We start from the raw sequence: 72089 nt of genomic DNA, 5'->3' as shown, positions 1-72089 counted from the left end.
ACCCCTCCCAGGTTGGGGAGAGTTTGCCCACTCTTCTCGGTTGAGACACAGCCGCCTTCGTCAGAACAAGATTCCCCACACGATGTTCCCACGGGCGTATTTTGGCATCGTGGTAGCTAGACACTTTTTGGTTGTAGGTAGCCACCCTAATGCTGGATTCTTCTCCGATTTCTTCTAGCATATCTAAATTTGCGTGGAGTCCCTCTCCGTTAAACTGCTCGTTGAAATTGGTGACTCAAGGAGACGGGACTCTGATGTCGACGGGAATTACTGCCTCAGTTCTGAAAGTTAAATTGAAGGGGGACTCTCCCGTTGCGGTGCGTGGGTATGGACCCCGATCCTGAGAAAGAGGTGGGGGACGAGCCCCCAACGGCCTCTAAGATCATCCACGTGTGAAGGAGAGCTCTGCCAAGGAACTCTCAAAATAGGTGCCAGTCTCAGAGCATAGCACGAGTGGCGATACATAACGAATGAGATACATCTTGATCCGGAGCCAAGGCTCGAAACCAAGATATACCTAAAAATAACTCAGAGTCGCCATCCATGGATACGCCATGGAACCAAAACAAATGCTCTGTCTGCAACGGATAACCAGAGATACAAAAGGTCCGTGCCTGATTACGAATGGGGAAGGTCCGAAGAGCACCCCCAATTCGTCTGAGTGCAAGCACTTGGTCTCTTATGCCATTTATTATTAACCTCAAAGAGTTTCGGGCTAAAATCATATGAAATGGGAACGAAATATCCCCGAGTGAACGTCTACCTAATCATGCATGACTCGGGGATGAAATAATAGGCACACACAAAATAAAATAAAAGATGTGTCACCTAGTGACAACTAGGTTATGAGTGACATGCCTAACTGGTGTCTAAGTTCTGGTGAACAAATACATACATGCTACAGCTAAAGGTATAGGTCTGCACAAGAAAGTAAGAAAATACAACAAAATATACAATATAACAACACAACAAATCCCAAGACTCTAAATGATTTAGCCCGAGTCCTTGGATGGTCTGATGTTAATCCAAATAAGCCTACGTATCCCCGCCTCCAGAGAATCAAGGCAACGTAGTTCTTCGCACCTATTCTAAACTATGATGCCTAAGACACCTAGACCTCTATCTTAGACTCGATCTAAAAGACCGGATTAGTTCTTAAAGCTTCTTGTGAGATTATTTAAGTTCCAATGGATTGTAGATTTTAGGACACCCTATATGCCCTAACTAAATGCAGGTTAGCCCTAAGCTAATGCAGGTGGTTCCTACAACCTATGTGTAACTAGGCTGTGTTTCTTAAGAACAATAAAGGGGGGACTAACGCATCCTATTCTAGTCATCACTCGGCGATGTGGATCACCAGCTGACCGGACGGAGGCGCTTCTATAACTCTAGGACAAACCTCTAACTCTAAAACAAGCACACAACAAACAGACAACAAATCAAAGACAAAACCCTAACTCTAAAACTCTCTATCTAAGATAAAGTCCTAACTCTAGAGGAAGATTTTTTCGAAAACAATGTTTTGGAAGATTTTTTGGTATTTTTAAAAGGGTTAAATGATTTATTTACAAAGTTTGGCTGGACCTGAGATAAGAATCTGTGGGACCCAATCCCGCGAGAGGGGTGGGGCGCGAGCCGCCACGCTCTCTCTTGGTCTCTCGTACCCACTCGAATGGCGTGTGCTTTTTATTATTGATTTTAATTACCCAACCAAGCAGGCAGCAACCAAGCCATAGGGTGCAAACAAACGTGCAACCCAGTACCCATAAGGGCAGGGGTAAGCCGCCGAGCCTAGCAAGGTGTGATTTAATTCATCTTTTCCGTGAACTTGGGATCACTAAGGTAATCTGAATTTCACGCAAAAGAGAGTGACAGAGTCGCCACCTAGATGAGGGAACTAGGACCCATAATTGACCAGAAATCTAGACTCGTTACCTGGTTACGAGAATGGAAGGTATGGGGAGTTACCACCACATGCACCATTCCTGCCCGATAATCGGTCTTCAATTCCAAAAGTTAACTCTTTCGAATTTCTTTTAAATGGCTCATTTAACTCTATATTAATGTGCGAACTATGTGACATGCATCCTAAGATCTAATTTCAATGTAATTCCTAAATGTGTATCTTGATTTTCTTAATTTGTTTGAATTCAATCTAAGTTAAAGTTCTCCTAAACTTCTAATTTCATGGAAAGTTCTAAGTGATTTAATTACTTTTAATTTAAGGATTAATGTACAAAACCCCACTTATGTGTGGAGCCGACTCGTGATTGGTATGCCATCAAGCATCCAAGCTGCCTACGTACCCAAGCCTCACTGGGATCAGAGCGACGTAGTTCGGTGCACCTGAACTAAGCTACTTATGCCTAACTCATCTAGGACACCGACCTAGACTGGATTGACTGTTTTAACAGTTTAAGAGAAATTATTTAATTCAAGTTGAAGATTTTATTATCCTAGAACTTCATATAAGATGCTATATGGTCCTATCTAAGTGCAAAACGTCCCTTAGACTAATGCAGGTTAACCTACATCGTAGGTAACTAAGTTTGTCTTAGGAGAAAATTGGGTGACTAGTGTAACTAGATCTATAGCACGGTTGCTATCCATAGCAAACGCCCGTGATGAGGCTGGACTCCTAACTCTAGGACTCCCTAAAACCTAGAACACGACATGACGTAAGTGTTCCTAAATAGGGCTCTAATGGTTCTTACGATGGAAACCGCAATCCAACGGTTCCAAAAGACATGAGGTAAATTGATTCAAGTTGTTGAAGTTAATGATTTTCAGATTTCAAGGATTTTCGGTTCCTAAACATCTAAGGAATACCAAAGGCTCTATGGTTCGCAAGCTTCAGCCTTGAATCGCATCCATGGAAGGGAATCGTGCGCTCTTCCCTTGCGCAATTTAATACTTAAGTTATAGCACCTTATTGCCTGGCATATTTCTTAGGATTATTCCGTGGACAGTAGACCTCGGAGCCAATAACATGCTATAATTTAAATACTCAAATTGTCAAGGATCAATTGCAATTGGGATACGATTACGGATGCGACCTCGGCATCTAAATTATCCTAGCATGGCCATTTTACAAGGGAAATCTAAGACACCTAAGATTTCTGTTTCAGCGGCTTAATTTCAATTTTTAATAGATTTTATAAATTTCAGATCGCATGAATGATTTTACAAATGAACTCATTGCAAACAAATTCGAAATAAATTAAAATTTCTACACTAACAAGATAGGAATGAATATAGCTTACTGGAAAACTTTCATAGATTTTTATATTAAGTTGCTATTAATTTCCGATTTTTCAAAATCCAAATCAGATTATGGATTAGCACAGTAACCTATATCATATAACTCTTAAATTACTCCAAACTTTTAAAAAATAAAGATATAGATGATTAAAGCTTACTTAAAAATTTACATGAATTATCATTAAGATTATATATCAATGTCCGATTTTTCAAAATTCAAATCAGATTATAGCTTAAGACAGTAACCTATAGCATATCAATTTCATATCAACTTAAACTCTTACAGTATAAAGATAATCATGGGATTAGACTACTGTATGACTTTCATGAATTTTTATGACGATTTGATGCCCATTTAAATTCACACAAAAATCAGATGAAACCAAAGAATTACTTAAAAAGCAAACCTAATGGTATCCTAAAATCAAATGAAAAATTCCAGTAGATATATAATAGATTATAGAATTTATTATCAAAATTTCAAAACTTAAAACTTAAATCTCCTCCATAAAATTGGTTTTTAAATATAAGAGATCAATTTGTTTCATAGGCGTTAAAACCCGTTTATTAAAATAAATTGTAAAACCTTATCAAATCTTTACAAAATTAGTTGAAAATATTTCTCTAATATTCCAGTAACCAAAGTTACTGGTTTGTAAAGAAAAATTTTGAAAATATATTAATTTAATAAGAAAAAGAATTATGGCACGTAAAACGGGGAAGCGATTAGAAAATAGTAAAACCAATATTTGTTTTGAAATATTTTTCGATGGAAACTTTCATTTATAATTAGGCTTTAATTCTGGAAAGTTTTATCAATTTTTAAAACGATTTAGTATTTATTAAAAATAGCCGAAATTTAAAATAATTAATAATCCGATTAAACAAACTCCAACAAATATGAAAATTTTTGGGTGATCTAAAAACCTTGTAAAACTACTGAAAACAAGCTTTCACTAAATTTGAACATGATTTGATATACTTTTGGCTCCATTCATCAAGAAATAACCCTTTTCGGGGTTATTCTTTGAAAAATAGAATGAAAAATAAAACGGCCGAACCACGGCTGGAAATTAAGTTTCCAGTAGTATTTTATTTTATAAAAATCCCAAAAAATATCATCTTTTAAAGAAAGCCACGTTTTCTAACACCTGCTTTGATAATCCGATTGAAATTCATATTGAATAAAAAACGAAAGAAAATCTTTATTAAATGGAGGAAGTTTAATTTTTTGGTGAAATTTTGAATTTTGAAAACTTATAATCTATATTATAACATACTGAAATTTTAAGGAAAAATTCATTGATTTGATCTACCAAAAGTAAAACCCTAGCATGCTTTTCTACTTTTGATATTACAAAGATAAAGATCCTACCGTTGATCGCGCTCCTTGTCTCTAGGGTGCGTAGATCCGAGGTATACGCTTTGTCGCACCCTTTTATATGATGAAGAAGACCCAAAGAACACCCCAAAGATCGTTGATCTGTGATTTGTTGAAGAAGAAAAAGGAATTCAAGAATTCCTTTTGTGAAGAACACTTGAGAGATATGAACACACTTTAAGAGAGAAAAAAAATTTCTTGGGAAGAGAGAGAAAATGGACGAATTTGGATTTTTCCCCCTTTTTTGGATTGTTTGCTTTGATTTTTATACAAAAAAAGTTAGGGTTAAGAGAGAAATAGTAATTTCCAATGTGAGAGCTCCCTTTTTGGCTTGTTTCCAATTTTCCCTTCTTGCTTTCTTTCTTTCTTGTTTCCAAATTGGATTTGATTCCAATCTTAATTTCTTGTCAATCAAGACATTGGAAGAAAACATTTTTAAGCAATCATTCATCTTTTCCTTCTTTCCTTCTTTTCATTTTTTATTCTTTTTATTTTTTTTAACAAATATGATGTCACCATTGGTGACATCATCAAGGTTGGGTGCTCAACTCATGTGGGTCAACCATGTGGTTGACCCATATGGGTGAACCCACATGAGCTCCATCTTTGCGGGCTTTAGCCCAATGAGCCATTTCACACGGGTTTCGAGTTTTTCCGTAAAAAATCAATAAAATCTTTATAAATTCAACATTCTATATATGGACCCAACCCATTTGACATTTATGGTGCATCCTTTACACATGATCGGACCATCTTTTTTGGGAAATAATTTTTCGGACCAAAATGCCCCTACTTGACTGTTAGACATCCAAATACGACCAAATACCCTCAAATTGGTTCACCCCTAAAGGAAAAAATTAAAAATGGAAATTCTTTGTGGTCAAACTTCAAAAATAGAAACTTTTAAAATTGGGTCCTTTCGGTGAGCAATATTAAACAGAATCATTTGGTATCCCCTGAAAATACCCAAAATGCCCTCAACACTTAGAATTTCCAAATTAAGCGAAACTACTGAGAAATTCTAAATTTAGCAGGTTTTCCAAAATTCAGGAAATCATTCATAATCTCTCAGACATATTTCGGGGATCAAAAGAAATACACAGGAAAAGACCAAATTACCCCGAGGTGCTAGAATTTGGCGAGACTGGGGAAAACCTTGAGAAATTCTAAAAATAGCAGATTTTCGAAAATTTATGAACGGACTCAAGATTTCTTAGACACAACTTAGGGACCAAATATGATATGTTTGGAAATGTCTAAAATACCCCCGAAGTGCAAGACTAAGAGAAAATCTTAAGAAATCTAAATTTAGCAGGTTTCCCAAAACTTACGAAATTACTCATAATCCATCAGCCGTACCCTTGAGATGGTTTTGGACATATGAGAAATGATTAAAATATCCATAAGATGATGAAAATGTGGAAGCCCCATGAGTTTCTAAAAATAGCAGCTTTTTCAAAATTTGTAAAATCACTCAAGATTTCTCAAATATAACTCGGGGTCCAAACGAGACACATCGGGAATGACCAAAATACCCCTGCAGTGCAAAATAGGCAAAAATGAGGAAAACCCTGAAAATTCTAAAAATAGCAGGTTTTTTCATTTGCATGGAAACTTGAACTTTCATCTTTCAGAGGCCAAAGGAACCCTTTAGAGACCTTCAGGATTGCGAATCAACTTCAAAACTTTCATAATGAAATGAAATCTACCCTAAACTGCATTGATGCCTAATCTAATGCTGAATACGGATTCAAAACTCGATGATACTACCGAATCTTTTGCTTTTTAAAGCGTAGCAAAATGGGGGTGTCTACAGAATCCCAAGCTGCACTACGTACCTCTTGGAAGAGGATCAAGCCAACGTAGTTCGAAACGAACTCTCCTAACTAAAACCTAACACTTCAAATGATTTAACGGTTTTAATGTTTTTCAAATATTTTTGATATTTTTTAAAGTTTTCAAATGTTCTTGAGTTTCAAATTTCTAATGTTTTTTGGATTTTAAAGTTTTTCCAATGTTTCGGACCTTTAAATGCTTTCACTCTTAAAGGGAACACGCAAGTACAACCACAAACTACGGCAAAGCCCTAAATCTAAAGGGGAAACCCCAAATAAGCAACTAGTGTCTCAAAGAGACGAACCACAACATATAAGCAAATGTCCTAAAAACAGAGAAAACAATCTGAAATATCCCAAGCAAGTAAGCTCTAATAAGACTGACTTAGTCTCTAATGGAAAAACTTCTAATTAACCACACTAAAAGGGGAGCGCAAATGAGTCAGGGACTCTCTAATAGCACTACCAAAAGAGAATGAGTCAAGGACTCTCTAAAAGACAGGGGGCTCTAACATGGGGCTAGGTAAGCCCCCCCTAAAGAGGAAACTCTCTAAATGAGACAAGACTTGTCTCCAAATAGGGATAGATGAGGCAAGGCATGCCTCCTATACACAAAGGTTGCAAACGAAGGATCTAACGAGACTGGGCAAGTCTCCTAGTCACAAAGGACGCAAACAAAGTGGTTGAGTTCTAATTAGGAATTTATCAAAGTAGTTCTTGACCTTCTACCACTCAACCGGCAAGCAAAATCATCATGCCCAACTCTCATCAAGTGTTCTAGTGGATGATATTTTACCAAATGCATTAAAGCCTTTGTTCACAAAACATTTGACAGATAACCAAGGTATCCTGGAAGTTTCAACATGCAACCACAAAACCAATAGCCATACTTGAATTGGGAGTCATAAACCATAAAATGCAAGCATGAAAATCCAGTATAGAAACTGAAATCTAAACCTGCTCAGGAAAATATATTGAGAACAAAATAGGGTTGAAAGGAATGAGCGCATAGGGATTCAGATCAGTAGAACATTTCAGTGAGCCTCATAGCATAAGTATAAAGAGAATTCCAAGGTATTCTATATTAGTGAAAAAGATTAATGAAGCCAACAAAATCGGCAAAACTATTCCCATCTCTTTTCATTCTAGCAAGCTTACAATCATTCCCAAATTCCCAAATCCTCTTGGTTGAACCAAAAGGGGGATAACGAATCAAACATTTGCATCAGTCCACAACCAACATAATAGACCTCACTATTTTCAGCCAGCAATATCTACTCATTAATCATGATTCAAAGGGAAGAGAAATAGAGTTACCTATATTAGGATCATCCAAAACGCCAGATAAGGCACGAGGTTAAAGTCGCAGAAAATATCCTGAGTCGCATGAAGATGGCGAAAGTGTTGCGGCCAGATCCTCGTCGGAGTGGCCAGAGAAAGGGAGAATGCGATGCCTTATCTATGCCTTTCTTTTCCCCCAAAATCCAGAACTCCTACCTTAATCTCACTATCTCTCAGCTCTCAATTTTTCTTTTTCTTTTGTTTTTCATCTCAGATCCCTCCTATTACTCTTTATCTCTGCAATTCCTCTTCTCCTTATAAAATAGCAGAAGCTTCAAAGAAATCCATGAAATCTGAGAGAGCAATTAGATCCAAACAGAGCAAAAGACTGGTGAGAGGGGGTTGGATGGAGGTGGCCGGCTGATCCGATTTCTGGTGAGAATGATGCCAGATTCCGTGGAGGTTGTGGCTGGAATGGGGTTTGTGGTGGTGGCTTTAGGGATTTGACCGAAATGGGTTTGATGTGGGTTGAACGGAGAAGATGATCAAAATTAGAAATGGAGGAAAAGCTATGGATGGCCGATGGAATGGCCGTATTCCGGCAATGATTTGCCGGAGAAGATGAGGTGGAGAAGAAGAAGATTCGGCCGGAGTTTAGGGTTTGGATGAAGCTCGGTTGGGTTTTAATGGTGGTGGTGGATTTGGGTCTTGGGTTTTGCAGAGATGGTGGCTTGGTAGATGAAGGATTGAGAGAGGGGTTTTAATGGAGGTGGCCTGCTGGAGTTAATGGGGTATCGGCCGGAGCATGGTGGTGGTGATTTGGGAAGATGAAAATGAAAATGGGTTTGGGCTGAGAAAGAGATGGTTATGGCGGCTCCGATGGCTTCACCGGATTCCGGCCAGCCCACCGAAGAAGATGGGTAGGTGGAGGAGCTGGTGGTGGGGCTAGGATTCTCTCCTCCTTTTCCCACCCTCTCTCTCTCTCTGCTATGTGCTCCCTTTGTTTTCGACGAAAATGAGGCTCCCTCCTTTCCAGAAAAATGGGACCCTCTCTCAAACCCTAATTCGTTTCCCTTTTAAGGGAAATGATATATTCATACACCCCCTCCTTTGCTCTGGACAGCCCCTACTAGTGTATTTCTCACTCTCTTTCATTCTAAATGGGTTGGTCTAAGAAGAAAATGGGGTAAAGATTCCTTTGTCTTTGCACAATCCTAGCCTTCTGATTTAATCCAATGGTTCTTAGAGATTGCTTGTGAAAACATGAATCCCCCAGAATGCCCTCTTTTACATGGGAAATGAGGTATTTCACTCCCCCTTCCTGAACTTGCACCACGACACTGTCTTAGCTCGTTTGCTAGGCAAACGTGCACGGATCTTGACAAAATTTTACAGGAACCTTGGTGGGACCCTAAGCTATTCTAGGAACAAATTTGGGACATTAAAACACTAGGTTGATAGGGTTTCTATCCTAAGGACTCTATTAGGGTTCGGTCAAATGGGGTGTCTACAGATGCCCCTCTTTGGCAGAGCGTGTTCAACGCGCGAATGCCAAAGCTGAACAGACAACACATTTTGGCTGACTCGAAAACAAGACAAATTTTTGGGTTTTCAGGTCCTAAAAATGGTATTCACAAAGGTAAAACAACAAAATAACACTACGAGACTCAAAGACTATAAGCCAAAGGTGAGATAACCTCTCACCGACCCTTAACTCGGCAATTACGATATCTCAATGAGATAGCCTCTCTCTAACACCAATACGCAAGGACTATTAGAGCAAGAAAACACAAAACACATACTCTTTCGGTTTTTTAAAATAAAGTTTTGTGAAAACGAAACACAATGAAATCTGGAGAGTGTAAACCATTATTGACGCAAATATAAATCAATCACTCAAACAAATGTGAAACAATCACTCAAAGAGTCTGTAACACTCTAAGAGTCCGAAATAATCAAATAAGAGTCTATAACAATCACTCAAAGAGTCTGTAACACTCTGAGAGTCTAAAATAATCACTCAAAGAGTCTGTAACACTCTAAGAGTCTCAAAACAATCACTCAAAGAGTCTGTAGCACTCTGAGAGTCTCAAAACAATCACTCAAAGAGTCTGTAACACTGAGAGTCTCAAAACAAACACTCAAAGAGTCTGTAACACTCTGAGAGTCTAAAGATAATCAGAGTCTGTAACACTCTGAGAGTCTAAAAATAATCACTCAAAGAGTCTGTAACACTCTAAGAGTCTCAAAACAACTCACTCAAAGAGTCTGTAACACTCTGAGAGTCTAAAACAAATCATTCAAAGAGTCTGTAACACTCTGATAGTCTGAACAATCACTCAAAGGGTCTGTGACACTCTGAGAGTCTAAAACAAATCACTCAAAGTGTCTGTAACACTCTGAGAGTCTCAAAACAATCACTCAAAGAGTCTGTAACACTCTGAGAGTCTAAAACAAATCACTCAAAGAGTCTGTAACACTCTGAGAGTCTAAAACAAATCACTCAAAGAGTCTATAACACTCTGAGAGTCTCAAAACAATCACTCAAAGAGTCTGTAACACTCTGAGAGTCTAAAACAAATCACTCAAAGAGTCTGTAACACTCTAAGAGTCTCAAAACAAATCACTCAAAGAGTCTGTAACACTCTAAGAGTCTCAAAATAATCACTCAAAGAGTCTGTAACACTCTGAGAGTCTTAAAACAATCACTCAAAGAGACTGTAACACTCTGAGAGTCTCAAAACAATCACTCAAAGAGTCTGTAACACTCTGAGAGTCTCAAAACAATCACTCAAAGAGTCTGTAACACTCTGAGAGTCTCAAAACAATCACTCAAAGAGTCTGTAACACTCTGAGAGTCTCAAAACAATCACTCAAAGAGTCTGTAACACTCTGAGAGTCTCAAAACAATCACTCAAAGAGTCTGTAACACTCTGAGAGTCTCAAAATAATGACTCAAAGAGTTTGTAACACTCAGAGAGTCTCAAACAATCACTCAAAGAGTCTGTAACACTCTAAGAGTCTCAAAACAATCACTCAAAGAGTCTGTAACACTCTGAGAGTCTCAAACAATCACTCAAAGATTCTGTAAGACTCTAAGAGTCTCAAAACAATCACTCAAAGAGTCTGTAACACTCTGAGAGTCTTAAAACAATCACTCAAAGAGTCTGTAACACTCTGAGAGTCTCAAACAATCACTCAAAGAGTCTGTAACACTCTGAGAGTCTCAAACAATCACTCAATCAAAGAAGACTCAAATTACTCAAGGGACTTGACTCACTTTTGATTCACCCTTAGATAAAATGTGTTATTTTATTATGGTAAGGCTAGCCACTCTTAGAGTACTCTCGAAAACCATGTCAAGAGGCTCTAGTTTCCTCCATCGGGATTTCCCTCATGGTTGTTACCCCATTCCGATTACTCAGTTTTAATGCCCCTAGTTTAAAAAGGATATCAAAGCAAGTCTCACTGACACTTCTCAGATTCCGGGATCCTGTCCTGTTTGAAGACTACTTCTCCATCTACTTGATTTCTCTCTTCACAGGAAGTCACAACTATTGCCTTCCAGTATTCGGTCTAAAAGACCACTTGTCTCAACTTTCGCTTGCACTAGAAGGACTTTCTAAGTGAGCTTGGGTTCAAAAGGGTAGGATGTTCTGGTTCAAACGATTTGGACCGAATCTGGTCTAGCTAGACTACCTACGTACCCCAAAAATGGAGGATCAGATCCGCGTAGTTCGCTTGGAGTTTTTCAAAGAACGGTTTAGCATTTAGCTTCAAAATTTTGAAAGGGATTTTATCCCAAGGTTTGACCGAACCTGAATTAATCAGGTTGCCTACGTACCCCTGAAGAGTTAGGGATCAGGTCTGACGTAGTTCGGGTGCATAAATGCCCCGGGTTTATAATGTGTTTGAAAAGAAATTGTTTAATTTTGCTTTTGGCTCAAAAGGATGCTTTTAGCAGAAAGGGTTCTCATCACTCTTTTTTTTTTAGGCCCAAAGAGTTTGCAAATGGTTTAAAACATTTGGGATATTAGCTTGAAGCTCAAATTGTCCAAGGATGGCCTCCTGGTGTATTTAAGCATAATATTTCTTTAATTGATCCAGGTTTGTAGGTTCATTTAATTTTTCTCTATTTTCATTGAGGAGTCTTACGGCTTTTCCAAGCAGGACTTCATCAACAATGTAAGGACCAGACCAGTTTGGCCTGAACTTTCCTCTTGGGTCAAATACTGGTGCCCTATAGGACTTCAAAACAAGATCTCCAGGCTTCAAATCTCGGACACGAACTTTCTTGTTGAAAGCTCTCTCAATCCGTCTCTGATATCCTTGGATATGATACAAGGCTCTCAGCCTCTTCTCATCTATCATCTGCAGCTCATCGTGTCTGGCCTTCGCCCATTCTGACTCTGGCAGGTCGGCCTCCATCATCACTCTCAAAGAGGGAATTCTTAACTCAACAGGGAGAACAGCTTCCATTCCGTACACCAGAGAATACGGAGTTACACCCGTTGAAGACCTGATCGATGTCCTATAAGCCTATAAGGCATAAGGGAGCTTGTTCGACTAGTCCTTATACGTCTCAGTCATACTTTAATATTCTTATTTGCAGCCTCTACAGCTCCATTCGTTTGAGGTCTGGAAGGAGATGACTTGTGATGTCTTATCTTGAACTCCTCACACAGGTGTAACACCTCTTTCTTGAAATGCGACCCATTATCTGAAATCAGCTCGTGAGGTACTCCGTATCTGCAAATTATATTGGTGCGGATGAACTTCGCAACTGTGTTCGAAGTGATGGAAGCGTAAGATGCAGCCTCTATCCATTTCGTGAAATAATCAATAGCTACAAGAATGTACTCATGCCCGCTCGAAGACTTTGGATAAATCTTCCCAATTATGTCTATTCCCCATACTGAAAACGGCCATGGCGAAGTCAAGGACTGCAATTCTGAAGGAGGAACATGAATAAGATTAGCGTAAACTTGGCACTTGTGGCACTTCTTCACGAAAGCGAAGCAATCGGCTTCCATAGTAGCCAATAGAACCCAAGTCTCAAAATCTTTCTGGATAACATTTTCCCATTCATATGAGATCCACAAACCCCTTCGTGAGTCTGCTCAATGAGTTCTGTGGCTTTATCTTCATCAACACAAAGAAGTTGTATGCCATCAAATGACCTTCTATACAGCTCTTCACCGCAAATGATGAAATTAGCAGCTAACTTCTGAAGAGTTTTCCTTTCCTTGCTTGAAGCTTCTGGAGGATGACCCTTGCCCAAAATGAGCTTTCTGATATCTGTGTACCAAGGCTTCCCATCTGGACACCTAGCTGAAATCTCTATAGCATTCATGTGCACAGGAGCCCATTGGAGTCTGATGGCTAACGGTTGAACTTCCATTGTAGCAGAGATATCTAACATCGAGGCCAAAGTAGCCAAAGCATCAGCAAAATGATTTCTGGTCCTTGACAAGTGAGTAAATGTGACGCTCCTGAATTTCCTGACCAGAGAATCCAAATACATATTATAAGGGATCAATCTATCTTCTCGAGTTTTCCATTGCCCATTAATCTGGTAAATGATCATGATGGAATTCCCAAACACACCAATGTCTTGAATCTGCAAAGCTAAGGCTGCTTCGAGTCCGGCAATACAAGCTTCATACTCTTCCATATTATTGGTGCACTCAAACTGCAATTTAATGGAGATAGGAATGTATTCTTTCTTTAGAGAGACCAAGACTGCACCCACTCCTTGACCACGACTGTTTACGGCTCCGTCAAAGTACATTAACCACTTGGTGCTGAGAACCTCTTCTTCTTCGATATCAATAGTCTCTTCATCAAGGAATTCGGCTTTTAGAACAGCATTCTCCTCAACTGGAGCATCAGCCAATTGTTCAGCTATAACCCGCCCCTTAACTGATTTCTGAGTGACATAAGTGATATCGAACTCAGACAATAACAATAACCACCTTCCAGTCCTTCCTGTAACGGCAGGTTTCTCAAACAAGTACTTTAGAGGGTCCATTCGCGAAAGCAGAAGAACCTTGTTTGAAAGCAAATAATGTCTAAGCCTCTGGGTTGCCCAAACTAATGCGAGACAAGTCTTCTCCAAAATAGTGTATTTTAATTCATACTCTAGCATCTTCTTGCTGATGTAGTAAATGGGCCTTTCTTTCTTAGACTCAAGATCCTGCTGAGCAAGCATGCAACCCATCGCCGTATCTGTGATAGATAAGTACAACAGCAACGGCTAGCCTGGAATAATTGGCGATAGGGCAAGGATAGGCATTGCTTAACCTTTTCAAAAGCCTCCTGACACTCTTCATTCCACTTCTTCAAGGAATTCTTCTTCAGAAGCTTGAAAATGGGTTCACACGTCATCGTCAGATGTGCTATGAACCATCTCAGATACTGAACTTCGCCAAGGAAACCTCGGATCTGCCTTTCTATCTTCGGCGGCTGCATTTCTTGAATCGCCTTGATCTTTTGCGGGTCCACTTTGATCCCTCTTTCGCTGACCATAAACCCTAAGAGCTTTCCTGATGTAACACCAAAGACGCACTTACTCGGATTTAGGCGAAGTTGATACTTCCTGATCCTCTCAAAGAACTTTCTCAGGGCAACAGTGTGCTCAGGCCGAGTCTTCCCCTTTACGATCATGTCATCAACGTAAACCTCAACCTCTTTGTGAATCATATCATGAAGAAGAGTCGTATGTAGCACCAACATTTTTCAAATCAAACGGCATCACCCTGTAGCAATATGTACCCCACTGAGTAATGAACGCTGTCTTCAACATGTCTTCTGGTGCCATTTTAATCTGATTGTACCCTGAGAATCCGTCCATAAAGGATAAAAGAGCATGCCCGGCAGTATTATCCACCAGGAGATCAATGTTCGGAAGAGGGAAGTCATCTTTAGGACTTGCCTTGTTCAAATCTCTAAAATCAACACACATTCTGACTTTCCCGTCCTTTTTGGGCACCGGTACTATGTTCGCGAGCCATTCAGGATATTTCACCACTTGGATGAATTTTACTTCCAACAATTTCTTCACTTCTTCATAGACTTTCAACTCCCATTCTGTTTTGAGTTTTTGGAGTTTTTCTTCTTTGGTTTAGCACCAAGGATTAAGGGTAAGCGATGTTGAACAATTTTCTCGCTTAATCCTGGCATGTCATCGTATGATCAAGCAAAAACTTCTTTGAACTCTTTAAGCAGGGCGATCAATTCCTCGCGTTCTTCAGGAGATAAAGTTTTGCCAATCTTTATTTCCTGCATTGAGGTTTCGTCACCGATGTTCACAGTTTCAACTTCCTCATTAAGTGGTTTCGCTCCACGACTCTCCTCCTGTTGGATCATATGTCTGATTTCAGGGGGAGTTTCGTCGGCATCCCCAGCAGAGTCGCCAGCCTGTGGACCCCGATCCTGAGAAATAGGTGGGGGACGAACCCCCAACGGCCTCTAGGATCATCCACGTGTGAAGGAGAGCTCTGCCAAGGAACTCTCAAAATAGGTGCCACTCTCACAGCATAGCACGAGTGGCGATACATAACGAATGAGATACATCTTGATCCGGAGCCAAGGCTCGAAACCAAGATATACCTAAAAATAACTCAGAGTCGCCATCCATGGATACGCCATGGAACCAAAACAAATGCTCTGTCTGCAACGGATAACCAGAGATACAAAAGGTCCGTGCCTGATTACGAATGGGGAAGGTCCGAAGAGCACCCCCAATTCGTCCGAGTGCAAGCACTTGGTCTCTTATGCCATTTATTATTAACCTCAAAGAGTTTCGGGCGAAAATCATATGAAATGGGAACGAAATATCCCCGAGTGAACGTCTACCTAATCATGCATGACTCGGGGATGAAATAATAAGCACACACAAAATAAAATAAAAGATGTGTCACCTAATGACAACTAGGTTATGAGTGACATGCCTAACTGGTGTCTAAGTTCTGGTGAACAAACACATACATGCTACAGCTAAAGGTATAGGTCTGCACAAGAAAGTAAGAAAACACAACAAAATATACAATATAACAACACAACAAATCTCAAGACTCTAAACGATTTAGCCCGAGTCCTTGGATGATCTGATGTTCATCCAAAGAAGCCTACATATCCCCGCCTCCACGAGAATCAAGGTAACGTAGTTCTTCGCACCTATTCTAAACTATGATGCCTAAGACACCTAGACCTCTATCTTAGACTCGATCTGAAAGACCGGACTAGTTCTTAAAGCTTCTTGTGCGATTATTTAAATTCCAATGGATTGTAGATTTTATGACACCCTATATGCCCTAACTAAATGCAGATTAGCCCTAAGCTAATGCAGGTGGTTCCTACAACCTATGTGTAACTAGGCTGTGTTTCTTAAGAAAAATAAAGGGGGGACTAACGCATCCTATTCTAGTCATCAGTCGGCGATGTGGATCGCCAGCTGACCGGACGGAGGTGCTCGTATAACTCTAGGACAAACCTCTAACTCTAAAACAAGCACACAACAAACAGACAACAAATCAAAGACAAAACCCTAACTCTAAAACTCTCTATCTAAGACAAAGTCCTAACTCTAGAGGAAGATTTTTTCGAAAACAATATTTTGGAAGATTTTTTGGTATTTTTAAAAGGGTTAAATGATTTATTTACAAAGTTTAGCTGGACCTGAGATAAGAATCCCAACCTGCACTACGTACCTCTTGGAAGAGGATCAAGCCAACGTAGTTCGAAACGAACTCTCCTAACTAAAACCTAACAGTTCAAATGATTTAACTGTTTTAATATTTTTCAAATGTTTTTGATATTTTTTAAAGTTTTCAAATATTCTTGAGTTTCAAATTTCTAATGTTTTTTAGATTTTAAAGCTTTTCCAATGTTTCGGACCTTTAAATGCTTTCACTCTTAAAGGGAACACGCAAGTACAACCACAAATTAGGGCAAAGCCCTAAATCTAAAGGGGAAACCCCAAATAAGCAACTAGCGAAGAGACGAACCACAACATATAAGCAAATGTCCCAAGAACAGAGAAAACAATCCGAAATATCCCAAGCAAGTAAGCTCTAATAAGACTGAGTTAATCTCTAATGGAAAAACTTCTAATTAACCACACTAAAAGGGGAGCGCAAATGAGTCAGGGACTCTCTAATAGCACTACCAAAAGAGAATGAGTCAAGGACTCTCTAAAAGACAGGGGGCTCTAACATGGGGCTAGGTAAACCCCCCTAAAGAGGAAACTCTCTAAATGAGACAAGACTTGTCTCCAAATAGGGACTCTATAGATGAGGCAAGGCAGCAAACGAAGGATCTAACGAGACTGGGCAAGTCTCCTAGTCACAAAGGACGCAAACAAAGTGGTTGAGTTCTAATTAGGAATTTATCAAAGTAGTTCTTGACCTTCTACCACTCAACCGGCAAGCAAAATCATCATGCCCAACTCTCATCAAGTATTCTAGTGGATGATATTTTACCACATGCATTCAAGCCTTTGTTCACAAAACATTTGACAGAAAACCATGTATCCTGGAAGTTTCAACATGCAACAACAAAACCAATAGCCATACTTGAATTGGGAGTCATAAACCATAAAATGCAAGCATGAAAATCCAGTATAGAAACTGAAATCTAAACCTGCTCAGGAAAATATATTGAGAACAAAATAGGGTTGAAAGGAATGAGCGCATAGGGATTCAGATCAGTAGAACATTTCAGTGAGCCTCATAGCATAAGTATAAAGAGAATTCTATGGTATTCTATATTAGTGAAAAAGATTAATGAAGCCAACAAAATCAGCAAAACTATTCCCATCTCTTTTCATTCTAGCAAGCTTACAATCATTCCCAAATTCCCAAATCCTCTTGGTTGAACCAAAAGGGGGATAACGAATCAAACATTTGCATCAGTCCACAACCAACATAATAGACCTCACTATTTTCAGCCAGCAATATCTACTCATTAATCATGATTCAAATGGAAGAGAAATAGAGTTACCTATATTAGGATCATCCAAAACGCCAGATAAGGCACGAGGTTAAAGCCGCAGAAAATATCCTGAGTCGCATGAAGGTGGCGAAAGTGTTGCGACCAGATCCTCGTCGGAGTGGCCAGAGAAAGGGAGAATGCGATGCCTTATCTATGACTTTCTTTTCCCCCAAAATCCAGAACTCCTCCCTTAATCTCACTATCTCTCAGCTCTCAGTTTTTTTTTTTCTTTTTTTTTTCGTCTCAGATCCCTCCTCTTACTCTTTATCTCTGCAATTCCTCTTCTCCTTATAAAATAGCAGAAGCTTCAAAGAAATCCATGAAATCTCAGAGAGCAATTAGATCCAAACAGAGCAAAAGTCTGGTGAGAGGGGGTTGGATGGAGGTGGCCGGCTGATCGGATTTCCGGTGAGAATGATGCCGGATTCCGTGGAGGTTGTGGCTGGGATGGGGTTTGTGGTGGTGGCCTTTGGGATTTGACCGAAATGGGTTTGATGTGGGTTGAACGGAGAAGATGATCAAAATTATAAATGGAGGAAAAGCTGTGGCTGGCCGATGGAATGGCCGTATTCTGGCAATGATTTGCCGGAGAAGATGAGGTGGAGAAGAAGAAGATTCGGCCGAAGTTTAGGGTTTGGATGAAGCTCGGTTGGGTTTTAATGGTGGTGGTGGATTTGGGTCTTGGGTTTTGCAGAGATGGTGGCTTGGTAGATGAAGGATTGAGAGAGGGGTTTTAATGGAGGTGGCCTGCTGGAGTTAATGGGGTATCGGCCAGAGCATGGTGGTGGTGATTGGGGAAGATGAAAATGAAAATGGGTTTGGGCTGAGAAAGAGATGGTTATGGCGGCTTCGATGGCTTCACCGGATTCCGGCCAGCCCACCGAAGAAGATGGGTAGGTGGAGGAGCTGGTGGTGGGGCTAGGATTCTCTCCTCCTTTTCCCACCCTCTCTCTCTCTCTGCTCTGTGCTCCCTTTGTTTTCGACGAAAATGAGGCTCCCTCCTTCTTTCCAGAAAAATGGGATCCTCTCTCAAACCCTAATTCATTTCCCTTTTAAGGGAAATGATATATTTATACACCCCCTCCTTTGCTCTGGACAGCCCCTACTAGTGTATTTCTCACTCTCTTTCATCCTAAATGGGGTGGTCTAAGCAGAAAATGGGGTAAAGATTCCTTTGTCTTTGCACAATCCTAGCCTTCTGATTTAATCCAATGGTTCTTAGAGATTGCTTGTGAAAGAAGCAACATGAATCCCCCAGAATGCCCTCTTTTACATGGGAAATGAGGTATTTCACTCCCCCTTCCTGAACTTGCACCACGACACTGTCTTAGCTCGTTTGCTAGGCAAACGTGCACGGATCTTGACGAAATTTTACAGGGACCTTGGTGGGACCCTAAGATATTCTAGGAACAAATTTGGGATATTAAAACACTAGTTTGATAGGGTTTCTATCCTAACGAATCTATTAGGGTTCGGTCAGAATGGGGTGTCTACAATGGGGTAGTTCGGTACGCCCATAGGACATGATACAATTCGTCTGCCCATCGCCCTGCTTTCTCATCCAATCTTTTCTTGATCCCCTGGAGGAGGATCCTATTCGTGACTTCTGTCTGCCAATTTGTCCGCGGGTGTGCTATAGATGTAAACCGCTGTTCAATTTTCAGATCCGAACAAAACTTTCGCAAGCTCCGGCTGTCGAATTGTTTGCCATTGTCTGTTATTATAATACGGGGTATCCCGAATCTGCAAACTACTGACTTCTAGAAGAAGGTCTGTATGTTATGTTCTGTGATCTTGGCCAGGGGTTCCGCTTCAACTCACTTTGTGAAAATGTCTATCGAGACTATTACGAATTCACGTCCTCTGGAGGTCGGTGGAAAAGGTCCCAAGATGTCCATCCCCCATACTGTGAAAGGGAGTGGACTTACAATCGCGTCCATGGGCACAGCCGGTTGGAACTGGAAGGAGAGAACTTTTGACACTTCTCGCATTTTTTTTACAAGATTCAGCGCGTCCTGTCTTAAGGTCGGCCAATATGATCCTCTTACCAGTACCTTGATAGCCAGGGCTTTGCCCCCCAAATGTTCCCCACAGATTCCCTCGTGAGTCTCTTGCAGGGCGTACACAGTATCACCCGGCCGAAGGCATTCCAAGTAAGGGAGGGTGTACGACCTTTTATATAGGTTCTCACCATCAAGGGAAAATCTTGCTGCTCTCTGAACCAGTTTGCGTGATTCTTTCTTTCCTTCAGGAAGCTTCCCGTTACGCAGGTAATGGATGATCTCGTCCATCCAGCATGGTTCGTAGTCAAAATGCATTACCCCTATGATCTCGTTCTCTATGCTGGACTTCTTCAGAAACTCCATGTATATGCTCCCGAGAGAGTTGTATCCAGAGGCTGCTAATTTGGAAAGCACGTTTGCCTTCCCATTCTCCGTTCTAGGGATCCGAATGACCTCAAAGCTTTTGAATCTGCCGGCTAAGCAGTGGACTTTTGCCAGACACTTGATCATTCGCTCATTGCAGGCTTCGTACGTTCCTTGTATCTTTCTGACAACCAGTTGGGAGTCGTTGTATGCTTTCAATTTTTGGGCACATGTCTAGATTGCCAAGTTCATTCCGGCTATGAGAGCTTCATATTCCGCTTCGTTGTTGGATGCGCGAAACCCAAACCTTACCGCATAGTCTATGAAAAAGTTCTCTAGCCCGGTGAGTATAAGACCTGCTCCGCTGCCTAGCGAGTTTGAGGACCGGTCCACGTACAATTCCCGTCACGGTCCCTCATCTGATAGACTTTACTTCCCAGTTTCTTTCAATTTGTTGCCTCCGTTGAGGGGGGTTTCTTCCTGTTCGTGCCCCCCTGGCGTAATCATGAGTCCCGCACTGGGATATTGATCCGTCTCTTCATGACCTCGCCCCTCGGATGGGGTTAGGACTTCTTCTCGCAAGGGTTGATCTGTTCCTTTTGGGGATTGCCCCCCGGGTGTAGTTATATCCTTTCCACCCGGAGGTTGATCTGCTTCTTCTGCATCTGAGGCTGTGCTTTGCATCGGCACGAAATCCACCAGTATTTGAGCTTTAATCACTGGCCTTGGTAGGTATCGGATATCAAATTCTCTAAGCTCAACTGCCCACTTCACAAGCCGCCCTGAAGTGTCTGGCCTGTGAAGGATCTGCCTGAGTGGCTGATCCGTCATGACTTTGATTGTGTGTGAATGAAAATACGGCCTTAGCGTTCTAGCTGCCATGATGAGAGCATATGCCAACTTTTCTACTCGCTGGTATCTGGTTTCAGCCTCGTACAGGACCTTGCTCACGTAGTAAATTGGCTTCTGTCGGTTGTGCTCTTCTCGAACCAGCACTGCTGCCAATGCCATTGGGCTCACCGACGGGTATAGTACTAATTCTTCTCCTAGCTCTGGCTTGGTTAATAACGGCGAGGAGGCTAAGTACTGCTTCAGTTCTTCGAATGCAGCTTGACATTTCGGTGTCCAGGAGACCATTTTGATCCCCTTGATCGCATTAAAGAAGGGTAAACATCTTTCAGCAGATTTCGAGACAAAACGCCCCAATGCAGCCCCTATCCTGGTAAGCCGTTGTACTTCCCTTATGGTGGTTGGCGGATTCAATTCCACTACAGTGCTGATTTTCTCTGTGGTTGCTTCTATTCCTCTTTGGCTCACTATGAACCCTAAGAATTTCCCCGCGGCGACACCGAACATGCATTTTGTTGGGTTAAGTTTCATGTTATGCTCCCGTAGGACCTGGAACGTCTCCTTTAGGTCGGACACATGATCCGGCGTGCTCTGACTCTTGACTAACATGTCATCTACATAGACTTCCATGTTCCGTCCGATCTGTTCTCTAAAAAGTCTGTTAACAAGCCTCTGATATGTCGCCCCCGCATTTTTTAGGCCAAAGGGCATCACACGGTAACAGTATATTCCTTGTTCTCTTATGAAAGAGGTCTTTGGTATGTCCGCTTCGTACATCCGGATTTGGTTGTACCCCGGAAAGGCATCCATGAAACTTAACAGTTCATTACCCGAGGTGGCATCTATTAACTGGTCAATTTTTGGGAGCGGGTAGCTATCCTTCGGGCAGGCTTTGTTCAGGTCGGTAAAGTCTACGTGGATTCTCAACTTCCCACTGGCCTTTTTTACCATGACGACATTCGCCAGCCAATCAGGGTATTGGAGCTCTCGAATCAAGTCGGCCCTCAACAACTTCTCGACTTCCTCTTTGATTGCTTGTCGCCTTTTGGTGACCTCAGGATCTATCCCGAGTATGTCGGCGAGAGTCCATGCAAAGACATCTGCGCTCTCTCTCAAAAACTGGATGAGTTCACCCCGAATGTTGTTGCTCAGGGATGAGCCGATTTTGACCAGCTTTTCTTACTGTTGCCGTACAGAGGAATGGAGACGAGGTCTTCTACTAGCATGTTTATGGTGATCTGAGTTTCATCTCTCAGATCGAGTAACTCAATTGGCAATGCCTCGGATGCATTCTTCCCCTTGACTGCCATTGCGTAACACTCTCTGGATTGCGCTTGGTCTCCTTTGACTTCTCCTTGGTGTTAGGAACTTCGTTTTCTGATGATAAGCTGAAGCGATGACACGGAGGCGGTTTTGTCTGGGTCTTCCCAGGATAACGTTATAGACCGACGTGGCCTTCACTACCAGGAAATTGACCATCGTGAATGCCTGGTGAGGGGGTTCTCCCACAGGAACAGGGAGTTCGATCTGCCCTTCGACCTTGACTACTTTTTTTGAGAATCCGAACAAATCAGAGTTTATGGGCTTCAGTCGGTCGTCTCCTATGAGCATCTACTTTAAGGCATGATAGTATAGAATGTCTGCGGAGCTCCCGTTCTCTATCAGGATCTTCTTCAACTCCCAGTTGGCAACGAGCAAGGTGATGACTAGGGCGTTGTCATGGGGGAGTAATAAGTTGTCCAGATCTGCATCTGAGAATGGAATCTCGTTTTCCACTTTCATCTTTTTGTTGCAGGTGTGAATGGCATTGACTTGACGGGTGTAAGCTTTGCGGGCTGCCGAAGAGATTCCCCCCTCCACTGGTCCGCCAGTGATTGTGTTTATGACCCTAGTTGGTTGGGATCGCTGTATTTCCGAGTGCGGGATGCGGGGGGGAGGGGGAGCAGGAGATCTTGGTGTACCGAAGGAGACTGTGGCCGCCGCAGACTCTTTCTGCTCTGAGGGCTCCTATTCTGACTCTCTCTTCTGATGCCGCCGTACTCGACGTACTTCTTGAGGTAACCCCTCTTAATCAGCAGCTCTATTTCTTCTTTTAAATGCCTGCACTCATCAGTGTCGTGCCCATGGTCCCTATGGAACCAGCAGTACTTCAACTTGTCTCTATTGTTTCCCTTTGAGAGCATCTTTGCTGGCCATCTGATGAAGTCTTCTTCTTTGATCACAGCCAATATGCTGGTTCGAGACGTGTTAAGGGGAGTGTAGTTTTCTTCTTTCCTCTAGGGGCTTCTTTCTCTCCTTGGGACCTTGTCGTCCCTACGTTGCCTTGTGGGGTTCTTCTCTTCTTCAGAGGTTCTCCTCCGGTTTGAGTCCAGGGCAGCTAGCGTTTCCTGCACAGATATGTATTCCTAGGCCCCCGCCATGAGATCCGCCAGTGAGTGTGGGTTCCGGCGTGCTACTGATCCCCAAAACTCATTGGACTTGGCGCCTGTGAGGAGTGCGTTCATGGCGGCAGAATGATCTAAGCTCGGCACCTGACGAGCTTCTCTATTGAAACGACTCACGGATGCCTTTAGAGACTCATTGGCTTCCTGTCTCAGGGCCATTAACGATGCTGCTATTTTTCTTGGCCTTTGACTGCTCATGAAATGTCGGACCAGATCATCCCTGAAATCTTCAAAATTATCGATGGAGCTTGGCTTAATTCTTGAATACCAATCTCTTGCAGCTCCCGTTAGAGTGGTTGGGAAGGCCCTGCAAAGGAATCCATCAGAAGCGCTGTGGAGGAGCATCATAGTTCTGAATGTCTCCAAATGGTCCACGGGATCAGTGGTTCCATCATATTACGGGGCCGGTGGCATCTTGAACCCTCTAGGTGCTAGTGCACGTAGTACTTTTTCAGTAAAGGGTGGTCTGCTTGAGAACGTTTTTGAGATAGGCTGACCATGATCTTTCGCCAATTCTTCGATTCGGTGGTCTATCTCCTCAATCCGTCGTAACATCGGGTCAGCCCTTTTTTTCTACTTGGCCCGTTGGTCTGTTCCTCTCCTCCATAGTAGGACTTGTGGCTGAGTCGGAATGACTTTCTGAGCTCCTTCGACGATGCCAGGATTTCTCCTGTTGTGGACGATTCTCCTTAGCCTGGTGTCTTTGCGCTGAACGGGACCGGAACCGGTGACGGTGATAAGGCTCTGTTTGTGCATGCCTTGTTCGAGAGTGATGGACTCGCCTTGAAGAGTGGTGGGTTTAATCACGGTGGGGAGGTATAGGTTCTCCCCTGGGGGGCTCAACCTTTCCTGTACAGGTGGGGAGGCTTCTGTGAAACGTTGTTGAGGCGCTTGTTGGATCAGGTTTTTGTACTGATCAACAAGGGTTGTCATTTGTTGAAAAAGAGTTTGGATTTGTACGGGGGTGGGAACAGGATTCAAATGTTCAGAGTGAGCCAGGCTCTGCTCTGCAGCTGCCGAAGGGGCCATGACCTGTGAGACGATTCGCTCACTTCAAGTCCTTCGGTGCATCTCAGGTCTGGCCGCCCGCACAGGGGGTACCCGAGCAGTCCTCTGCCCTGCCATTTATGATGAGACTCTGAACAACTTTTAGTTTGGTTCCCACGGTCGGCGCCAATCTGTTACGCCCAAAATCGGTAACAGATGAGGCAGTGACAAAGGAGCTGATCTGACGTGTCCAAATCGTCCAAACTGGTCAGAGAACTGGGCCCTTCACAAGGGAGCACGAGGTCAGAAGATCAACCCGGAGTCGTAGCTCCGGATGGACCCTTCAACACTCAAGTCAGTAATGGGCACAAAAAAAGAGGAAACCAAAACTAGGGATTGTAACTCTTGGGGATCCCCTTCCTTGGCATCTGTGAAGGCTACTTATAGTGAGGGCCTTGGCCATTAGATTACCTGCCCCATGGACAGGTGTCAGACCCTTAGTGGACTAAGGGTGTCAGCTTGTTAGTGGGCCATCGTCTGGGCCATGTGTCAATAATTGATTGGGGTTTACTTTTCATACCCCATCAGATATCAAGAGGCCTTTAAGTAGTAATTCATCTGCAACTAATCACCCAAATTGGAACAAATAACCCTTACTATTCTAAAAGTCTAAACCACATAAATTTCGTCAATCATCTTCTGCTAAATTTCCCACTGTGTCCTGCTCTCGTGGACTTAGATTCTCCCTCTTATTTCTTAAAAACAATCTCATCTGTTAAAACCTAATCCTATTTTCATCTTTTCCTCTTTCCAACTACCCCTCCCTACAATCCAAAAACTCACCGTTTCTCAGCCAATCGCATGTGTTTCCCTCCTTAATCACGTCTCCTGGCCGCCCCCTCCACCAATAGTTTCTCATGATTCATGAACACCTTTGATTCCCCTATTTCTTCCATCAAAGTAATCCCGTTCGTCGGTTATCGCAGCCTTGGAGATGCGTCCAAGAACCATCGTTCCCTCTACCCAATGCATGCAGTTCCTTCTCTGAACACCTGTTCATCTTCAATTCTCGCAGACGGTATCGCCTCTTCTAATTTTCACAAAATCCAAACCATCTATCTCTCCTCTACCTTCGGTTCTTCTTGATAAATCTCTAACTTCTCATTTTTCTTTGGCAATATTTTTCTCCAGGTTCTTGTATCATATTTTTTTTCTCTTTCTTTATGTTTCTAGGGTTTGTTCTCTATCTATATTGACTACCTCTCACGACATTTCCGTTTCTACAGGTTATGATCACTAAGTTCTGTGTTATTTCTGCTGCAATGTTAGGGTTTTGAAGTTTTGAAGTTTTCTTTTCGTTTTTTTGTTCCCTTTCCTTTTTTATTTTCTATTCGTAGCCCTTTTTTATTTTCTATTTGTATTCTAATTAGTTGCATTGTAACTATTGATATCAGCATTTGTTGCTACACAGGTCATAACCGCGAAGCAATTTCTTCCCAAACCAGTGAGCAATCGCCCATCTGCATGTAGGGATTTTCCTTCTGTGATTTTTGTCTCTTTGTTTGGAGATTGGCTTAAAATTTTTGATGCATTGTTGTTCTTCAACACCACCTACATATTGGGACTTTCCTTTCTGTGGTTTTTCTTATTCTTTGTTGCTTTAAATTTTTATGCATCGTTGCTCTTCAATGCCACTTGCATGTTGGGATTTTCCTTTTTGTGGTTTCTCTAACTTATTTTAAAAAAAATATATCATTTTCCAGTTTTTCTCTCCCCCGTACTCTTTTCACATTGGGAAATGATAATCCCACACTCAAGTCTATAATTTCAGTGTATCCTATAGTATCCTGGACTAGATGCTATTTGCAATGCATGAACTAAAATTACTCTTTCTTGTTACTTCTGTGATAGATGGATAGCGTGCTTACAAACTTATTCATTTTGTCTTCATCTCCTACAAACATATGATGCTTCAAAATCTGTTTGGAGGAAACCCAGTTCAGAAATAAATCCTGTTTGGAGGAAATTAGTAATGTTAAATCAATCATTTTTCTAAAAGCTCCTTATTCTTTGTTTGGAGATTGGCTTTAGCCTTTTTATGCATTGTTGCTTTTCAACCCCAGCTGCATATAAGTATTTTCTTTTTGTGGTTTTTCTTATTATTTGTTTGGTGATTGGCTTTAGATTTTTGATGCAATGTTGCTCTTCAACACAGTACTTTTTATATATATATTAATGGTTGTGAGCTGAGCCTACCGATCATAAGAAATTTCTTTCAGACATACATATTTTTTTCTTTAAGCAGCATAAGGACATAAATTCACAGCAAAAATGTGAGGGCAGAATCCCTTTATTTGATGGCCTATCTCAATCTAAACTAAGACATAAAAGCAACTATATAACTAAATCCATTTCATAATCCAGACTAGCAATATCTCACAAAGAATTTGGGTAATCCAGTCTAGCAACATCTCACAGACAATATGGGGAGGGTGTTGTATATAAGAATTGATTTACGAGGGGAAATTTAAGGTACATATGGTTTAATACAAGGCAATACCCTTCATTCCCTCACAACCACTTCTGCCAAGCAGAAATTTAAGGACATGACTTTTAGCTAACGAAAGCAAAGTTAGGCTAATTCCGTTCTCAATTCTGATGAGCATGTAGTAAACCCTGAACCTGTTTGTGATCAATGTAGCAATACCAGCAAAGAACTGAATTTATTTGATGGAAATGGTGTTTTAATCATGGCAAGTTCACTTTTAGGAGGATTGCCTTTCAACCCCAATTTTGAGGCATTTGGATTTTTTTTTAATGTGATCCATTGCTCTGGATTTTTTTCCCTGCTTTGTAATATGCTTACTAAGGGTGGCCCAGTGCACGAGGCTCCTGCCATTGCGGGGTCTGAGGAGGGCTACATTTTTTCCCCTGCTTTGTAATATGCTTACTATAATAAATAAATGTTACTTTAAAAAATTTCACATTTCACAAAATATACTAATAGTTACCCATTGATTATCTTCACTATAGTGTTTGATGTTTGTTTTCTACTTTGAAATTGGAATCCTATAAAGGTCCAAATTTGGTTGTTTATGTCAAAGAATATTGCAGTCTGTTCCTCTGTTGGTTTTATTTTATACCACTCAACAAAATTAAAAGAATATAGGTTTCATTCATCATCCAATATCTATTATTATTAACATTCATGGTTGAAACTCTTAAGAGGGAATGGACGGCATCCGTGTGGGCTTTTATTAAAGCTGAAATGCTAATGCTTCATTGCATTTATGAAGTGGCCCACCCGAAGCCAATAATATCCTTCATGGTATTCCACTGAAGCGAATCCTTGTATGGCAGAGCACAAAAAGGTATGTTCTATGGTCATGGTCTTCTCTTCTCCACCTGTCGTCCAAAGGGCAACACCTGTCGCCTGAAAGAACTCTTGCTTATCTCTTGCTCTTGGTGGGCACAAACAAATGCTCATTCTCTGTCGAAAACCCAACCCAGAGAGAAAGATGACCCAGGTACCCTTCTTTTCTTGTTTTCAGCTATTTTCTTTACCTTTTTTTGTTTTTTGTTTCACTCTCTATTCTATACTTGTACTGATGTTTATCTTTTATGTTTTGGCTTTCAGTTTCCTTCGTCCCTAATTTTTTAGTGTTAGATTTATTGGTTTTGAGATGTTATGGTGATTTTGAAATATGTTCTTTGTTGGATTCTCATTTTTCTTTTCTTGTTGCACTTTAAAGGATTCCTGTATGCCGATTTAGTTGATCTGTGAAGGATCCAAAGCTACTGGATTGAATTCAAGTTAATCCATTAGTACTGATCGACTGATTTGGGGTAACTTCTTGAACTTAGTGGTGTTTTGTGGATGATTGGGTTTCTTTTTCTATCCTTTGAATTGGGTATTTTCATTTAGGTGTTTGAGTTTATTATATTGAAAATTTAGTACTTGATGTAATTCCACATAGCGATTGTAGGAAATTGGAATCAGATCTTAGAAAGATGTTCATCGGTGGAATTTCATGGACACCAATGAAGATCATCTCGAGGAGTATTTCAAGACATATGGGGAAGTGGTGCAAGCTTTCATCATGAAGTATCGAACTACAGGTCGTGCCCGTGGCTTTTGTGTTGTCGTATTTGCAGATCCAGCTGTTGCAGAGAGATTTGTTCTGGAGAAACATAAAATTGATGGTCGGACTGTGAGTGTTCAATCGAAAATATTCTTTCTTTTGCCTTTGTGAATGTCAAAACAGAGTTCTACATTTGTATTTTATTATCTGGTTTTGAATTATATGAATTTTAAAAGATTCAATTTTCTTGGGAATTGTGAATTTTAAAGCATCATTTCTAGAAATTGGTTTTCATTATCTGAATTTAAACATCAACAAATTGTTAGGTTGAGGTGAAGAAGGCTGTCTTTAGGGATGATTAGCACATTTAGAGTAGAGACAATAGTAATGTCCATAGATCACCTGGTCCTGCTCGCACAAAGAAGATATTCATAGGAGGTTTAGCATCCATTGTAACAGAGATTGAAAGTATGAATAATGCAAAAGTAGGTCTTCAATGATTTCTAGCTCTAGGATCTTGGAAAATTTACTCATCCATGAGACATTTTCAACATTTTCCATGTCTTTACATTCATGTTCTTTGTTCAATTTTAGGCTTTCAGCATTTCTACAATTATGCTTTAGACCCTAGACTATGTTCTGTTATTCTGGTTTCAAGATATACCTCCCCTAAAGTTTTGAAATGCTCGTGCTTTTGGCCAGGTTTAAGTAGGCACTGTTATTTTGTTTATAGAGATTTATAGAGATTTAATGTTCAATTGAATCATTTCTACGTAGAAATCTATTATTCTTCAGTATTTGTTTATAGAGATCTCAACCTTTCCCGTTTCCAGTTGTATTTAAATAGGATTACCCCATTTTCACATCAATTTTTAAAAAAATGTTACTGTTTCAAATCATTCTTACAGTTATTTTATTTCATATTTAGGATTTTTTGTAAATCTCTTTATCTAGCAATTTGTGGACTATACATTCAACATTTTTCAGTAGCAATCTTGTATGATTTACATGATTGGCATGTCAGATCTAGACATTTCTTGGAAACTGAAAAATAATATTAGTTGCTTTGTATTTAAAACATGACCTCTTTTGAATTTCAATTGATTGGTTGGATTTCTATATGAAAGCTTTAAATCATGGTAATTTGGATTTAGAAGCTGTCATCCTTTTTTAAGTGGCACTGTCATCCCTTTTTATCTTTCTATAGTATTTTTATTTTGGTCATTTATTAATTCATGTTGGGTGATTTTTTCCCCTATTTAGATGTTTTACATGGTGATTGCATGACTTGAAAATTACTTCCTTGTAATGTTGATTTTGATGCTGTGAAAATTATATTACCATAATGCTATGAAAATTATTTCCAGTTGTAACAGATTTTGATGTGCATTGGCTTGCACGATTAGGGTTGGTGATTAACAAGAAAGTTGACAAAATTATTTCCAATTTTCTTCTCTCTTTCTCAATCTTTGGTACTAGTGTGGACCCCGATCCGAGGACGGTGCCGAGAGACGCGAGATCCCTCCTGCGATCCTCTAAGATCTCCACAATGGAAGAGAGCTCTACCAAGGAACTCTCGAAACGGATGCCACCCTCACAGCATAGCATGAGTGGCAATATAAAAAGAAAGAGATACATCCTGATCTGGAGCCAGGGCTCGAAGCCAAGATATATCTGAAAATAACTCAGAGTTGCCATCCATGGATGCGCCATGGAACCAAAACAAATGCTCTGTTTGCAATGGATAACCAGAGATACAAAAGGTCTGTGCCTGATGACGAATGGAGAAGGTCCGAAGAGCGCCCCCAATTCGCCCGAGTGCGAACACTTGGTCTCTTATGCCATTTATTATTAACCTCGAAGAGTTTTGGGCAAAAATCATGTGAAATGGGAACAATCCTCAGGAGTCGTCTATCTAAGCATGCATTTCCTGAGAATAGAAATAATAAGCACACAAAAAATAAATGAAAGAGGTGCCACCTAAATATTGCTAGGTTATGAGTGACATACCTAACTGGTGTCTAAGTTCTGGTGGACAAACACATGCATGCTACAGCTACAGGTATAGAGTCAGTACAAGAAAGTAAGAAAACATATCAAATCATACAATAAGTACACAACAAATCCTAAGATTCTAAATTATTAGCCCGAGTCCTCGGATGGTCTGATGTTCATCCAAAGAAGCCTACGTATCCCCGCCTCCACGAGAATCAAGGCAACGTAGTTCTTCGCGCCTATTCTAAGCTATGATGCCTAAGACACCTAGACCTCTATCTTAAACTCGATCTAAAAGACCGGACTAGTTCTTAAAGCTTCTTGTACGATTATTTAAATTCCAGTAAATTGTAGATTTTAGGACACCCTATATGCCCTAACTAAATGCAAGTTAGCCCTAAGCTAATGCAAGTGGTTCCTACAACCTATGTGTAACTAGGCTGTATTTCCTAAGGAAAATAAAGGGTTGACTAACGCATCCTATTCTAGTCATCAGTCGGCGATGTGAATCGCCCACTGACCGGACGGAGGCGAAACAGACTCCTAACTCTAACACAAACACAAACACAAACAAAACACACAACAATCAAACAACACACCAAGGACGAAACTCTTAACCCTAAAACAAACGTAAACAAGCACATAACAAATCAAAGACTAAAACCAAACACAAACCCCTAACTCTAAAACTCTCCTTCTAGGACAAAGTCCTAACTCTAGAGGAAGATTTTTCGAAAACAGGTTTACGAAATATTTTTGTATTTTTTTAAAGAGTTTGAATGATTTATTTACAAAGGTTTCGCTGGACCTGGGATAAGAATCCCAAGCTGCACTACGTACCTCGTGAAAGAGGATCAAGCCAACGTAGTTCGAAACGAACTCTCAAACTACGCTCCTAAAAGAAACACTCAACACTTTAGATTTTTAAGATTTTTTATGTTTTTCAAATGTTTTTGAAATGCTTTTATATTTTTGGCGATTAGAAGAAGTGTGCTAACACCCTTTCAGCTAAAGGGGATCCGATAGAAGAGCCTCCTTACAAACCATATCGCGGTAGAGTAATTTAGAGGGAAACGGGATCCCTAAAGCCTTGGGGGAAAGAAAATAAATGAGGGAACTAAAATTCCGATACGAGAAAATAATCTCAAAGAGACGAAAACGAAACTAACCTTCGAGGTAAGACCCTAAACAAACGAGAGATGAAAAGCTTCTAACCCTAAGGGTAGACTTCTAAACAAAAGAGACAGACAAAAACCTTATAATAAGAACTACTAAACAATCAGTCACTGAGGAAGGGTCCTAACTGGCTAAACACTCTAAGATGAGAGAATCCCTTAACCTGCGAAAACTCTAAGGCAGGAAGGGAAGAGGCTGGCTCAAGAAACATTCCATCGTCGCCGGAGCCCGACAAAATGCTCTCAAAATCAAGAGAATCCCAAAACTCAAAAAGGATCCCAAGGAACGCGCAGGAAATGATCTCACAAGTGACGAAGCTCCTAAACCGTAAAAGAAGTAATGACCTTGAAAAAGGGGAAACCTCTAAGTCTGCAGAAAATGATGAAATAAGAAAATGGACACGAAGGGCAAAGGGGTGGCTCAAGAAACATTCCGTCATAGCCAGAACCCCAAGAGAAAAATTCTCAAAATTGATGAAAAATATAGGAACCCTGAGATCTTAAGGAAAAATCTTAAAAATGAGAGAAGCCTCGAAAGGGAAGGAAAGAGAAAGCTAAAGGAGGGCTCCAAGTAACCTCATCATAGCCCGCTCCATCTTCTAGGATAATAAAACCAGTTATGCCGGAGACATCATCTACTTAACACTTGCCATTTTCAAATCAAAATATAGAAACCAAGGGTTAACTCAACCAAAAAATGGTTCAGGAAATATATGAAAATGTCAAACTCCAGGAATCTACAAATGCTCCAGAAATATGTGAAAAACAAATCTACCTAGTAATACCCACAATCATAGGGTAAAGAAACAAAAATCAAGTGATATACACAAACAAACCCTCGACATGGGGTCTCCTGTGAAATCAGATAGTGCTCATATCCATGACATGGAGTAGAGTAATAACCTGATTTCCTACATCAGTTAAGCATACATCCCTCCACCATCCGTTCATCACAGAAAAATAAGATTGTCATCTTGCATTCAAGAATCAAATTAACATCCAAAGCCAAAAGCAATGCCACAACAGTAGAAAACAAAATGAGCAACCATGAATCAATGTATTATAATTTCAAAGAATAAAACTTCAGAACTACAAAACAATTTAGCTGAACCCTAGACACGGGTCTCCTGCGAAATCAGATGATACTCATACCCATGACATGGGTATGAGTAATAACCTGATTTCCTACATCAATTAAGCCCACATCCCTCCACCATCCATCCATAAAAAAAAAAATCAGATTATCACTTCATATTCAAGAGCCAAATTAGCACCAACTCATGAACTAATGCAACTATATCAAAGAGACAGGAAAACAACCACATATATATCCTAAAGATGCGGAGGAATGTTAGGAATGTTACCTGAATCCTTAGGAGGGAAGAATAATTTTGAGAATATCACTATGACGGATCTGCTGCAGTGACCGGAGAAGGTCAGATGGAGCTCGAATATGATGGTTCAATGGTGGTACAAGTCTCTCAAACCCCCATTTTTTTTCTTCTTCTAACCTCTACAAAATTCCCAAGTTGTGAGCTCCTCTGTAATCCCTTCTTTTTTTCTTTTCTTTTTTTTTTAAGACTCTCTCTGTGCTTCTTGCTCTCCTCTACAAGCCCTTGCCAAGAATAAGAAAGAAAGCCCTTTCTTCTTCTTTCACTCTTCTAAAACCCTAGCAGCTACCTCTTGCAAACCCTCCTCAAAATCTTAGAAATTAGAGAGTGAGAGAGAGAGAGAGAGAGAGAGAGAGCAAGATAGGCGGTGGAGATGGGGTCGAAGATACCAGAAGGATGAATGGTCTAATGGGATAGAGGTGGTGGGTTTGGAAATGGTGAAAATGAAATGGGTTGGATTGAGCGCAGAAACAGGGGATAGGTTGTGGTGGCTGAAAATGGAGGAGAAACCAAGTGGGTTAGATGAAATTAGAAAGGGGTTTAGTGGTACGGGCAGAGGTGGTGGCTGAGGGTTAAATGGAGGTGGTAGTGTAGATGTAGGTGGAAGAAGAAAAAGAGAAAGGAGAGGGAGGTGGTGGTCGGAGGTGGTTAAAATTATTATTTTTTTCACCGGATCTCGGCAAAATCCACCGAGAAAAAATGGAGGTCGGGGCAGAGATGAAAATGGATTTCGGAGGGTTTGGGTCGGATTTTGGAGGTGGGTTTGAGAGGGTGGTGGTGGTTTGAGAGGCTTTGGTGGGAGATGGAGCCGATGGGGGTGACTCGGGCGAAGATCGGTTGGAGGAGGTGGGTTGCAGAGGGTGGTGGCTAGTGGTGGAGATGGTTGAGGGAAAGAAGATGGGGTTTGCGTGGCTCGGGTGATGATGGATGCGGTAATGGTGGTGGGGAGACGATGGTGAGGCAGGAGATGGTGGTGGCTGGTGGCACGGCCAGAGTTGGCGGCTCCTTTTTTTTTTTTTTTCTTCCCTCTCTACCTCCCCTTTGAGAAAATGGAAATGGTGGCTTTATACTTAGGTTTTTTTTTTCCTAGGTTGATCTTAGCCCTCCATCTCTCTCTGCTTTTCTTGCTGATGAAGAAAAACCTCCTCCAACCCTAGTTGCCTTTTAATGGGAGATGATAAATTGACACCCCCTTTAATTTCCTATAAACAGCCCTCCTCAAGTGTATTTATAATTACTCTTTTAATCTCAGAGGGGGGTGCCTGGGTAGAACAGACCTCTAAGAGAAATGATATATTTGACCCCATTTATTCCTTGGACAACCTTCTCTAATGTATCATCTCTTCTTTAATTCACTTACAGGGCACTCCCTCTTGGATGACTTAACCCCCTATCTGAATTTGCCCCGCGACACTATCGAGGCTTGCTCGCTGGGCAAATTAGCTCGGATTTCGACGAAATTTTACAGGGACCTCGATGGGACCCTGAACTAGCCTAGGGTGTAATTTGGGGTCCATACACACTGATTTGAAAAAGTTATGCACAAAACAAGGAGGTGCAGGGCACGGTCAAAATGGGGTGTCTACAGATGCCCCTCTTTGGCAGAGTGTGCTTGTCACACGAATGGCAAAGCTGAACAGACAACGCATTTTGGCCGGCCCGAAAACAAAGTAAAACAAGTTTTTGGGTTTTGACTCTAAAATGATATTCACAAGGGTAAAACGACAGAATAACACTACGAGACTCAAAGACTGAAAACAAAAGGGAGATAACCTCTCACCGACTCTTAACTCGGTGCTTGCATTGAAGAATGAAGATTTTGATTGACAATTTAAACCAAAAATCACTTGGCTAATTATCGGGTGCTAAAACGGGTAAAAAAAATACTTGCGAAGACTCAAAACCGGATTATGAAATTACCAAAATAGGTAAAGAAGTATTTGAGAAAACTCAACTTTCCATACCGGACTGCAAGACAGGTAGAGAATGTTTGAAGAGACTCAAACTATCAATCAGAATACAAGACGGGTAGAGAGTGTTTGAGAAGACTCAAACTATCAATACCGGAATACAAGAGGGGTAGAGAACGTTTGAGGAGACTCAAACTATCAATACCGGAATACAAGACGGGTAGAGAACGTTTGAGGAGACTCAAACTATCAATACCGGAATACAAGATGGGTAGAGAACGTTTGAGGAGACTCAAACTATCAATACCGGAATACAAGACGGGTAGAGAATGTTTGAGGAGACTCAAACTTTCAATACCGGGAGGATGATGATACATCGAGTTTTTATCCTGGAATCGAGACCAGATCATTCAAAACGGGTAAAGAATGTTTGAGAAGACTCAAACTTTCGATACCGGATTACAAAACGGGTAGAGAATGTTTGAGAAGACTCAAACTTTCAATACCGGATTACAAAACGGGTAGAGAATGTTTGAGAAGACTCAAACTTTCAATACCGGATTACAAGACGGGTAGAGAATATTTGAGAAGACTCACATTTTCAATACCGGATTACAAGACGGGTAGAGAATATTGGAGAAGACTCAAATTTTCAATACCGGATACATCGAGTTTTTATCCTAGAATCGAGAGCCAGATCATTCAAAACGGGTAAAGAATATTTGAGAAGACTCAAACTTTCGATACCGGATTACAAAACGGGTAAAGAATCTTTGAGAAGACTCAAACTATCAATACCGGATACATCGAGTTTTTATCCTGGAATCGAGAGCCAGATCATTCAAAATGGGTAAAGAAATATTTGAGAAGACTCAAACTTTCGATACCGGAATACAAAACGGGTAGAGAACGTTTGAGAAGACTCAAACTTTCAATACCGGAATACAAGACGGGTAGAGAATATTTGAGAAGACTCAAATTTTCAATATCGGATTTCAAAACTGGTAAAGAATGTTTGAGAAGACTCAAACTTTCAACACCGGAATACAAGACGGGTAGAGAATATTTGAGAAGACCCAAATTTTCAATACCGGATTTCAAAACGGGTAAAGAATGTTTGAGAAGACTCAAACTTTCAATACCGGAATACAAGATGGGTAGAGAATATTTGAGAAGACTCAAATTTTCAATACCGGATTTCAAAACGGGTAAAGAATGTTTGAGAAGACTCAAACTTTCAATACCGGAATACAAGACGGGTAGAGAATATTTGAGAAGACTCAAATTTTCAATACCGGATTTCAAAACGGGGAAAGAATGTTTGAGAAGACTCAAACTTTCAATACCGGAATACAAGACGGGTAGAGAATATTTGAGAAGACTCAAATTTTCAATACCGGATTTCAAAACGGGTAAAGAATGTTTGAGAAGACTCAAACTTTCAATACCGGAATACAAGACGGGTAGAGAATATTTGAGAAGACTCAAATTTTCAATACCGGATTTCAAAACGGGTAAAGAATGTTTGAGAAGACTCAAACTTTCTATACCGGATTACAAAACGGGTAAAGAATGTTTGAGGAGACTCAAACTTTCAATACCGGATGGGGTGATGATATCTCGAGTTTTTTTATTCTGAAAATGACGGTCAGATCGCTCCTAACATAACCTCCTAGAGGTCAGAGAGGAGGAAAAAGAGTTAAAACATAGCATAGCTGGAAACGGTTAGGAAAACATGACTTTTACCAAGGTATAACTCGAAGAAATTTGATGAAATCTTGCGGGCATTGGCCTCTTTAAATAAGTAAACCAAAAACTCTGCCTATATCTTGAAAATTGCAAAACTGAATTCCAAATTCCAATGAGGATTGGATTTTTTTTATTTATTTATTTTTTTTTTGAAAAGAAACTGGAAATCGAGGGTCCATAGTAATAACCATGAAGAGCCACGCAGGAAATCCAAGGTCTGTGGCATTATACCACGAAGAGTTAAGCAAACAGAAATCGAGCATGAAGAGCATAGCAATAAATCCGAGGTCCATGGCAATTAGCCACGAAGAGCCCAGCTGAAAAGGAATCGAGGGTTCACGACAATAAACCGTGAAGAGCCAAGCATTAAATCCGGGGTCTGCAGCAATAAGCGACGAAGAGCCCAAAAGGAACAAAGATAAGTAATGGAAACGAATGGAATGATCATGGATAGTGGGTCCATGATATACAAAAGGATATATCACAAAGAGCCACTCATAGAGCAAGGGTCCATGGTGTACCTGACTGGTAGACCATGAAGAGCCAAGAATGAACAAGGATAATGACAAGCACTGGAGATGAATAGAATGAGTATGGATAGTGGGTCCATGATACAACTTGAAGGGCAGATCACAAAGAGCCACTTGGGAAGCAAGGGTCTATGGTCTACTGGAATGGTAAGCCATGAAGAGCCAAGAATGTATAAGATTTACACAGAGGACTTACTGATCGGAGAATTGATTTTCCTGTGATTAAATGTCTCTTGCCGAGAAAAATGAGAGTACGAGTTCCTTGCTGAGGATCGGACTCAAATAACTTGCAGGGATTTGGATATTGACCCTTTTTTAACAGATGAAAAGCATTCTGCTGAGGTTTGAAGTTACGGGAGCAAATTCTAAACTCCGCTGGGAAAATTAATTTTCTTTGGAAATTGACTCTTTTAAAGAGAGGGCTCACTTGAAGAGTTCAGAGATTTGGCTCAAGACGTGCTCGCATCTCTCTTACTTCAACTTGTTGTAAACACAGACATTGATTGCCTTTGTATGCTTGATATCTTTTATGACGCAAGTCATAAAAGATGCCCCTAGTGTATTGTACTTCCATGACAAGAGTCTCAAGGAAAGTAGAACAAGGATAGATAAAGAAATTTTGGATTTGCATGGGTTCTTTCTTGGGAATGAAGATGGGAAAATGGCTAAGCTCAAACACTTCTCCTTTCATCGACCATTATTTGAGGTTCGTTCTTTCCGACACCAACTGCTTGAAACTTGACATATTCAGCCTGTCCGAACAGGATACCTAAACCAGGATCTTTCATTTTGGAAGGTGTACACTCCTTCCTTTCAGTGCCTTACAATTTAGACCTTGAAAGAAAACAAATATAAATGAGGGACAGACTCCCAAGGACTCTATCAAAGAAGGTATAGATTATTCAAGGGACTCGACTACATTTTGATTCACCCTTAGATCAAATGTGCTATTTTGTCATGTTAAGGCTAGCCACTCTTAGAGTAATCTCGAAAACCATGTCAAGAGGATCTAATTTCCTCCATCAGGATTTCCGTCATGGTTATTACCCCCTTCGGATTGTTCCGTCTTAATGCCCCTAGTTTAGAAAAGTATCAAAGCAAGTCTTGCCGACACTACTCAGATTCTGAGATCCTGCCCTGTTCGAGAATGCTTCTCTGTCTCCTTGATTTCTCTCTTCAAAAGAAGTCACAACTCAAACTTGAAAATTCTGCATAACTGAAGAACTCATTCTGTATCTCATCAATTCTCTCTTCATGGGAATTCTTTGCCTCTGACTAGATTGCCTCTTCAAATTTTCAATCCAGCAGACCGCTACCCTTACTTTGCATAAGCCAATCCCTTTGGTTCTTTTCTTGCTCCCTATCTGCTTGTGGAAGGGTTTGCTCCCTCCCAGCTTAGGGATGGGTTGCCTCATTGCTTCATGTTCTCATTCTCTTTGTTTTAACATATCTGGTCGGTGTTCTGCCTAACCCCAGCTTACCAATAAAAAAAAATGGATTGATTCTCCAAGAACTAATTACATTAACTTTAGCTTGGTATGCAATAATTTCATATGTATGGTACCTTCTTACACATTAAATTTTTTGTTTTTAGTAGTTTAAAATGTTGAATTCGTTTTTTTTTGTTTGGGCTGAAAGGCTTCAAATGATGAATTCTTGAATAGCTCGCATCAATAAAGATAGATATTGTATCACTCAATTTCAGCATATTTTTTGTCATTGTGATTAGTTTATTCACATCCAAAATATAGAATGGTTTATAGTATATAAAAAGTGAAAAACAAATGCTATAAAAGCTTTCTTAATTCATTTCTTAAAAAAAAGCTTTCCTAATATACGTGAGTTGAATTGAGAAAATGTCATTTCTACATTCCACATCAGATATTCATGCTTTACCTCACACCTTGTATATGAGGATAGGCATGCATCCACTATTAGTTTGTCTTATTTCAGTTGCATCAATTCTTCACATATAGGACAAAAAGACATAGCTTTCAAGCCTAATTTTAATATACATGTTCATTTATTAGGTTTTCCTCTTTTTTTGGTATGTGTGTTAAAAAAATCTCCAAATGAAACACAGTTATACAACATATATGGCCTTTCAAGGAGTAAGGTAACATGTCAAACTCCCTCACAGTAGACTGCGTGTTGAGCTTGGGGTGGTGATTAACAGGAAAGTTATCTGCACAATTTCCCATAGAATGCTTGGCTGATTTGAAAAAGAATCCAACCAATAAGAAAATAAACTTGCTCGTAAAACAAGGGAAGTCTACTTCATTGATGGAGATCATTTTAAGGGGTCAAATAACCATCGTAGGTGAGAAAAAAAATGGATGGCAAGTTAGCCAGCACGAATTTTTGTCTGTAGACATCACCACCGTCTGATCTTGATCCGACTTCTTCGGGTGTTTTATATCCAGAAAATTCTTAAGGGATTTCGATTATTCGTTAGCATGAATGAGTCTCAGGATTTACTCTCCAGGATTGCCTTATGGTCATGTATCGCTTTCTGCCTACAGTACAACCATATTTTTGTAGGCTGATCAATCATTTCTTCTGAAGTCCGGTTACTGTAATAACTGCCTGGATTGCAGCTCACCTCAAGCTACAATCAGTGTACATGCTTTTGAAGAGATGACTACCATTTGTTTGGAAATACTCTTTGGATGAGTTGCCCTAATGCTTTGTGGTTATGTTGTAAAAACAAAGTTGGACAAGAATGTGCAATTGAAGAATATCCGACCTTCAATTGCAAAGGCTGATGGTGCCCATACAGTCAGGGACGGAGCCAAGAATTTGCTCTAGAGGGGGCAAAGGATGGTGGTTTTATAACAATTACTAAATTAATATAAAGTAAAAAAAATAAAAAATTGACATAAATTTCAAATCAAATTGATTTTAATTTAAAAAAAAATTCATTGACATTTATTTCTCAACCCCATTTAGTGATGAAAACAGTCATCTTTCTCTTGTTTTTTTGTGTATTGTAATAATCAAATGGGGCTTTTATGTTATGAAATTTTTTTATAAAAAATAAAAATAAAATTGGAATATGGAAATAGGATTCATGGATAGAACAAGGGGAGATTTTATACAGTGTTTGAGGTTAAAGTCCAGTATTTTTCAAAAAGTACAGTGGGCCCACTTCATAAGATGATTCAATCTTATGAAGTGGGCCCACTGTACTTAGGTTTGGTGTAGGCTTGACTGATCATGTTGATTATCAAAGGACACACTTGCCTCTCTGAAATCGGTCTACTAACATTTATATTCCTTTAGAATGTCATGAATAATAATACCAACATCTTATTTTAATCATTCAAGTAAAATTTTGATCTATTATAATTTTGCCTCTAAATATTAAGATAAAGTGTATTTTTTAGATTTCTTTATCTAAACCAAGAGAATGTGTTTTAAACAACCAAGCATGATCTTATGTTTGTTTCCTTTTTGTTAATTAAAGAGGGTACTCTATTTAGATTGTTTAGATTTTCTTCTTGGTTATTGTTGTGGTGTCAACAACAACAATAGATCAAAAAGAAGATATCATCAGACTTGGTTATTATTTTCGTATCATCAGAATCTTCTTGGTTATTGATTTGACTTTGACGATGCCCGAAAGATTCAAGGTGTTTGATGTTTTTTTTTGTTTTTTTTCATATCATCAGAATGTTGTAGATATCTTCTTTATGCATAAGATGCATGTACATCTCACATCCAAAAGCTTGAAAGTTATGGTGTCTACCCTATTCTTCAAGAAAAAATACTGGCAACAAAAGTATAGGTGTGATTTGCTGAAGTTGGTTGATGATGTAGGCAATTTATCTGGCAGGCATTCCAACAGATGGGCCTCATACTGAAAATCGCTTCCAACTACTACGCTAATCCTCCTCAATTACAAGAGGAAGCAGAGCACTTCGGCGGTTGATCTGCTTTGGGTTTAGTCGGTTTTGGAAGTAGGAAATTGATTTGGTGACTTCTTTTGCGATTTCCAGCGGTAATGGATGATATATATATATATATATATATATATATATATATGAGGAATATTGCCGCTTCTGGGCTTGATACAAGAAATATCTCATCTTTGTTGGATGCCTATTTTTATTTCTAGAATCTTTCATTTCTTTTTCCTTTTTTCCCCTCCTAGAGTATCCTTCTTGAAATCAAAAAGTTTCGGGTAGGTCCTGAAGGTGCTGAGATTTTTTACTTACACTTTGTTTTGAAGAGCATTTCCATGGAGCATTGAGGAGAACCCGGATTTTGGTACATGACTAAGGTTCCCTTCCTCTGCCTAAACATTATTCTATAATTTGTTAAACATTTCTTGGATGAAACTTCATGAAAAAAATTCTGACGAAAAGGTTTAAATGCAAATTGCTTTAATTTACACATGTTAGGTTTTCTTTCGTTTAATGATGATGTATTGAATAGAACTGTACTGTTGAGCTAAATTTTACTTTTGTGTTGTTTCCATCATTGGTACACTTAATTTCCATTAGATTCCGGGTAGAAAATTTTCTGTTTCCGAGCTTCTTTGTGCACCAGTTCAGAATGGACATTCTTTTGCAAGTTTCCCACTAATTATTATTTTCATTTTTTTATTGGCTATATTGAAAAGGATGCATAAGAAAAATTGAGCCATTTTCGATCCCGACTTGAGATGAAAGCTACCAGAGTCGTGATCTTGAAAAAGCATTTTAATGTTTTAATTTTAGAACGATTTGTATATTACAGTTTTGAGTATTATTTTGGCTGGGAATATCTGCTTGCTGATAGTTTTACCCATATCATATTTGTAGGCATTCCAGCAAGTAGCAAAGCATCTATATAATGCAAATGTCCAACCATCAACTTTGCTACCCAACCCAATTGGCATCTTTATGCTGCATTTGCATCTAATTTTCACAAGATTCCTGTCATTGCCAAGACCATGAAACTCTTTGTTCGTTACCCATATCATATTTGTAGGCATTCCAGCAAGTAGCAAAGCATCTATATAATGCAAATGTCCAACCATCAACTTTGCTACCCAACCCAATTGGCATCTTTATGCTTCATTTGCATCTAATTTTCACAAGATTCCTGTCATTGCCAAGACCATGAAACTCTTTGAACAAAGTCCGATGGATGACTTTACTTGTTCCTACTTCCTAGAGCTCTTGAAGAACTACAACTGCTTGTTTGTGGATATTCATCATGGGTTATTGAGACAACTTGCTTGAAGTTGGTTTGAAATTTGAAAAGCAGGTTGTGTGTGCTTTATTATTAATTTATGAGAACTAATAATAGTTGCTATGTGCAGGATAAGTTCTTCTAGCCGAGTGTGTACAACAAATTGCAATTTGTTTTTTTAGCAGTTTGGCTTAATATGTATGTCTTGGATCTCATGTTTTATTAGACTAATGGCTATGTAAAAATATATGTGATGTACCCAGATGATTATGAGCAGTACATTGGTTTGTTTCTTTAGCAGTTTGTGTTAAATACGTATTTCTTGTTTTTCATGTTTTGCATGTAAAAATAGTATATCTCACATTTTAAGCTTCTACGCAGACTAACGGAAGAATTGCGTTACTCTTTGGTGGTGGTGTCATTCCAGTTCTCTGTTGTAGTGAAAGTGCTTGTGATTCGTTATGATGTCCCAACATGGTACCTACTATATGATTAGAGACAAAAATAATTGATGATTATAGGTTTCTATTGGAATCACAGATATGAATTAATAATTGTATGCTCTCTTTATTAGTGTCCTCTAATATGGATTATCACTTTTTAACGTCACAGAGATTGCTGGAGGACCGTGCAATTGGAACTGAGAACAACAAGATTGCATTGCACTTTGACATGGTTTTATAGCCTAATTTGTGATTGTTGCAACCACATCTTATAAATGTAGTCATCACCTAAAATGTTTACATACCTACCCGTGGGGGAAGATGGAAGCTTTTAGTTGTAAAATCAACATGTATTTTGTTGTTATATGTTGTTTACATACTGTAGTTCCACGTGCAACGCACGTGCACTTTTACTAGTAAAATAAAAAAGTGCAACTGACACAGTTACTATGCAGAACATATACATGCATTATTTGCGAGTTTTTATCTGATGTATGTGCACGTATTTTTCTAAAATTACAGTGGGGCCCACCTTGTTCGAGGATCCAAACCATTTATTTACTGGGCCCCAATGTAAATAGGCCATGTCCCCAATATCATCGCCATACGATGATCCTAACCCAAGAAGAATTGTACACCTATGTGCATAAACCATCTCTACCGTCGAATGGAAACATCCTGACTGATCTTGACGACTTGACCATCTACTTGATGGATCGTCACTTGGACTAGGCACAACCTAAGATCATACTGACCCATGGACTGCTGTGGTAAGCATTGCACTTTTTTCTTCATGGTTCACAAGAAAACTATCAATGATGCTCTGCTCTGTGGAATTTACAAGATATGGCCAGTCCAAGAGTTCCTCTATTCGAACGTATTTAACACATTTTATTAAAATTGATGATGAATTACAATAATAAAATCGTAATGTATACTGCAACAGTTAATTGAGTAGCGAACAGAACGATGATTAGTGCCAATCACAGCATTTTTAGTGCTGACCGGTCTCAAGTAGAAGCATTGTGGTTTTAGTTTCACTAAAATGCGATTAGCCATTAATCACTAAAATCAAAGAAGGAAACAGAAGTCATATATTTATCCAAAATTATCCTTTACCCTTTTGTCTGGCTTTTGCACTTGCATTTCCCACACTTTTGTGCTACACATCTGTAAACATATGCCTTGCTTTTTTCTTTTTCAAAAATGACACATCTATCTCATGTTTATTGTATCCCAAATCACCATTAACTCTAGATTTCTACAAAATAAAGAAAATACAATGGATTTCCCAAACAGTAGAAGTGTCATAACTCAAAAACTATGCAAGATGACACTTTCAGTACCCGATTTTCATTCTGTGCAGGTCCCATGCTGTGCTGGTTTCTGGATTATTTCATACTTCACATGCAATGCACGTGCAAATCATTAGTTATAACAAACACGAGTTTTAACGTTAAACTGAACAAAGAAATGAAATCAAATGTTTCTTCTTTTCTTCATTTTTTTTTCTTTTTTCTTTTCAGTATATATGACAACACTGAGCTTATAATTCAACCTCAATTTGCTTTGAAGCTAACTTAAAGCTTCCTCAAGCCACCATAAAATGGGCGTCCGACAAAATAGAAGATCCAGAAGGTGTCCACTACAATGAACTTGTTCAGGTAAGACAATTCATGGCCAAACCTGTGGATGGAGAAGTCAATGTCAGCCACAATTCAAGCATGACAAGATAATAGCAATTTTGATGCAAGACATATCCAAGTAAAAGCAAAAGAGAATTAGTAAGTGTAGCTATGCAAAGATGAATGTGCACGGACAAGCACAGTCAGTAAAAGAAACCATTTACAGGTTTGATACTACAAATGTATGGTTACCCAAAATACGTCTACTTTTCCTATTATCATATGTTTTTTAGGGAAGAGACGGCATAAACCCGTTTCCAAGGATTGTAAAAACACAAATTCCCTCAAATGGAAACGGAAATAACAGCCATAATGATAAATATGTACCGTCGATTTATATTGTGAAAGCTAATTTTGAGAGCTGAAATATATTCATGCATGGCATATGGGACGTGATCACCTGATGCAGGCCTAAGGCTGTAGCTATATTAAGAGGAAAATAGCATAAATCCACTCCCAGTTCACTTGAATCTCTTCACAGTGTGCGGTGGCAAGGGTGTTACTTTGGCAACTGTAATTTCAACTTCCATCCAATACTGAGAAGATTAGAAACACTTGGAGATATCGGGATATTGCAGGCAAAGTTTTTCTCATTGCATATCAACAGGTTGGTTGTTTGAGACTCAGTTCAGTATGACTAAATCTTAAATCCTCTGGATTTTGTTACTAAATATTTCTTATTAATTCAAATTTCATCTAAGAAAACAAACTGCTCAAGTGCCATTCAATGTAATTCTTAGTTTAGCATGAAGATTTTGTTGTTATTTAAGAAACTGTACAAGAAGATTTGGGGAGCTTACTTTATGAATGGAAGCAACTAGTTACAGATAATCTCAGTTCAATTTGTAGAAAAAGTACGACGAGTTACCTCTTACGGTTCATGAATGTGGATATTATGAGCAATAGGAGTTGTGCTTCCATTTGAGCCCCCTCCCTCACCAACTCCCTCATCCACAATATTACCATCTGACTCTGTGACGCTCTGATTGGAGTCTCCTCTTTCATGAGCAACAGGAAACAAAAATGCATCAAATTCACGGTCCTCAATGCCATCATTTCTCTTCAAGTTATCATCAATACCAGTGTAATCCAAATTTTGCAATATATCTGGAACTGGCATGCTCCCACTGGCTGCAAGCGTACCACCCGTTTCTATGTCAATTTTCCCCTTCTGGCTGAAGATATCTCCCCCCATATAAGAAGCACCAGCTCCAACTTCTATATGATCTTCAATAGGATCTTCAAGTACCCATGATCGGAAATCGTTCATCGAAGGTGGAATTCTTGAGAAAAACATGTCCTTGAAGTTTCTTACCAGCCCCTTATTGTATGGATTCTCCTTTTTATCATATCGATATCGGAAGTTTTCATAAGTTGTCTGCAGTAAAACAAGGGAAACCACTTGGCAAGAAAGATATAAGAAAGTGGGCAAACAAGGGAAAGATTGAAACAATAAAAGGTACTATGACTACAAATATATCAATTACTTCTGAGGTGATGATTTGAGAATGAAATGCCAAAGCTCCTCATGCATGCCTACATCCATAGGATAGGGAACAAACACTCATATATCACTGCTTGCATAGATTATCTTAGCCAGACATGTCATTTCGAATAAAAATTGATGTCTAACACATATTGGTCCTGTATTTCACGGACCCACCCCATTCCCAAGCTTTCCACAGTTTAACATGGATAGTCTTTCCACTTTCAATTGTTAACTAAATTGACTGAGTTTCATAAAAACTCTGGCCATGCACCATGGCCTAATTCTCTCATTTTATGTAGGTCAAAAAGATGTTGTGCCACTTTTTGTAAATGTATAATGATAAAAAAAAATTTATTAGTTAATTTCACTTTCTGGTTAGCATCTTATATTTGAGTTCGATTAAAATTGAGAGTAAGATATGAAATCATGCTTGGATCATCTCTCTATCATTTGCATGTATTCATGTTAAAGAAATAGACGACCTGTGGACTTTAGAACTAAATGGTATTGGTTTTTTCTTTTGACTCGTCAATGAATATTGATGTGCTCTTAATTAACTAATAACAAATAAAATTATGAATTTTTGGATTATTCTTGTAAAAACTCTCATATGATTTACTTTCAAACCTATAAAAATTAGCTAGAAGACCTTAGAGCTTAAATGCACCCTCACACTCTTTTTTTGAAGGTTAGCGTGTCTTGAGTATCAGCTACTGATGTATTTGATGCAATGAAACACAGCTCGGTACCCAAGTGTATATAAAGAGAAGATAAGATAACAAATATATACAAAATAGGTTGAAGATGGTCCAAACAATCCAGAAATAGAATTAAATTAGTTTTTTTTTTCTGGAAGGTAAGCTGGGATTGAACCCCGTGACATAGATGTTGCGACATAGAAAACTGTCCAGTTGAAGTGTAGCTCAACACAAAGCATCAAAATATTCAGTTAAATAAAAAATAACAAATAAAAATCACCTAATTTACAGAAGCTCACCTGATTTGTACTGATCAGATAGAGATGAAAAACAGTGAGCCCGCCAACAAACCAGACTGCTATGAAACAGTATACGATGAGCACGAGTGACAGGATATCTTTTGACATGGTCTTCCATATGGTTTCATTGTTCATCTCTTTTTCATGAATAATGTTCCCCCAAGAAAAGGAGAAGACATAGATGCACAGAAAAGTTGATGTTGATATAAATAAGAAGAAGAACCGATAATTACGCTGCAATCAGTTTCAGAACTACGGGCCGTTAGATTATGAAAACTTAAAACTTGATCTAAAACATAATTTCATAGTGGTTCCATGAATTTCCAGAATATGAGATGAGTCTATCACAGTTGCATGCAGAAATTGTGAAGGATGAGAAAATCATAGTTGCATGGATGAGCCATGATTAACAAAATGGTATATACGATCAAGTCACTGGGACATATTTGGAATATGAATGAAAATCAGATTGCACATTACAATCCATTTCTTAGCCTTTTTTTTAAACTTAACCATTAAATCAAGTTACTGGAGCATTAATTCACAATATTAAATTTTGCATAGGCTTGAAAGTGAAGCCCCGGGAGTGATCGTTTGCTTAATTTCACCAACTACTCAAGTCAACGAGGCAAACTTCTGCAGAGGAGCGAGCTACAACACTTCGTTTCTTTTGCATCTACTAGATTTTGACCCACAAATGTGCAATATCCTAAAGTAGATCTCATATCATCTGGAGATCCTGCTCAATCTGACTCTATATAGGATGAAATGTCAAGACACTTGCTACCTCTGTATAGAATGCCACGACCTGGAGAATAGTTGAGATACCTTAGAATGTGATACACTGCTTCCACGCGAGGGGTTGTTGTAGGGTGCATTAACTGACTAATGGCACTAACAACATAGGTAAGATTTTGTCTAGTCATAGTCAAGTATATCAATTTACCCACAATCTCCCGGTATCCCCTTGGACTAGCAAGAGGGCATTTTGACACTGACATATAGTTTGTGATTAAACTTCATATATGTATCAATACCTATGTCTGCTAAAATGTTCAGTGTATACTTGGCCTCGGTCTTTGATCTCAAAGACCTTCTTTCTATAGCCCCCTCTTCGATTTTTGGATTCCTTCCTCATCATCTCTTATAAGAATGATATCATCCACATTTACAAATAAAACACTAATACCTCCTTGCCTTTGTTTTACAATGTGATCTACACTTTTTTTAACCCAATATGCAATAGTGGACTACCAAACTTCTGAAACTAGGCCATGAGTGACTGCTTTAGACCATAGATGGAGTTCTTCAGCATACAACATACAGACTCTCCCTTATCTTCCTTGAGGAACAAAACTAGGTGGTGGAGTCATATACACTTCTTGCAAATCTCCGTGGAGGAATGCATTCTTAACATGCAACTACTAGAGGCCACCTCATATTAGTTTCTATGGAGATGATGACTCACAGAGTTCAGCATTACTACTTGGGAAAATATTTCTAGGTAATCCATTCAATAAATCTGAGTATATTCATTAGCAACCAAGCGAGCTTTATATCTTTAAACTTCCCCATTGAGCTTATTCTTTATAGTGTAGATCTATTTGCAACTTCCATAGCTTTGGGATGTGTCGTAGATTCTTCCAAGCTCATGGGTATATGTGGGAAGAAACAAGTGCAACAAAGACTGTGGGATGAATTTTGCAATTTCTCTTCACTTTTCCCAAAGTAATGGGTAAATCAAGATCAATTGAAGAACATACCTTTTTAGTTCCTAAATGTCCCCTTTCCACCTTTTTAGTTCATATGTAATGATGCCCATATCTTTGCTAATCTGCTAAGTGTGGTTTTGGGATGAAGATGGGAGTTGACTCTACTCAATGGGAGATGACTCTAAATGAGAGGGACGAGAAGAATAATATTCTCTTCTCGTAAATACCCACATAGGAGAGCAAGAAAGATTCTTCCACTCACTAGAAAAATATGATACAATTTGAAAGAATGTGACACCCATGGAGACAACTTTTTTAACTGGTGGGGTCAATGCAATTATATGCTTTTTGAGATCAAGAATATCCAATAACAACACTTAATGGAACAACTAGACAACTTATCTTAGACGGACTCAAGAAGTTTCGAACAAAACAAACGCAGCTAAATATATGAAGATGAATAGATGGTGAATGAGCAAATTCCAAACATTCTTCAATAGGGGACTAGTTTTTCAACACTGCAAATGGTAAACAATTTATTAAATAGCGTGCAACTAATATAGCGTCACTATTAAAAGGTTTAGATAACTGCATTTCAGTGAGGAGGGCTCGAGCAACTTTCAACAAGTGATTGGTCTAATAATTTTGCGAGACTATTTCTGTTGGGGAATATGAGGACAAAAGGATTAAAATTCCATTCCATTACACCTCAAATAACTTTAAAGATCAGGTGAGAGATATTCCCCTCCACAGTCAGAATCTAAAATCGTGATGTTGCACTAAATCTGAGTTTGGACCCATTACAAAAAGATTTTAATGAGATTTGTTACCTCCAACGGATCCGTCATTAAACTAACCTAACTCATTCCAGTGGTATCATCAATAAATGAAAAACAATGCCTGAAACTAGAATAAGAAGAAATGGTAGCAGGTCACCCAACATCTGAATCTATCCACTGGAATGGAAATAAAAACAGATTACTTAAATTCTATGATTTGGCCGACACTTCGAATTTATTGCCTACACACGTGTCGTGTCCGACACGACACCCGTGTCCACACGTGTCGACACTCCTTTAGACACTTTTAGATGTATTGCTAGAGTGCTAGCAACTTTATATGTATGTATGTGTACAAGTGTGACACTATTTCTAGTTTTTTAGGGGTTTCAATGTCAAATGCCTTGTATCTGTGTCGAAACTTGGTCGAAACTCGGCACACGAATCCGTGTCCACAACTCATGAGTATATGTTCTCTTTTAGCCGTTTCCCCATTTATAAATTTTGGAGTTTGCCGTGTCCGACATCCCATGTCTGTGTCAAGACACGACACTCATGTCCGTGTCCACAAATCATAGCTTAAATTCTTAGAGTAACGAGAACGGCGATGCTTAGAACGTTCACATGTTTCGCAATTAAAAATTTAAAATTATCAAAATCCACTTGACTAAGAGTAGGAAATAACGACTTAAGACTTGAAACTGACAGGTCAAATTGACATTGCCCTCTATGGAGATCATCCTTATTCCAGCTCAACAGCGCAACCGAGGTACTAGGAATGGGGGAATCCAGGAAGTACTATTCACCATATTCATGCCCTCTACCCAATCATCTTCTATGTTAGCAGGTCCTAGAATACACAACCAGAAGGAAAGAAGGTTACACTAGAATTCAGGATTTTTATCAAGAACCAAAAGAACAAATATAACTCTATTTCATGAATGCCTCCAAGAAATAGGAATGGTTCCCTTACCAGAAATTTTATTATGGATTCCATAAGCTAATATAACATTATTAACATATTTCAAGAACTCTAGAGACGAAAAAGGATGATACGTGTCACTCATATGATCAGTTGCCCTATATTCAATCACAAGGAGGATCTGAAAAGAGGTATGATTAGTATGAACGGATGCCAAAATACTAGACTGGGCAACAGATACCATGGAGGAACTGCATCTCTTGGACTATAGAGTTATAATTAGACGGGGAAATCTGGATCATATCACCATCAAGAGGATGGAGGAGCTTCTGGCATAGTAACGTCACATAAAGTACTCTACTCACTTGAATTCCTATATGAAGATCCTAACATTTGGCGTGGTTGCCTCTACCATAAAATAAGCACTTCTTATCTCCCACTACCCTACCTCTACCATTGATCACTAAGTCCTGAAAAGAGAAGAAAAGTAAAGCTAGTCAACATACACGAAACCGGAGAAAGTGGGAATCAAAGTCAATCCCATGACTTATCTCCCATTGTATTTATGAAGTCTCTTCAGTCAATTACAAGAATGTCCTATTTGTACAGGATGCTTACTAAGGAGAATAGAAGTAAAAACCTATCTAATTATACACACTTAAAAGGTGATGTGTATACACTTTTTTTACAAAAGCCTTTCCATGTGGTAAATACAGCCAATAATGGTGTTCCATAACCATGACCACAACTGCCACAGTTAGAATTATTACGTATCCAAACTTGACCTCCACCCTTAATTATAAATCATGTTCAAGTGGGTGTTTCGTTTTGCTTGGTTAAATGGGATGTACCAGTGTTCCATCATGTTAGATGTTCTGTTTCATGAAAGTCACAACAACGGGTGAATTTTTAAATAGTTATAAAATTAAAAAAAATAGGAAAATATTTAGAAAAATATAAGGAACTATTATATCAACCAAATTTAAAGAGGTAAATTTTACTACTTAAAACCTTCTCTTGATGTGTTGGAAGCAGAAGCACTAAAATTTAAGATGGATTATGTTGATGCATAGTGTAGGATTTGCGAAAGACAAGGTAAACAAAGGAGTGATAAAAATAGGGCATTTTATGTGTCTGTAGCCCTCCCATTTGTTTTTGTTTTTGTTTGGAGTAGGGGTGTTAAAAAGACATAAAATGCCCTTAAAACAGCTATAAAATGGGAAGAAAATAAGGCTAAATGGGAAAAATGAAAACAAACGGAAATATGACGAATCTAGAATTTCCAAAATCTCGTCAGATTATTCCCAAACAAGGCATTTCGCTATGTTTCGTTCTGTATGAACGAAACAACATGAAACAAGATGGAACAGTCTAGAATGAACAGAATTTTCCACCCTGTTCCTTTGAACCATTTTGCTCACTGGTACGAGACGTTTCATCCATTCCAGATGAAACGAGATAGAATCGATATCTATGCATCTACCGCTTCTGTTGATTCCTTTGAATTACAGATCAGGTTGTATATGTCACTCATAGAAGAGGAATGTCCATATGAGCTTAAATGGTTCCAAACTCCCCATTCAGATCAGCAAGCAGTTTGAAAATCATTTTTTCTTGACATGTTATAAGTTTCTCGACATCTTTAGTACAATGAAACTTTACATCTTCATAAAAGGTCAATTCTTCCTACATCTCTCGCAACTCGATATAGTATCACATAGAGACTTCATGCCCTGGTGGAACTGTGGGATCTCCTGGTATAACTAACAAACATGGGCAACATTATTCTGTTCATAATATAATTCATGTATTGTGACCCAGATCTCCTTTACAGATAAAAAGGTACATACTCCGGGCCACTTGAGTTTCCAAAGCTTTCAATAACCATGACATGACCAACACATTATTGCAATCCCCAATACCATATTTTAGATCTTCCAACCATTGGTCCTTGATAGATCCATTTATAAATATCCTAACTTTTTCTTTCCCCCAATAAATAATTTCACAGCTCTTGACCAATGCAACAAATTGGTTTCATTTAACCGAACAATGGTAATTTGCAACCTGAGATATTTTATACACTTAGAGTTTGTAATTCCCTTGTCTCGGAAGCCTGATGAGATGCTAGAGAATTGTTCCTCGTCCACTGGTGATCACATCTCAGATCTGATCCAAACTCTTATGAGATCAAATTTCTACATTTCCAAAAGATAAACTGATCCTTCCCAGGACTTTTTTCACAAATTAGTTCATGTCTAAGAGATGTAGATCTACAGGTCTACCTGATCTGGTTTTTTGGGGGAATCCTCTTCAGAAAAATATAAAATCTCTCCAATCATAAAAAAAAAAATAAATCAATCCAACCCTTATGATTTTAGAAGCTCCCTTGCAAGGGTTGGTGGCCGTATCAAGGTGACAATATTCGTACGGTTGTACAATCACCATGGAAAGCCTTTAGATCGGATTGGATTCATCTCTTAAATAAAGGAAAAACATGTGTACCTTGTCTCGATCTAATCTGAATCATCATAAGCCCTGATTGCACATTCTAGTGCCATGTAAAAGTGAAGAAGATATAAGAAGGGAGAAAACGAAAGAAGAAAGACAAAATTGGGGAGAATGGAAGTAGTGTGAAGAACTCCTCTATCTGGAGCCTTCTTAATTTTTTTTCTTTTTAAGAAACTTCTAAATTTTATTATTATTCATTAAAACTTGAGTAATTACACTTTCCTTTGATGGGAGACTTCAATGTAAACATGAGAGAATACAAGTATATTTTTTTTAATGGCAAGGACACATGTATATACACCACTAAAAAAAAATATTGAATGATTGAACAAGTTTGACATCCATGGACTCTAACAAATGGTTAAATACTTTATTTCTTTCATGATCTGAGTATTAACATCTTATGTATGACTTCAATTAGCACGGGAATAGGTCAAAAGTCTAAGACTTTATTGTTAAAGAACTAGAACCAAGTCTCTCTATCTATCTAAAGGAGGTCTATCCCTGTTTTTCATTATCTATATCAGTTAAGATGTAATGGGTTGTATTAGAAAGCATATGCATTTCATATTTAAAACTAAAGGATAAGCATTCCCTACAATGGGTATTTATAGACAAAACCTATCTTAACCACAGCAAGAAGAAGCCTAACTAAAACACCATAGGTATTTCCAAAATTAAGCACTACACCTACGAAAGCACTAATAGGTATTTTATTACAATAAAAATTTGGGCGTATTCTCTTGTATTTACTCCTTTTATTGTAATTTTCTCAGGTATTCTTGTAGATTCCTCTTTTTCTGCGTTAAGAAAACTTTCTTTTCATTAAAAAAAAATAGACATATAAATTTGTTTAACTAAATGAAGACTTTCGATACAAACTAGTCAAATTCACCCATACATGTGTGACACACCACACATTCCATGAAGGTGGTGTCAATTTGCATCATTCTTCTCCAATTGAAAAACATTGACTTCGACAAATTTGCTTCATTAAGTTGCATATTTAAAACATTTGACACTCACCAGACCAGTGACAGCTTTCATTTTCCACAATGTTCTCTCCTTTGTCCTTTATGATTTTTTTTTTTTTTTGCAGGTCATCACAGATCAGTTAGGTTTGTAGTTGGAGACACTCATCCACTATAGAAGGGGTCGCTATCTTTATTCTATCAAAGAAATTATTTTAGAGATGTATCTCTTATAGCATGTAAGAGCCCCAATTTTGAAATGCAATAACATAAATCAAGATGAAATATAAGGAGGTGGTTACATCAAAGAAAACAACACTTATACTGTTCACCAAACAAAAGGTCTCAGATCTAAAAACAGACAGCATCATTATATTTTTTTTCTAATTAGCTATGCATCACCCTGCTTCACATCTGTGGCCCCCATCTCAATATTACGCATCATAAATAATAATAACAGAAGTATTAAGAAAATTATGACCTTTAGCTTACCGTGTATATATCCATATATAGCTTACATATATAATTTGCTAAATTCCCAAGATACAGAAAAGCTCAAGTGGATGCATCACTACAAAAAGGAAAGACGGAGAACCATAAAAAAAGACCAAAACATCAGAAATAAGAAAGGTGAACTATCTATGTATAACTTACTAGTCCAATGCACTGACCAACCCAAGGGCAGTGGTGATCAAACCTCTGAACACAGTTGTTGCAGATGGAACAATGAGAAGAGCGAGGTGGACGATAAAGCCAGCATGTATCACAATATTTCACTTTTACTACAGTACCATTTACAAGGACATCTTTCGTTCGAGGTAATCTTAGATGAGGGGTCCTCCCATTTACCCATTCCATGGATGGAGTAGTCATATCAAACATTTCTTCTGATTCTGGTGGCCTTGAATTCCTGGGCACTATGCCTGGGTCTCTACCAGATGTCAAGAAGAGAAAAATCAAATCCTGCATTGTCCATCAAAAGAGGTATAATTTAGTCATTGCGTACCAACTTAGTCGCACCAAAAAAAATGGACCTCATAACTACTCCATAAATCATTGCATAATAAAAAATTAAGGAAAAGAATTCCATAAAATTTCCATTCTGAAATGGTCCCGTGTGCATCTGCTCACAAGTATCTAACAGAGCATATAAGAAACAATGGAAATATGGAATGAATTTTATGAAAAGTGTGAAGGATAGTACTTACAATTACAGTAACGATCACAGCCACTGCCAGTACAGGATACGCATGATGGCCATCTTTGATCTGTGAAATCACTTTAGAACAAAATGCTATTGCTGGACCACCTATTAGAAGTGTGGATAAAAATAATGATGCCACGTCTGGACCAAATATTAATCTCCCACCACAGAAAAATCTCTGAGAATAACAAAAGAAAGCTTTGTCACCATTAGTGTTTTTTTATTGAAAATAACAATTTAAATGGTATGCATGTTATGGTAGATACAATAACAATAATAATATAGTAAAAGAGAATTATCAATTATGTTAGTTGAAGACAACTAAAAACACTAATATATACTTCTTGGACTGTGGTGCTTGTAACCATTCTTAACAGGCCTATGCTACTGTTAGAAGAGAAGAGGAGAGGAGAAAATGTGAGTTAGAGACTTGCTCCACCTCACTTATGTATTTGTATTAAGAGAGAAAGAGTACAAAGACCATAATGCCCATATACATACACCTTCTAACACTCCCCCTCAAGCTCCCCCTCAAGCTGGAATGTACATATCATACATTCCTAGCTTGTTACAAATATTGCTCAACTTAGCCTTACTTAAGGATTTGGTAAACATATCGGCTAGCTAATCCACTGATCTAGTAAAAATTGTGCATATCTCACCCTGTTGGATTCTCTGACGGATGAAATGGCAATCCACCTCAATGTGTTTAGTCCGCTCATGGAAGACTGGATTTGTAGGAATATGAATCACGGCGTTATTATCACAATAAAACTGAGAAGGAGAAGAAGGAGCTACACCAATCTCCGACAAAAGGGAGCTCAATCAGATCAGTTCTCCACTCGTGTGAGCCTGGCCCTATTTTTGGCCTCCGACAAAAGGGAGCGCAACGAGATCAGTTCTCCACTCGTGTGAGCCATGTCCCTGTATTCGGTTTCTGTACTGGATTTCTCTATGACATCATGTTTCTTGCTTCGCCATGACACCAAGTTACCTCCTACGAAGGTGCAATATCTAGTGGTTGATCTCTTATCTGTTGGAGATCTTGCCCAATCTGCATCAGAGAACCCCTTCTATCTTTGTATGACCATGCTTCTTAAATAACAGGCCTCTCCCTGGAGCACCTTTCAAGTACTTGAGAATATGAAGCACCGCGGCCCAGTGAAAGGAACGAGGTGAGCTCATATACCGACTGACTACCCCTATAGCAAATGAGATGTATGGGCGAGAGACTGTGAGATATATGAGTTCACCAACCAACCTCCAGTATCTGCCAAAGTCATTTAACAAGTCACCCTCTTCTGAACGGAGTTTCACATTAGGGTCCATGGACACAGCAGCAGGCCAGCAGGTTTCACCCCAAGATAACCTGTCTCATCTAATAAATCCAACACATACTTTCTTTATGAGAGAGAGAGAGAGGCCTCTAGCGGAATAGGCTACCTCAATCCCAAGAAAGTACCTCAAGCGACCCAGATCTTTGGTGGAAAACTCTTTCTGCAAGAGGGCCTTCAATTTATGTATACCCACTAAGTTACTGGCAATAATGATAATATCATCAACATAAACTATCAGAAGAACACATCCAGCAGCAGATTGATGACTGATAACAGAGTGATCGACGGTGTATTGTTTCATGACAAAAAGCATGATAGCCTCATTGACTCTCCCAAGTGGGAGTGAGAGATAGTGGCAAGAGGAGGAGGGGGCGAGGGTAGGTGGTGGCGAGAGGAAGGAGGAGGGGAAAGAGGGGGATGGTATAGGGTTTTGGGAATAGAGGGCGTGGAGGGTGCGGAAGAAGAAGGAGAGGAAGGAGAGGATCTCCAATGGTGGTCCCTAGGGTACCACAACCCTAGGGCTCTGATACCATGTTAGAAAATAAGATGAGAGAAGAAAATGTGAGTTAGAGACTTGCTCCCCCTCACTTGTGTATTTATTTTAAGAGAGAAAGACACAAAGACCATAATGCCCTTAGGCATATACACACAACTTCTAACCAAGGTTTAAATGTTGGTTTCGGTGTCGGTTTCGGCCACAACGGAAACCGAAATATTTCGGTTTCGGTGGAACTTTAGGCCGAAATCATGTAAAAAATTGACAAAAATTTCCACCGAAAAGTACAAAATTTAAGTGGAAATTTCAATAATTTAGGTGGAAATCTTTACATTTCGGTAGAAATTTTGTAAATAAGGGTGAAAAACGAAATTTCGGATTTCGGCAAAATTTCAGGGAAATTTAGGGAAAATCATGTAAAAATCCGATTCAATGTAATTTCGGTTTCGGTCCAAACCGAAATGAAAATATTTCGGCCGAAATTTAAAACTATGCTTCTAACAGCTACCAAGAGAGCTGGTCTATTAATTCATCAAAATGAAGTTCCTCAGAATTCCCCTAATCAAAAGATGACATTATAGAGTCGTATAATGAAATTCATTAAAAGATGAGACTTTCAAGTTGTTAGAGATTTAAAAATTTTAAAACCCACATGTTTCTTTCCTGAATATTACAACTAGAACAGCTTTTAGCATCCCGCTATGGTGCTGTTTGGAAAACAACCTGAGACAAAAATTTCCCTAGAAAGTTAGTTTTCCTGCGTTTGGGCAACTCGTTACCATGGATTTTTTGCAAAAACCAAAAATCCCCTGTTTTATTATAAAATTTCATTCATGCTGGACCCTGGAATTTCTATTTTTCAACAGAATATTATTCCCTAGATCCAAACAGCCCCTATACCTTTAAATTATATAGCTTACCTACTCTTGCATAACTCTACGTTTAGAACAACAAACAGGCATGCAAGGACATTGTTCATCCAATGAGATATTCATATGAAAGGTTTCCTTGTGTTTCAATGAGTTGAAGCAAGGTTTCTACTTTTGAGTATCAACAAAGTCAGGTTCCAGTTAACTACTAACATATTCTCACAAGGAAGGATATTCTTGTGCTGAATTTTCTTCCACAGCACTTAGCAATGTGTAAGTCAGAGAATGAATTCAATTATCCTCTCATGGAAGTGTTTTGGTATACGAGTGTTCCATAATTTAATAGAATTAACTTAGATTCCCTAGAAACCAAAGGGAACAGAAAGCATTGCAGTGTCTCAACAAATTGGGGGCAATAGACAAAATAAAAAAACAAATATCGGTGACCCAAACACACACAAAAATCAGCAATCATGTTAACAAAGGACAACAAGCTTAAGGCACAAGAATGAGCAATAAATTTCTTACAAAATTGGCTAAAGGGAACGGTTTTCTGAAGATCTACAAGATAATAAATCCTAACACCCACCACCCACCCATCCACAAGCGCAAACTGCAGACCAAGATCGACTCATGTCCTAGTAGAATTACAATATGCTGAATTGTGTACAGTTTGGTGTATGGGTTGTTGAATTCTACATTGTATGAATGGTGTTCACACTACATCTACCCTATGCTTTAATCATCCATTCAGCTCTCAATTAAATTGTTTGCGGGCATCACAACACCAGCTTTCACATATTAGAAGAAAAGACAGGAAATGTTCTTGCAACAAAGAGTCCATTTAGAGACCATGGTAGATTCTTGGGAATTGAACCAATCTTCTCATTCTTTTTAGAAGGCAAAGTTTATTTTGTACCTAATTTTTTCTAGTTTGCACAATGCACAGGTCATAAGAATAGATATTAGTTGAGTACAGAAAATGAACGTCATTGCTTAGATCATATTGGGCATTAAATTTCTTGATCTTGCTTGCTCACTAGATGGAAATACAACAAAAACTGATGCATGCATGAATTTTGTTATTAAGATGCCCATGAACAAAGGTGTTGCAAATGTTCCTCCTATACACTAGAAAGGAGCTAAAATATCATTCTTTGACCACTGGACCTGATGCTACTACACTTACTCTATCACTAAACAGTCACCGCCCACAATTGCTGTCTATATTGAAGATGAATATTGAACATAGACTCATATATAGCTTCCTTATCAATGTCAGTTTGCTACTGAAGAAGCAATTTTTTGATCACTCAAGTGAATCTCATAATTCTAGAAAGCAAGAGCAGAACCCAAGTTCGTTTAAGGATAAAAAAATATAATATAAGAAGGAAATTCTATATAAATTTGCATACATCACTTCCCATCCAAATTCAACTCAAAGGAAAAGAAACCATTCTAATTTTCTGATCAAACATCCAAATCCTGTGATCCCTAATGAGCAAGAACAGAAGCCTTTTTGTGATCAAAGAAGCAGATCTATCTTTCCTTGCCTGTCAGTAACAATTCTTCAATAAATCCGAATCCAATTTGGAAATTTAAAAAAATAAAAATCATAAGCAGCAACAGAAAATCATTTATATTTCAAACAGAAAACAGCAAAAACTCAATTCATTTTCTGATCAAATATATGTACAAACGTTCCTTAGTCATAAACAGACAATCAAGATAATCAAACCATTCCATTTCATTTCAAAAAAGATATTCAAACCATGAACAGATACTAAAATAATTATATGAAACTCGACAAGCTCTCACATTCATTCAGTCACCTTTATCTGTAAAAAAAATTACAATAAAAGAAGAGCATCCTCATTGAGAAAAAAATTGAACAGGTTCAAAATTATGAAATAATAAAACAAGAGTCAAAGCAGAAACCCATATTGCATCTCTTTCAAATGCAACACCCTTAATCTAAGAAAAAACCTATTTCATCACCAAACAAGCATGCCCCAATCAAAGATCAATCCAACAAGACCAAAACCATTCAAAAAACTAAAATATAAGAAAATCCTTGCATTGATCCGAATTCAATTTTCTTCAGAGAGAACATCAGGAACCCAATTCATTCTATGATCAACTAAATGTCTAGAAAAGAAAAGCAACAAGATCAATTCATGAATAAAATTGCAAGAAGACCAATCAAGGAAGACCATATTGCATCATTAGAAATTAATTTCCTTTACAGACAATAACAAAATCACAATCATGTCATGACCAAACCAATTCATTTATGAACGAACAAGGTAACCCCAACAAAATCACAATCATGTCATGACCAAACCAATTCATTTATGAACGAACAAGGTAACCCCAATAAAATAAAGTCCATATCTTACATTGTTTCCTTTTCAAATTCAGATTCTTAAGGTAAAATAACAAAAAACCAATTCAATTTATGACCCAAAAAAACCTCCCAATCAGGAAACAACCCAAACATGATAAAAAAAAACATGAACAAATATAAAACAAACACCTATAGAATTAAAACAAGAAAGAAAAACTTACATTGCTTCCCTTCCAAACTTGATAGAGTCTTTTGGGTTGGGGATTGGACATCTTGAAATGAAAAAAAACCCAATCTCTCCTATAAGACAAAGATCTCCTTTATCTAATCATAAGATGTGTTGATTGGTCTTGGTTAAGGAGCGATTAAGGAAACAGTGTGTGGATATTGGATGAAGGCAGGGGAGAGGCCTTTCGTTGATCAAAACCCACTGCCCCCCCTGCTCATCATCTCATCTAACGGATCAAACAAACAATGTCACATCCATTTCTCTCTCCCTAAAACGTCTCTCTCTCTCTCTCTCTCTCTCTCTCTCTCTCTCTCTCTCTCGGACAATGTAACGACACCTTGGGCGGCTTTTTCAATTTGTAGCGACATTTTCGCGGGGAAAATTACAGGTGGCTTTAGAAGGGTATGTGATTGGTTTTTAAATTATATCCTTTGCAGTGTTGTGAAATTGCTCCGATGGCAGGAAAATGCTACCATGAGACGGCCTAATATGAGATATTTGTGAGACCAATGGTGTAATTGGGTCCACTAAAAGATTTGTTCATGATATGGACCACTCAACTAGTGGGACCCACAAGAGATCATATATTCATCATTTGATGAAGAATCCCACTACATGGACGACACCCGTAACCCGTTGAGATGAAACTTAACAGCCAATGTTGAATCCCACATAGAGCATGCGTACGTAAGATTATGGCCTACAAAATTTAATGATTTGGCTTCTCTGGAAAGAACCCAGATTAAGAATTTGTTGATCAAGGGCATAAAATCATCTGATCAAGGAAGGATGATCATCTAACAGGTGGACACAATGGTGGGGTCCTAATGGTGAACAATAAATGACTAAAAACATGAGTGTGGGCCCAATCATGAGTTGGGTACACAATGACTTTTTTAGCCATTTTAAGTACATGTTAAATATGGGCTATCATGGGTCCACATGACCCCCACTTTTTCTAGCTGGATCAACAATATAAGGTGGAATTATCAAGGAAGCAAAGGCCTCTTAGCAAAAACCTAAAGACTAGTGTAGGGCCCATCAGTTCTGCCAACTTGCATTGAGAGAGGAGAATCTCTCTCTCTCACACACACACATGCGAGACAAATGAATGAGAAGCCATCACGACGTAAGACACAAGAAAACATCTCCCCTTAGTTTCTCCGCGACTTACCATATCCACCCCATCAATATACGAAGCCATGTGTCACCTCGTAAGCGAAGAAATGTTCTGTTTTGATTCCTTATTTTAAGGAGTATTCCAAGAACAAGTCTCCCTACTTTTAGATATGGCCACAAAGCAACAAATCAAATAGCATGATTTTTTTAGAAGAGTAAGAAATGCAATAAAAGTAGAACAATAAGTTGTAAAAATACTAAAAATGAGGGTGAAAACAAAAGGGCGCTTGGATTTATGGAATTAGGAAACAGAATTAGCATCCTGTTTCGATTCCTAGGATGATTCCCTCGTAAATGAAATGGAAAACAAATAAAAATAAAAATAATTCAAAACAATCTAATAAAAATTTCTTACCCAAGGGGCAAAATTAGAAGATTACTTCTTGGGTCATTTTCTCTCCTTTAAGGACTTGTTGCATTGCAAGAAAAACATTTATGAGAAAATTTTTGTCCCCGGGAATTTTTTTTCTTTTCATGATTTAGAGGGAAATAATATGTTTATGGTTAATTTGAAGCTCCTCTAAGCAAAAATTGAATAGGATTGGTTCATGTCATCATTTTTTTTTGTTTAAAAATGTTAAACTTTTAGAAATATTTATCCTTTCCAAAATTTTCAGAAAATTCCTGCAGTCCAAATGCACATGACAGCCGATTCTATCACAAGCTCTGACTATGTTTTGCAGCTCTAAAGTGAACCCAAAGCAAATACAGATTCGAATTTCACCGAAATAAATAGGAAAAATCAATGGGGCTCGAATCAAATTTTAGTTGAATATCATGCGATCCAGTATCAACAAACACATCTTGGTCACCTTAAATCGTAACAAAGAACATAAGCAGCCCTTGAACATTACGAGGAAATAACAGAGGTCATGTTTGGCAACTATGAGAAAATATTCATTGGAATATTAGTGCCACCAGTTGTGCCTGATTTGCAGTGATGGAGGGACTATGAGAAGGTGAGAGTGAGGGAGCATGAAAATCCCCAAAAAAAACAAGGAAAAAGTACTCAATTTGAAGTAGGATATTTTATCACAGTTTTAAGGATTTCTCATCCTCATACCCTCTCAAGTCTCTTCTCTTCCTTCCTTTTCTGCTCCTATTTCACGGTTGGGCCCACCAATATTCCATGAAGTAATTTTTTATGGTTTCCAAACATGCCCATAAGGATAATTACCAACCCAAATTTGTTTCATAAGCATCATCCAAGCTTGACTTAAAACCAATTCTTGTATGTTCATTTAAGTAACCATTTTTTGGCTTCATTGAAGGGATTGAAATGTGAAGAAATAGATTTCTTTAGAAGATTATTCCTAGATAGATAGATGAAGTCACGGGTCAAAATAAATCTTCTCAAAATTCAATTTTAGCACTTGGACCGTGACAAAGCCATAAGATTGTGGCATGTGATCGTGACAAAGCCATAATTTCAAATTTTTTAATCATGCCAAAAAAATGTCCCTACGTGCTTGCTTGACAACCATGAAAAAATATGCCAAAAAATGTCACTCACTAATAAACCATTCTTAATTACCACTTACACAATACATTTTTTGTATTTTTGCAAAAGAAGTCTTCTACTATGCTTTATTTGCAGAACAGGTCTTCTAGTTTGACAATTTGCCAATAGAGTCGTCACATATGAGTGAATTTTGCAAATCACGTCATGCTATCAATTGTGACAAAAATATTGTGACCAAAATATCCACGGTGGATTGTTTTTGACTCGTAAAAAGACCAAAATGTCCTTATGTGTCTGAAGTAAAATATTTCCTTGTCTAAACCAAAATACCCATGAAGGTCACTGATATGTTTTGAATCAAGGGGGTGTGATTATATCATTTCTATAACTACTAGCATCTTGGGCTATGTTATGCATTGCTGTAATGTTAGAAGGGTCGTATAACCCCCAGGCAAAATCGCTATAGGCAGCGGAATAAAATCGTACAGTATAACATTATTCTTCAATTTTGCCCTTAGCTCGGAATTTCTAGGAACTAGATTATATTTTGGTGATAAAATAAACAGATAAAAATATACCTTTGTAGAAGTTACTACGAAGAAGATCGTCTGCTTGATCTACTCCCTGAATCGCCACGAACAAACTTTTCTTCGCAAACACGCAAGTTGATGCGATGGGATCCGTTGATTTTGCACAAAGGAATAGAACAACTCTTATTCTAATTAAGGATTTGACTAAGTCAGATCTAGTGGATGGGATTATCTCAATCCTATATGGAGCTTTAATGATGTTGAATAGAAGTAATGGAGAGAGAGAGATGTGGAGAAACGTTTTCACTTCTTGGGAGGTTTTCCAAAAGCAATTCTGTATATAAAAAACAAACGTCAATAGCTTTAAATATTTGAAGCTTTGTATTTGTTTTTGCCTTTTTGAAATCCGAAAAGATCTCATATAAGATTTTATCAAAAAGTTATATGCAACTTTTTAAACTTTTAAAATACAAAGTCCAACAATTGTTGGACCTTTTTGGATGCCCAAGTTGGGCGTCTAGCTATGCCCAACCAATTGGTTTAACAAATCAAATTCCTAAATATTCTCCTATAAGATCTCCCATAAGATCTTCCCTTTTTCTTTATCCCCAAGGAAAGAAGTTTCCTCATACAACTAGATTTGCTATTTAATTATATTAATATATTCTAGTTTTACCCTCAAGTATTGGACGAAATTCCAATTTAGGGCATCACGACTAACAATCTCCCACTTGCACTCAATATGAAATTGTTGTCCAATAGGGTTAAATTCAGGTATTTATTTAATTCTTCCAATTAAATAAATTATTCCCATCCAATGAGAATAAAGCTCAATGTAGACATTATATAACATCTTTAATACCCTTTTAGTTAACACTAAACCAATTTGGTATTCACAATCTATCCCATAGTGTATCTACACTATGATATCGTTTCCCTCTGCATCAAATGCAACGAAACAAGTTCGTTTGTGCAATCAAATAAATGCAGGACCATATCTAATAGATACAATTGGTCATTCGAGTTGTGAGTGGGATCGTTGCAGGGATTCTATTAGCCCAAGGGTTCCCCATGGGTTCACCTAATCACCTTGTTTTGATGATTAACAAATGCAAATTGATTAGTCTTTTATGGACTAATTGTTTGCCTTGAGTGTTGTGCTATAGACAGGAAATTCACAGGTCAATCCGGCTAGCACATACATCATTCCATGGCCTATGCTTGAAGATGAACCACATACAATGTCAAGGAGCTTGAACCAACATGAAGGAGTGATCCATGCAAGAGACTAAGACTCAGACTCGAAGATGAGCTTTAAAGTTGAAGATGTGAGTAATGAGTCTTGTGTTAGATTGTATAATTTAATCCCACTTAGTTATCCCATGTTGAGGCATAATCAAATCACTAATAAGGTCCCAACCAATATTAGAATATAAGGAAAAGGCCCGTGGACCAAAGCCCTAGTGCGATAGATAGCTTAGAATTGCAAATGATTCAAATCAGCACACTTAACACTTGAATTTTGAGATCAAGGCATAAATCCTATCATAATTGATCCTAAATATTTTTAAAAATATTTTAACAGAAAGATCCCATCATTTTCGTTCAAATCGAGTATAAGAACGTTGAAATCCGACGAGAAACGAGTGAGATATGAATTTTACAAAACCGGGTCTGAAATTTAGAAAATGCCAAAAATGCCCTGAAATAGATCCGTTGGAAAGTTGCCCAGAATTACAGAAATGCCCTTGTAACGGCTAGTTTTGGGTTTTCTTTATATATATGGGTTCCCTAAGCATGTGAACCCATCTCTCTCATTCCTAAATTTGTTCTAAACATATTAGAGAGTGAAAAACACCTTTGTGCCTCAATTTGGGAATATCTAAAGGGATTAGACCTAGGCTTATCTTTGTACATCTTTTGAGATATCATTTGAGAGCTTTACATTGTATTAGCCTATCTAGAGGCAAGTGAGCAATATCCTTCTTCTCTTCATTGTATTTGGTAACAAAGGGCGCCGTATTTAAGACCTTTGAAGCTTGGGCGCTCGGATTGTACAAGACGAAAGGAACGCCGTATTTAAGTTCCTTGGAAGATAGTGGATATCTCAAGGAGAGCAAACTTGAGAAGAGTGGAGTGGGTCTTGGGTTTAAGACCGAACTACTATAAAAGCCCTTGTGTCAAAGCCTCTTGTCTCTTTCTCTCTACTCTTGTGGTTAGTGCTTAACTCTTGTGGGTGAACATTATTCTTAATTTTATTTTACTTGTATGAACCATCCACAAAGTGTTTGTCAAAGGACCTAAAAAGAGAGTAGATGAACTAGGGTTCCACCAAGTGTTTGATAAAAGACCTAAAAGAAACCATTCATCTTATTCCTTCATCTTGTTGCGGGATTTACATTATATTTGTAATCTTTAATCACCCACCAAGTATTTTGATAAAAAGACTAAAAAGAAAATAATCAACTAGGATTTTCAAAAGTCACATAGCAAGTGCTTATTAATAAGTGTAAGAGATAATATTCATTTAAGCTTTTGAAACTAATCTAACAAAATTTTTTAAAGAGGAAACATTTTTAAAGACACCCAATTCACCCCCCTCTTAGGTTGCCTATTGGGATTTCACTTGGTATCAAAGCTAAAGGCTCTTATATAGGTTTTTGAACTTTCAAATTTCTTCAAGAGAAAAGATCTATATTGGCAACCTAATGGCTTCTAGACTTCCTTGTTTTGATGGAACCAACTATGAATCTTGGTCGATCCATATGAGGTCGTATCTAAAGAGTGTAGATGAAGACTTGCTTAAATCAATTGAAAATGGCTTTGTCTTAAATTCCAAATCTAAGAGAATTAGTGATTATGATAAAAGATTATTTTCTCTTAACTCAAAAGCCATGATTTCCTTATGTTGCTCCTTGCCCTCACATCTATTTGAAAAATTTTCATCATGCAAAAATGCTAAAGAAATTTGGTTTTCATTAGAAAACAATTTCAAAGAAAATATTTGTTTGATGGCTCTTAAAAATCAAAATGAAGAAAATGATGATTTAAGTGATGATGAGTTAGATGGTTTTGTGCCTCCTAATTATGAAGATCTTGTGAATAACTATGTTAAACTTAATGATCAATTTGAACTACAAACCACAAAGAATCAATCACTTAAAAAAATCTCTCAAATCAATTTCAAATGAACTTGAAAATCTTCAAAATGAGTATGTAAATTTACAAAATAAAGAAAAGAAATTAATTGAATATAACATTGAACTTGAAAAGAAAAACCTTGATTTAATGGAAAAACTTGAAGTTTTCAATGAAGATGAAGATAGAAATAGAGTTTTCTCATCTCTTCAATCAATAAACTTAAAAAGAGAAATAATTGATTTGAAAACCGAGAATGAGAAACTTGAGTTGGAAAACTATTGTCTACAAGAAGAAAAAGCTAAACATGTTTGTGTACCTATGCATTCTTGTAGTTGTTCATCTAGATCCTCATCTACCTATTCTTATGATTCATGTGATATTGTGGTAGATTAGATCATCAAAAATCTATGTGTAGACTTAGGTTTGTGAAATCTTGCAAGTATGTGTGGATTAGAAAAGATAATTTTCTTCATAGAACAAACTTGCATGGAAAGTGCTTAACTCTTGCATTTTAAAATACAATAGACTTATATTGTTTGATTCTTGTGTATTTATATATACTAACCTAAGTGCACTCATTAAGACTTAGACCCTTTTGCACTTAGTAGTCATCCACATGTAAAACCATAATAGAGCACTTAATGTGAAAACCATGATTGATCTTACATGAATATCAATTTTTTCATTGCCCATGAGTTCAAGTTAAACCCATAAGAGTATATCTTTCATATTTGAACTCTAATTTGGATAAAAATGGCATTTGCTAGATTAGTATATACTTGAATTGATTTATTTATTTCTTCTAGCAAAATTATGTGCTTAAATGTCATGTCTAGGAAAATTGTTTCAAATCCTTTCTTAGACAACTTTTTATGCCCTATGTGAGAAAATGTATTTAAAAATCTCTGTGCACCTAGTTATCCTTTACACTATCACTAGACTTTCCTATTATACCTAAATGGTTATCATTATATGTAAAGTCTTTGATGAGTTGTAAGTATATGTATTTCTAAAGGTTTTAATTGGATATTTTTTCATGACTAATATGAATCTTGCTCTTTATAAGTAATATAAATTATTCATATAGTCTTGAAAATTCTTTTTGGAATGCATGTGTCCAAGGTAGTTTGTTCACTTTCTATTTATCCTTAGAATCATTGGATCCATCCCTAGATTCTTATAGAATATATTTTGTAGGAAAAATTAAAAATGGTCTAGATTCAATGTATTTAAGTAAAATTGAAAACATCTTGTGAATCTAGTATCTTATTTGGGCATATTTCACCTTGGTGGTTGATACCCTATACTTTGTGATGGGAACATGTGTCTCCCACACATTTTGGTTTTCCTATAGGATTATGCACTTTGTGCTTAATGCCTTGTCATTACATGGGTGGTTGTGGATGTAGGATGTAGGATGTAGATGTTTGGACCGTGCACATCATATGTCATGATTATCTTGTTCAAACATTGTGGACTATCTATGAATGCTTTGATATGCATCATATTTCTCTCATGAGGTTTACTTCACCTTCATGAGCCATGGATGTCTCCCTTAGACATTAGAACTTATAGTCCATCCTCTATGTCTAAGTTCTATAGAATTGAGTCTTATTGGTATTCATATAATATATATATATATATATATATTATATAGTTATCACCTCTTTTTTTGTGTGGCACCCGCATGTATGAGATGTCAAACCTTAACCTTAAAAGGTACTCCGTTGGTACCTTAGCCTTCTTAGTTCCTAAGATGGAGACGGTACCTTTATCTAATTAAAACACTTAATCATATGGCATTGTGCCATCATCTCAAACATGGATAGGTATATATTGTTGTGTGATCTTCCTATCTAGTATATATGATATATACTTAAGGGAAGCAAAAAATTGAACTTATAGAAATAATATCACACTTAGGGGGAGCATGAGCCAAAAATTAAAAATTCTTTGTGCTATACTTGTTTATCATGATGAGCTAGACTATGGCTATAATTTTATTCATGATAAATCGACACTTAGAGACTATAGTGTCTTTGTAGCCCAAGAGTTGAGTCTAACTTGGTATTCTTTGAAAAATATATCTAAAATCTCTTGGAGTCTATATGTAAGGACAACCCTTTGGATTCATGCATTGCATGATTCTTTCTCAAAGGGGGAGCTTTAAAGTTAATCTTCTCCTTTATGTCTTATCATATGATTCTAAATATGTATATCATTCCTCATATGATAAGTTTACTCACTTGGAGCATTATTGCTCCATATGGGTTGTTTGGCATTGTCTTGTGCTTGTTTGTGTATTTTGAGTTTAATACAAGTAAGCCTATAGCCTAGATTTTAAGGTCATATCCTATTAGGCTTCATACCAACTATTTGATTTCATTTGGTATCATTTTGGTATCAATATGTGGTAATTATCATTCAAGGATAAGTTTCCATTCTAGTGGTCTACCTTGTGTATTCCCTAGAATCTCTTTCATAGGATCTTTCTTAGAGTTGTTTATCTTATTTTCTACGATTAGACATCCTTATCATGTGTTTCTAAAGTTATTTAGTATATATAATCATGATAAGTTTTTTTGTTGGCCATGCATTCACTTTCTTACCTTTGGCCTATTCTGTCATGTCATGCCTTGCAATATAGGTTTCACCTAAGGCCGATGACAAAGACAAAGGGGAGAGCTTACCAGTGTTATATTTAGAATCATATGGACCATAATGAGTTGTGTGCATTGTCCATTTTAATATTCTCCACATATTTGTGCTTTAACTTGCATATTTTTAACAAAAAAAAAATGGGGTTTCATGATCAACTTTTTGAATTTTGTACTAAAATCTTAATATCATTGTCGATCCTCATTAATAGAAGTATATTACACTTGCTCATTCTAATTTCTATAAAGTTGAGTGGTTATTATGTGTGCTTTTACCTTTTCACTCATGTACCCATGATATACCTCACTGTCTTGTTATGAAATGTGCTAAAAGTTAACCATATGCATGACAATTGAAATTGGGGTGTTCTTAACTTTCATTATATCTATTCTTGCTTATCATGATGAGTCTATAACTACACATGACCTCATGATAAGATTCTAATAGGAATTCAAATAATTGGGGGCTTATCATGCTAAGTCTAAAACTTGCTTAATTTCTTTCATGATAAGTAGAATATAAGCTTTAACTTGCTAATCTATTATTGTATTACGGGTCATAGGGTAGATTTACGTTGGATTTATACATATACTAAGATATACCTTAAAAATTTGTGCTAAAATTGAAATGTCTCTTTATTTTTCTAACATAGGCTTGATTTGTGTTAGTTTATTCATTTCCTATGTTGTCATGCTCTTATCATGCCATATATACTTTGATTTTAATTGAAAAATCATGTTAAGAAGTTAGGGGGAGCATCTAGTCTCACTGAATATCTATGATGCTTTATGTATTGTGCTTAAATGTTTACCTTCCCTTTTTGCCGATACCAAAAGGGGAAGAATTTATGTAATTGATTAGATCCATAATCATATGCATTCTTGTACTATAATTTGTTAAATATAACTTATGCATATGTTGAGAGGGAGTAGTCACACTCATCTTGGTTATCTAATCCTCATGAGAGGATCCTCCCACCTCTCTAATCAATTTGGTTTGTCATCATAAAAAATGGGGAGATTGTTAGCCCAAGGGTTCCCCATGGGTTCACTCAATCACCTTGTTTTGATGATTAACAAATGCAAATTGATTAATCTTTTATGGACTAATTGTGTGCCTTGAGTGTTTTGCTATAGATAGAAAATTCACAGATCAATCCGGCTAGCACATACATCATTCCATGGCCTATGCTTGAAGATGAACGACATATAATGTTAAGGAGCTTGAACGAGTGATCCATGCAAGAGAGCAAGACTTGAAGATGAGCTTTATAGTTGAAGATGTGAGTAATAAGTCTTACGTTAGATTGTATAATTTAATCCCACTTAGGTATCCCATGTTGAGGCATAATCAAGTCACTAATGAGGTCCCAACCAATATTAGAATATAAGAAAAAGACCTGTGGACCAAAGCCCTAGTGCGATAGATAGCTTAGAATTGCAAAGGATTCAAATCGGCACACTTAGCACTTGAATTTTGAAATCAGGGCATAAATTCTATCATAACTGATCCTAAATATTTTTAAATATTTTTAAAAATATTTTTAACAGAAATATCCCATCATTTCTGTTCAAATCGAGTATAAGAACATCGAAATCCGACGAGAAACGAGTGAGATATGAATTTTCCAAAACCGGGTCTGAACTCTGGAAAATACCAAAAATGTCCTGAAATAGATCCGTTGGAAAGTTGCCCAGAATTACAGAAATGCCCTTGTAACGGCTAGTTTTGGGTTTTCTCTATATATATGGGTTCCCTAAGCATGTGAACTCATCTCTCTCATTCCTAAACTTGTTCTAAACATATTAGAGAGTGGAAAACACCTTTGTACCTCAATTTGGGAATATCTAAAAGGATTAGACCTAGGCTTATCTTTGTACATCTTTTGAGATATCATTTGAGAGCTTTACATTGTATTAGCCTATCTAGAGGCAAGTGAGCAACATCCTTCTTCTTTTCATTGTATTTGGCAACAAAGGGCGTCATATTTAAGACCCTTGGAGCTTGGACGCTCGGATTGTACAAGGCGAAAGGAACGCCGTATTTAAGTTTCTTGGAAGATAGTGGATACCTCAAGGAAAGCAAACTTGAGAAGGGTGGAGTAGGTCTTGGGTTTAAGACCAAACCACTATAAAAGCCCTTGTGTCAAAGCCTCTTGTCTCTTTCTCTCTACTCTTATGGTAAGTGCTTATGTCTTGTGGTTGAATATTATTCTTAATTTTGTTTTACTTGTATGAACCATCCACAAAGTGTTTGTCAAAGGAACTAAAAAGAGAGTAGATGAACTAGGGGTTCCACCAAATGTTGATAAAAGGCCTAAAAGAAACCATTCATCTTATTCCTTCATCTTGTTGTGGGATTTATATTATATTTGTAATCTTTAATCACCCACCAAGTATTTTGATAAAAAGACTAAAAAGGAAATAATCAACTAGGATTTTCAAAAGTCACCTAACAAGTGCTTGTTAATAGGTCTAAGAGAGAATATTCATTTAAGCTTTAGAAACTAATCTAACAAAATTTTTTAAAGACGATAAATTTTTAAAGACACCCAATTTACCCCCCTCTTGGGTTGCCTATTGGGATTTCAGATTCAACGGTCGATCCTACAAAACCCAATGAAGAGTCCCACTGCGATCTTTTTTCGTAGTTCGAAAACCACAATCGCATTGAGTCAGTGGCCTCCATCGAGACGTAACCCTAAAGATGACTGTCAAATCA

The 72089-nt window shown here is 38.2% G+C and overlaps 1 protein-coding gene across 1 annotated transcript; it reads right to left on the bottom strand.

The window, feature by feature from the left end:
• Positions 1–43928: 43928 nt before the first annotated feature.
• LOC143887448 (putative protein S-acyltransferase 1) lies at positions 43929–60726 on the bottom strand. The gene is made up of 6 exons (XM_077391531.1): positions 60391–60726; positions 55125–55298; positions 54571–54879; positions 47022–47255; positions 45404–45913; positions 43929–44536 (listed from the first exon to the last, which is right to left on the bottom strand). The coding sequence occupies exons 1-5, from the start codon at positions 60439–60441 to the stop codon at positions 45407–45409; spliced, it is 1275 nt and encodes a 424-aa protein (XP_077247646.1). The 5' UTR covers positions 60442–60726; the 3' UTR covers positions 43929–44536; positions 45404–45406.
• Positions 60727–72089: the final 11363 nt, after the last annotated feature.

The sequence above is a fragment of the Tasmannia lanceolata genome, unplaced genomic scaffold, assembly GCF_043159265.1.
Source record: "Tasmannia lanceolata isolate RefF3 unplaced genomic scaffold, GAP_Taslan_0.1 ptg000012l, whole genome shotgun sequence".
Lineage (NCBI taxonomy): Eukaryota > Viridiplantae > Streptophyta > Magnoliopsida > Canellales > Winteraceae > Tasmannia > Tasmannia lanceolata.
Note: the sequence above shows the minus strand (reverse complement) of the source record. Positions and strands in the feature narration are given on the sequence as shown.

Coding starts and splice junctions, on each gene's coding strand:
- LOC143887448 (XM_077391531.1), bottom strand. CDS start 60,441: ATGTCCAATCCCCAACCCAAAAGACTCTATCAAGTTTGGAAGGGAAGC. Junction 55,299..60,390: donor AAGTTTGGAAGGGAAGCAAT/GTAAGTTTTTCT, acceptor TGTTATTCTCAG/AGATTTTTCTGTGGTGGGAG. Junction 47,256..54,570: donor TTGGTCAGTGCATTGGACTA/GTAAGTTATACA, acceptor AACTGATTGCAG/CGTAATTATCGGTTCTTCTT.